The sequence below is a fragment of the Aotus nancymaae genome, unplaced genomic scaffold (genome assembly GCF_030222135.1).
Source record: "Aotus nancymaae isolate 86718 unplaced genomic scaffold, 86718_ANA_hifiasm-v0.15.2.pri h1tg000051l, whole genome shotgun sequence".
Taxonomy (NCBI): domain Eukaryota; kingdom Metazoa; phylum Chordata; class Mammalia; order Primates; family Aotidae; genus Aotus; species Aotus nancymaae.
The window spans coordinates 25,557,855-25,629,472 of NW_026988465.1; the positions used below are offsets into that span (position 1 = coordinate 25,557,855).

General features: G+C 42.8%; 10 non-coding genes and 2 pseudogenes across 10 annotated transcripts; 5 read left to right on the forward strand and 7 right to left on the reverse strand.

Annotated features, from left to right (window-relative positions):
* The first annotated feature begins 2,978 nt into the window (after nucleotides 1-2,978).
* TRNAA-AGC (transfer RNA alanine (anticodon AGC)) lies at nucleotides 2,979-3,050 on the forward strand. The gene has a single exon. It is a non-coding gene; the product is annotated as a tRNA-Ala (tRNA).
* Nucleotides 3,051-11,160: 8,110 nt separating this feature from the next.
* On the forward strand, nucleotides 11,161-11,234 carry TRNAT-AGU (transfer RNA threonine (anticodon AGU)). Its single transcript has one exon. It is a non-coding gene; the product is annotated as a tRNA-Thr (tRNA).
* Nucleotides 11,235-16,265: 5,031 nt separating this feature from the next.
* Nucleotides 16,266-16,337, forward strand: TRNAA-CGC (transfer RNA alanine (anticodon CGC)). The gene has a single exon. It is a non-coding gene; the product is annotated as a tRNA-Ala (tRNA).
* A 2,896-nt stretch (nucleotides 16,338-19,233) lies between these two features.
* Nucleotides 19,234-20,143, forward strand: LOC105708770 (small ribosomal subunit protein uS2-like; annotated as a pseudogene).
* A 1,538-nt stretch (nucleotides 20,144-21,681) lies between these two features.
* TRNAA-AGC (transfer RNA alanine (anticodon AGC)) lies at nucleotides 21,682-21,753 on the reverse strand. Its single transcript has one exon. It is a non-coding gene; the product is annotated as a tRNA-Ala (tRNA).
* Nucleotides 21,754-28,195: 6,442 nt separating this feature from the next.
* Nucleotides 28,196-28,268, forward strand: TRNAK-UUU (transfer RNA lysine (anticodon UUU)). Its single transcript has one exon. It is a non-coding gene; the product is annotated as a tRNA-Lys (tRNA).
* A 9,093-nt stretch (nucleotides 28,269-37,361) lies between these two features.
* TRNAA-UGC (transfer RNA alanine (anticodon UGC)) lies at nucleotides 37,362-37,433 on the reverse strand. The gene has a single exon. It is a non-coding gene; the product is annotated as a tRNA-Ala (tRNA).
* Nucleotides 37,434-37,638: 205 nt separating this feature from the next.
* On the reverse strand, nucleotides 37,639-38,397 carry LOC105708769 (small ribosomal subunit protein uS5-like; annotated as a pseudogene).
* Nucleotides 38,398-46,331: 7,934 nt separating this feature from the next.
* Nucleotides 46,332-46,403, reverse strand: TRNAT-UGU (transfer RNA threonine (anticodon UGU)). The gene has a single exon. It is a non-coding gene; the product is annotated as a tRNA-Thr (tRNA).
* A 498-nt stretch (nucleotides 46,404-46,901) lies between these two features.
* TRNAF-GAA (transfer RNA phenylalanine (anticodon GAA)) lies at nucleotides 46,902-46,974 on the reverse strand. The gene has a single exon. It is a non-coding gene; the product is annotated as a tRNA-Phe (tRNA).
* A 7,444-nt stretch (nucleotides 46,975-54,418) lies between these two features.
* TRNAA-AGC (transfer RNA alanine (anticodon AGC)) lies at nucleotides 54,419-54,490 on the reverse strand. The gene has a single exon. It is a non-coding gene; the product is annotated as a tRNA-Ala (tRNA).
* A 1,434-nt stretch (nucleotides 54,491-55,924) lies between these two features.
* TRNAA-UGC (transfer RNA alanine (anticodon UGC)) lies at nucleotides 55,925-55,996 on the reverse strand. Its single transcript has one exon. It is a non-coding gene; the product is annotated as a tRNA-Ala (tRNA).
* Nucleotides 55,997-71,618: the final 15,622 nt, after the last annotated feature.

Consider the following 71,618-nt stretch of genomic DNA (forward strand, 5'->3'; position numbering starts at 1 on the left):
TCATCTTAGTATCTATGTGAACATAGTGTGATAATCAAAAGCAGGAAAGCATCAAGGAATATATGAGAAGGCAGAAGGACAGGGCGTTTACTCAGTGCCTATTCTCCGGGTCTCCTCCCTTCACCTCAATCTTCACAACACCTACCATCAAAAGATTGGTCTAACAGTGCAGACAGATGGCCGTAGATACCGACTATTTCTAGGTAAGTGGCTGGATGGACATTGGACGACAGAACAACGGCTTTCAATGAACTCCAGCTACATCAAACATTCAGGGTCATATTGACCAGTCAGAACTTGACTTTGGATTCTACAAGTAGGATTCCAACTTGCCCTTGAGAAACAATTTTAGTGCCTTCAAAACTCAAACTTCCCTACACCTGGTAGCAAATGTACCTCAACTATCACTCACCTGGAAAAGACATTATGAGTCAGCTTAAGAGCACTAAATCCTGGACTTGGGAAAACGTTAAAACCAACACAAATGCATAAAACAGGCCGGATGTGGTGGCTCACGCCTGTAATCCCAGTACTTTGGGAGGTTGAGGCAAGCGGATCACGAGGTCAGGAGTTCAAGACCAGCCTGGCTAACATAGTGAAACCCCATATCTACTAAAAACACAAAAATTAGCTGGGCATCATAGTGCACACCTGTAATCTCAGCTAATCGTGAGGCTGAGGCAGAGAATCGCTTGAACCTGGGAGGGAGAGATTGCAGTGAGCTGAGACCTCACCATTGCACTCCAGCCTGGTAGACAGAGCGAGACTCTGTCTCGAAAAAACAAAAAGGGCATAAAACAAACCAAAAAAACGTGGAAACGCCCATTCCCAATTCCTCTAGTATAGAGGGGGAAGCAATATCCAGCCCCTAAAAGGAAGAACACAAGATGTTCAGGTCATGTCAATTAAATGAAAGTTCATCTATACTGAAAACATGAGACACGTTTTTATTTCCTCAGCTTTGGAAGCCTTAGAAGTAGGTGACCAGTGCTTGGTATGCGCTGCAGAAGGAGCTGTCCCCAAGACTGCCTGCCCGTTCAAATAACGAAAGCAGGGAAGAAGGCAAGAAAGGGAAGAGAGAGACAGTACCACACACTTGTTCTATTTCAAGTTTGTGGTTTCTTACGTCTTTTAGCCCACCAATCTTTTAGACAACCTTGAAAGTCACACAAAATGGCCCTAGACTTTTGTGTAAATCAACTCACAATGGACTTATTGGGGTCCCACTCTAGCCAAAGTACATGGGGTTTTAGATCGTTAATCCAAGTTCTGATTGACCAATTTTGGCCACTGGGCTCTCAGTTTAAACTTATGTTTGGAAGCCCCCAAATTCCACAACAGATACCGCAACCATTCTTTCCATGAGAAAAGTTAGGGGTACTCTGATCTTGGCTACCTCTTCACTCAAACTCTTAGGTAATTCAGTTAATTTTTTGGTCGAGGATTAAGTTGTTAAAACTTCTAATAGATCAATAAATTAGGTAGACAAACTGCATATTGGAAAGCTTGCATACAATTTAATTTTTGTTTTTGACAAAGTAGTCACTGATACTGGTGGCTTCAAAGAAAACAGAAGGAAAGCCACTCCTTGACTCCACTGTGGCTGTGGTAGGACCTATTTGAATGAGAAGGGGGATCTGCTGGCAGTTTTGAGCTTGGGTAGCTAAGTTTTGGCTAGGAGTGACTATTAGCACACTGGCTCATAAGGCAAAGGAAAGCATTAAAAATATATAGGTTAGGGTTCATGCCTGTAATCTTAGCACTTTGAGAGGCTGAGGCCAGTGGACCTCCTGAGGTGAGGAGTTTGAGACCAGCCTGGCCATCATGATGAAAACCCATCTCTACTGAAAATACAAAAATTAGTCTGGAGTGGTGGCGGGCACCTGTAATCCTAGCTACTCAGGAGGCTGAGGCAGGAGAATTGCTTGAATCTGGGAATGGGAGGTTGCAGTGAGCCGAGTTCACGCCACTGCACGCCAGCCTGGGCAACAAAGTGAGCCTCTGTCTCAAAAATAAGTAAATAAATAATTTTTAAAGTATATATGTTATATATACACATATTAAATATATGTTATGTATGCATATATTAAACATATATATGTGTGTGTTAGGCAGTAACCAAATATTTTTTAACTGAAGAGATTTTGAAAATCAAAATGTCTTTAACCCTGAATAACTTGTTAGAAAATTAAACTTTCCATTTGATGGTCCAGCATCTGAGTTCCTTTTCAGACCCTGATAGCGTTTAATGTTTCCCTCACTCAGTTCTAACAGAATCCTAGTAAAACCCAGCTTTCTCTTGGAGGAACTTGTCTATGTTTCATTATCTTTGCCCATGATTTTTTGGCTCAACAGAATTAAGAAAAGCCAGTGTAACTCTATGACTCGAGGCTGTCTATTCGGTTCCACTGTCAGAGAGATCACCTATTTGCAGTTCTTTTGTTTCTAGAATGTAGTTACAAGGTCAAAGTACTGTGTAAAACATTTACATGGATTTGTTATCTTTTTAAATTCTGATACTATTCATTTGAAGTAATTTTATTTTTTTCTAGTCGTTTTCAAATTTAAAGTACTTTTTCCTCTATCCTTGTTAGTTTTCTTTTTAAATTTCACCGTGTAAAGCATTAACATGATTCCAAGAAACAAAACTACACAGAGAAGTGTCACTCAAGAGACATTTTCTAGCTGCTGGAGCTTGTGATATGTTGGGACCCCCTCAGGTGGAGGAATGAGAGTGCCCTTCAGGCCTCTTCTAGAGAGCCAAATTTGGGGTGGGCTGACAAGACTAGAACAGTGATATTTTTGTGTAGCATCAAATTACTCTTCTCTTGTATCTGTAAGATGGCATGAAAAACCTGGAGATTTCAGAAATAGAGTCATATATAAGGGATCTTTTTACAAAATTTGAGATTCTCAAAATCTCACGAGCAAAGAGAAAGATGAAATTAAAATGTTTAGGAAAAAAGAGCTGTCACAGAGGGGGTGTAGCTCAGTGCTAGAGCGTGTGCTTAGCATGCACGAGGCCCCGGGTGCAATCCCCGGCACCTCCAGTTGTAGTGTTCTGTCATGTGTCACTGCAAACGAAGACACATACATTTCCTTTCCACTGGTCTTAACTTTCCTGTGGTTTCTCAAAACCCATTTTGATATACAAGAAGGTAATCTGTGCTAATTTACTGTTCTAAAAAATGTGCTATATAACATTTTATTTTTATTTTTTGAGACCAAGTTTCGCTCTTATTGCCTAGGCTGGAGTGCAATGGCGCGATCTCTGCTCACCCAGCAACCTCCGCCTCCTGGTTTCAAGAGATTCTCCTACCTCAGCCTCCCGAGTAACTGGAATTACAGGCACGAGTCACCACATCTGGCCAATTTTGTATTTTTTGTAAAGATGGGGTTTCTCCATGTTGGTCAGGCTGGTCTCAAACTCCCGATCTCAGGTAATCTGCCCGCCTCAGCCTCCCACAGTGCTGGGATTACAGGTGTGAGCCACTGCACCTGGCCTAACATTTTATTTTTTGTTTGTATTTTAAATTTTAAATTGATAAGTAAAATTATGTTTTTTTCATGTACAACACGCTATTTGGAGATACACACATGCATTTTGGAGTAGCTAAGTCAAGCTAATTACCGTATACATCACCTCACATAGTTATCAATTTTGTAGTGACAACTTAAAACCTCATCATTTTTCAATACGTTGTATTGTTTTTTGTTTGTTTTTTCATCTTTTTATTGTTCCCATCCAGGGTTCTGACGTATTGTTTTTAACTATAGTCATCATGTTGTACAATCAACTTATTGATCTTCTTCCTAACTGTAACTTTGTATTCTTTTACCAACATCTTCCCAGTGCTTCCCCCTTGTTCACATTTTTGTCATTCACTTACTCTCTCCAGCCACTCTGAGCAATCACTGCTATGCTGGCTCCAGTCTTGTATTTCACAAAACTTCAGTGGGAAAAATTAGAGGTCTGAGAGCAGGAAAATCGCCTTAACTTGAAAAGGCTCTCCTTAGACACTTAACCACACTTCCATTTCATCTTTCATGCACCTCAGACTAGCATCAGTAATTAGTTCAAGAGGGTTTCTTCTTGGATTTGGGGGAAAGTTTAATATTAGGAGCCAGAGCATTTTTAAAAAGTCAGCCTGCTCGAGTACTTTGGAAAAGCAACGTGCTGTGGGATGCAGAACCCTGTAATGAAAACCAAGACTTTGCTCCACACACATGCAGCCCAAAGTCCTGTGAACTGCACTGGTCACAGATCCAGGAGCCGGCCCTGATGACAGGTGTGGGAGAGATCATCCCAAACCAAGAAACAAGCCATTTTTTTGTTTCTTTTCTTTCTTTCTTTTTTTTTTTTTTTAGACAGAGTCCTGCTCTGTCGCCCAGGCTGGAGTGCAATGGCACGATCGGCTCGCTGTAACCTCTGACTCCAACTCCCGAGTTCAAGCAATTCTCTTGCGTCAGCCTCCCCAGTAACCGAGCTTACTGGCAACCGCCACAATACCCGGCTAACTTTTTTTGTCTTTTTAGTAGAGATGGGGTTTCTCCATATTGGTCAGGCTGGTTTCGAACTCCTGACCTCAAGTTATCCGCCCGCCTCCGCCTCCCAAAGTGCTGGGATTACAGGCGTGAGCCAGCAGGCCCAGCCCATTTTCTTGTTTCTTTACTTTCTAAAAGATAGAAAAGTAGATGTTCAACAATGCCAGTCTCAACTGAGGAGGCGGGAGACGCTTATTCACCACAAAGACTTGCTACCCCGTCCTGCCGGGTTTGTACCTCAAAATGAAAGAAGCAAGCGTGCAGAAAAACTCCTTTGTCTTCTACCCGTCCTGAGTTCAGACTCTGGATATTGTTGAGAGAGCATCACGTTTTGAAAAGACTGCAGGCCGGGCGCGGTGGCTCATGCCTGTAATCCCAGCACGTTGGGAGGCCGAGGCGGGTGGATCACGAGGTCAGGAGTTTGAGACCATCCAGGCCAACGTAGTGAAACCCCATCTCTACTAAAAATAAAAAAAAATTAGCCAGGCGCAGTGGCAGGCACCTGTAGTCCCAGCTACTCGGGAGGCTAAGGCAGGAGAATCGCTTGAACCCGGGAGGCAGAGGTTGCAGTGAGCCGAGATTGCGCCCCTGTACTCCAGCCCAGGTGACAGAGCAAGATTCCATCTTAAAAAAAAAAAAAAAAAAAAAAAAAAGACTGCAAAAGAAGGAAATGGAGTGGGAGTCCTAAGGTTTATGGAGACATCAAAGGAGGGCCCAGACACAGCCTCACAGAGCAGGGGGCACAGACACGCCCTCTGCACTGAGTTAGGACGATCACCTTATGTGTGTGGGATGTTTCCACCTCTTCCCTACCAGTAGTCTAAATTTGTAGTCCTAACAGTAACTGATGAATCAACATAGATTTGATCACACAATCCAGTTTATGACAGAAAATAGTTTTTGTGTTTCACCTAAAGCAGGAGAAAATATTATAGAGGGATACGTGAGTGCAAAGCAAGAGGTTTGAGGGAAAAATAAAGGCTATTCTGTCTGTTGAATAAAATGTCTAGGAAGCCACTGATGTGGACTAGGCTCCTGCACTAAGCCTAATAGACCAAACTAATACAGAGTTGAAATACAGTAGCTGAGCTTTAATTAATTGTTGGAGGCTCTGTAACCAATTAACTCACCTGGACTGTACTTGAGTTTTCCATAAATGCTGTTAGGCCATTTTATTGATTGGCATTCTCTGAACCTGCTCTGGTTTGCAGCGTTGCCTGATTCTTCAATCATGTTTGTTTTGTTTTGTTTTGCTATGTGTTGTTTTGTTTTTCTTTGCTCAAATAAGCCCAGTTACAATTTAAACTTGTCTAAGGATATTTCCATGAAACATAGAAAAAGGACATTGGTCACAGAAAACAGGATTGGTCTGGTTTGTGTTAACTCAGTGCTTGTTGCAAATAATTCGCCACTTTTTCAAAGAAACCAAGGGGTCACATAAAGTGAGAGGCCACTGTAAATGTTTGAATAAAGGAGTTTAGGAAACTTGCATCTCTCCTACCCCACACATTTGGGCAACTCTGCGTCACAAAAAAATCACCGGTTGTTCTGTGAAGCTTGCTAAGTTACACAAGCTCTAGAAGACATGCTCATCCATAGTAAGTGGAAATTGTCTTCTCCATGCAAAAAGTGCCCCACCAAGCCATTCTGTGCGGCCCAGCTTTATGTACAATCAGACTCAGCATTATGTAGCACTGAAGTCACTTTTCCACAGAAAACACTTCCTCCACCTTCCCAGAAAGACCATCCACCGCTAATGCCTGGTCATTCAGCCAAGCACATGTTATAGGATCATGTTCCTGAAATCTACAGCATGAATGAATTGTAGTGAAGATTTCTCCTTCGTCCAGTAGAGACGTCAGTTGCTGCTTACAGGTCCTTTTGGAGTGAATGCTGTTGTCATTACCCTGAGACTCAAGCCTGTCAAATATACCAGCCTTTGGCTCTCTCTCTCTTCTGCACCCATCATCTCCCATTGTCATTTCCTCCTTCTTCCCTGCAGATTTGGTCCCTGGATCTTCTCCACCCCAAGTGCTGTCATTACCATCAATGACTTAGGCAGGGAGTTTGTGCTCTGTTTTGAGTAATATTTGTGTGTGTACATATATTTAAAATTGCTTATGTATATATATAAAATGGCTTATATATTATTATAGATTATAATATATGTATATAAATATATTAATAAATAATTTAAACAATATATTGTATGTTTTATATACATATTTACATAATTACGGGAGTGGCATCCCTTTACCTTTGCCATATTCTACTGCTTAGAGTAAGTCACAGTTGGGTGCAGTAACTCATGCCTGTAATCCCAGCACTTTGGAAGCCTGAGGCGGGCAAATCATGAGGAGTTCAAGACCAGCCTGGCCAACATGGTGAAATCCCATCTGTACTAAAATTACAAAAAATTAGCTGGGTGTAGTGGCGTGCGCCTGTAATCCCAGGTACTTGGAAGGCTGAGGCAGGAAAATTGCTTGAACCTGGGAGGCAGAGGTTGCAGTGAGCAGAGATCGCACCACTACACTCCAGCCTGGCCAAAAAAAAAAAAAGAGAAGCTACAAGTCCCATTCACACTCAGCAGGAGAGTACTACATAAATGCATGAACACTAGGAGACAGAAATTACTGGAGATCAACTTAGGGACTCTTCGTCACAGTAAGCTTGTGCAAAATCACTTCCCAGGTTTTTAAATATACTCCGACTGTAATCTGAATGTTTGTGACTGCTCCCATTACCAAAACTGCGTATGTTGAAACCTAATCACCAATGTCATTAGATTATGATTTAGGGCCTTTGGAAGGTGGGTAGGTGATAAAGGGGGTGTCTTCATGAATGGGATTAGTGCCCTTATAAAATAAACCTGAGAGATCTTTTTCTGAAAATGGCCAAGTAGTAAATATTTTAGGATTTGCAAGTCAAATGGCAAAATCAAGGATATTAGGATATTATGTAGGTATTTATATAACAAGGCAGAAAAAAAATCCACTCATATTTACTGATGAAATTCAAAATACAATACTAATTGAGTATAATTATTAATAATGAGAAGAATTAAGTCATCATTCTAATAATTATTATTACAGATGGGGGCTCAAAGTTAGTGTTCCCTATCATCAAAATCATTTGCTAATGCTCACCTGTTAATGATCTGTAGTGCAATTTTATTTATTTCATCTTTGAAAATACCTTTTCATAAAGATGCGAGATGCCAAATGGCTAATACTAATCTTCACAGATTAATATTGTTTGTGTATATGATTTGAGTCATATTCATTGCATGAAAGACATGAATTCTAGTAGGTTCATCTCTTTATGTTTGCTTTCAGCATGTCATTGCATTGCAAATTAGTCACTTCAAAGTGAGGCTTAGTTTGAAGCTCCTCAATTGCATGTTAAGTGGATTTTGAAATATGAAAATTGCTTTTGCACTTGCATTAAGCTTTTAACACACTGCCAGTACTGTAGTTTGAGTTCAGAAAATATAGCTGCTGAAAATTTCAGTGGGATTGGAGATTTGCTTCTTTTAACTTTGGATAGCACAGGCAGTGCACAAGGCAGCTTGATATCACCATGATTCTAGGAATGTTCACTGTCATTAAAATGACTTCACAGCAGTACAAGTTTTATATAAACACCGTTTTGCCTTGTAATTTTGGCTGAATTTGTTGAAAAGCACTGTCCAATCTGAAACAGAGGCTAACTTCCAAAGCCATTCACTGTTTGAATACAGTAACTGAGGGCAGTTCTTCCACTTCAAAAAAAATTCCATCTCAGCCCCAAGTTTTAAAAAAACACAATTTATGAGGGCTAAGTCATTAAACTGCTGTGTAATCCTTCGTCAGGACCTTCAGCACCTAATTTCTGTCCAAAATTTGTAAAAGTGACAATGGCTGGTCCAGCAGACCAAGTCCACTGTTAACATCACTGTTCAATAACACATGACACCATCAAATATTTCCCACAAATTATGTTGATAAATAATACAATCAATAACAATAAGCTTACATTTATTACAAGTTTTTAAACTTGCTCAACTAAGCCTCTTTCTGCCCTTCTCATAATTTTACCATCACTAGTTATACCACATCTTAGCAGATTTCACTTCAGGTTGTAAAGAACTATTGTTTCTTTCAACTTCTTAGAAAATACTGTACTTCTAAGAAATACTTCCTAGAAAAAAGGTCTTACCTGTAGTTGTCACACGTAGGCTGTTGATGCAGGTTACTTCCTTACTCACATTAAACTGACGTTGACTTCGTAAAGGAACAACTGAGTAATATTGGTAACATCTGTGGACTCATCAAGAGTAAATCATTTGCCTTGTATTGTTAATTAACTATTAATGCTGTTCCCAGTGTCCTGAAGTCTCCCATCACCTGTTCTCTTGAAGCAGTAATAAATAAGTTCATTTTCTCCGGACACATCTCTTTGGTTACTAAAATGAAACACTATTTAATTACCTCACCATGGTAAATGGTTTACTCGCCAGGCTAAGAGAGTCAATCAGAAACTTACTTGGTTCCAGACTCATCTTTAGTTTTAAAAAATTTTTGTGAAGAAATTCTGCTGTAGATGAGAAATGCCATTTTTAATTTTCTGATTTTTCTATCAGTTGCATTCATGTAAGTTGGGAATTTTGTGATTGCTTTGTCGTAATATTCACACCCTGTATTCTTTTAGGAAAGTTATAGCGTCATTAGGTTCCATTTCTCAGCATCTTAGGAGACTATGAAAGATGAAAGTGAAAAAAAAAATTTTAAACTCAACGAATTTTTCTTTTTTAATTTTCTGAGCTGTTTCTGGCTTAGCAGACAATGCGGAGGAGCAGAAATGCTTTCCGTTAACTCTCCACCGTTTCTCTTCTGTCTTTCGCTGCGTCTATTCATCCCATACTGCCAGGAATCGGCATTTGAATAACCAACGTATGTGGAAGACGATAGACTCCAAGTCCTTCTGGATCGGTAAATACATAGGACAATTAGCAACATTTTAAAAATCTGAAACTGAGAATGTTGAAAACAATTGAAATATTCAAAGAGAAATGGAAGAACGCAGTGACCTTTGGCAGGTGGCATGGCTGAGTGGGAGAGAGTTGAATCAGTAAACCAGCAGGTCTGCGGTTCGATTCCCAGCTTTAGAGCAGAAATCCTTTAGCCAAGGGCCAGTTGCTCTCAGCTGTGATGAGTAGTGGGGTGAAGGGTGTGGTTGTTTTATACGTATCATGTGAACACTGTCGCTTCCTTGTGAAATGAACTTAACAATTCGTAGGGTCATAATTCAACAATTAGAGTGGACAGTTGAAGTCCACTTTTGTTGTTCTGAGATGATATGAATGCACTGATAATAAAGAAATACAATGTTTTGGTCGGAGACGTGCGTGACACAGACACACTGAGCAGTCACTGCGCCCCCGCGGCGTGCAGCGCGCGCAGCAGCAGAGCCAGGGAACGGCAGCCGGAGACGACGCGTACGCGAGGCGGTCGTGTTAAATAACCCTTCATATACGGACACTGAAATCTGCATTTCTTATAAATGTCACATGCAAGAAATGCTATTCTTGGTTTCTTCAGTCTTCTAAAATGTAAAAGTCCGCGCTCGCTTCGGCAGCGTCCGTACTAACATTGGGTGATACAGAAATTCGGAACGACATAGACATGTCCCTGGTCGCTCCGCAACTATGACACACAAATTCGTGAAGCATTCCATACGTCTCTATACATTAGTATTTTCGATGCAAACATTCATTCTTAGCTCTCAGGCAATAGTTTACCAATTCTAGGGTAGAGGGTCCCACTGCAAATATCCAAAAGAACCTGAAGGGCCGGCAGGATTTCGGTTTCCCTCTACGAGTTAGAACCGTGACGGAGACTCGAATCCTCACTCCTTACGTCAGAAGTTTAATGCTTCTCTACTGAGCTGCGTGGATCACCTCACAGGTGGGCACACACATACACCCCGCCAGCAGAGCTGCTGTCCCAGCCTGCGAATCTCCTTTGCGTTCTCCTCCTCGCAGAGAAAGTTCCAGAAAGACAACAGCTAAAGCTGCTTTCCTCCCTCCTGTGTTCCTTGTCTTCCATCTCTTTGCGGGTCTGGATCAAGAGCTGTCATGTCCCCTGGAAACAGTCTCTGAGGGGTTAGCTCCTTCTTCACTCGTTTTCCTTTCTTTTCAGACTTGTGCGAATCGTAGGAACCGCTTGGTTGACTTTTAAAATGAAAGAACTGGTGGCGCTTCCCTTCTGTCACAGAAGCGCAAGCTAAACATTAAGTCAAATGCCTTAGAAAGCCTAAAATGAGCCTGAAATAAACATATCTACTCACAGTCCCTTCTTTGATCTTGCTTGAACTTTTCCCTCGGCTTGAGCTCCCACGAGGCATCGAGGCTCCAGGCCAAACGCAGAGGTTATGGGGAGCAAGAGACAAACGCGGGCACATCAGTGCTTCCATCAAAGCTGTTACTCGCCGTCCGAGTGGCTGTGAGTGGAACCAAAGGCCACATAAAAATCCAAGAAATGAACAACTTTTTTTTTTTACTAGAAGGAAAATCTGAACTCTACCAGAAATACCAAAGTATGCTCTGGTGGAAGGAAACCGACAGCAACTTTCAGGGGCTCCGTGGCTTAGTTGGTTAAAGCGCCTGTCTAGTAAACAGGAGATCCTGGGTTCAAATCCCAGCGGGGCCTTGCTTAGTAAGCTGGGTGGGCATTTCTGCCCACTCTCTTGAAACGTAAGTTTTCTGCAATTCCTTTCTACATCAGGGATCCTCCATCCCTGATTTTGAACATAATAGGATGGCATCCAAAGGCTTTGGAAACGAACTGAAACTGTATATCCACCCAACACAAACTACATAAAAACAGCAAAGAGCAGGACGGTAAGTATAGTAGACTGCCCATTTTTTTGTTTGTTTTGTTTTGTTTTAAAATACAACCACATCTTCTATTGGGATTTTCACTGCAGTGTTGTTTCAAGTATTCCAATTTTATATATAGTTAAGAACAGCAAATTGAAGTTTAGAGAGGGAACATATACTGTAGGCGTGGATTTTAATGCAGTACTGGCCTGTGCTCTTGGGATTATAATTCAACTATAGGTGTGTGAAGAGTTTGAATATCTTCAATTCACCAAATTTGTAAAATGTCAATTATGAATTAATAATCTGTAATTATGAATGCCGATTATAGATACTATATACATACTATGAATGTCACTTTAATATTGATGACAGTGTCCCTTATTCAAAAAGCAGGGGCAAGTGCCATCAAAGGTGCTCAAAGTTTTTTCCTTTCAGTCACTCTCTTTGGCCTGTCATGGTATTTTTCATTTTATATCTAATGTCACTTTAATTAAAATAAAATAAAATTGTATGTATTAGAATGATTTTATAGTCCATCTGTATTCACACATTAAAATTCACGTGGCGCAGCGATTGCTTTATAACATATGGAGAAGCAGAGGAAGTCAGACACGAAGTTCCTTTGCTCGTGTGCCATGCTCTGTTGCTAACCCAGATATCAACTACTAAACATAAATTAAGAGATGCAGTTCACATGAAATTTTAATACTGTAAAGGTAGATCCCTGGTAGAGTCTCTGGAAAGGAAACGTTGCCAAAACCCATAACTGAACCAGGGACCTCTAAGTCTTGAGTTCAATGCTCTCTCAACTGAGCCATCTCAGCTTACTGCAAACCAAAACTTTATTGAATTTCTCTTTCAATACTTCGATTGTTTCCAACTGATTAGCTCTCAGGTTTCTTAATTATTGTTATTATACAATGTGTTTACTCACTAAGAAAGACTTCGAACTTACTGTCTCCTACAAGATAGCTGAATCCAGTTCCTGGTAGTGTGGGATGGATAGGAGGCAGAGGGAGACAGAAGAGAAGAGACAGGAATTAAAAAAAAAAAAAAAAAATTCTGCTCATCCACATCCTGTTGGTCAAGCCAGACACAGCTAAGAAAATTTTAAAAAATAAATATATGAAAGAGCCGGCGCGGTGGCTCACTCCTGTAATCCCAGCACTTTAGGAGGCCGAGGCGGGTGGATCACGAGGTCAAGAGATCGAGACCATCCTAGTCAACATGGTGAAACCCCGTCTCTACTAAAAATACAAAAAATTAGCTGGGCATGGTGGCGCGTGCCTGTAATCCCAGCTACTCAGGAGGCTGAGGCAGGAGAATTGCCTGAACCCAGGAGGCAGAGGTTGCGGTGAGCCGAGACCGCGCCATTGCACTCCAGCCTGGGTAACAAGAGCAAAACTCCGTCTCAATAAATAAATAAAAATAAAATAAAATTTGGTGGCATTCTTTGTTTTTCTCTTCTTTTTGTCTTTGATAATCTTTAAGGATGTGGATAATTGAAACCTAAAGTTAATTTCCGTGAATGTGGGGTCAGGTTTCTGTCTCCTGGTGATGATTTTGAGTGAGCTATAAATCCTTTATTTTATCCTCTTCCATCCAGTCTTTGCCATAGTCTTGTGCCCTGGGTGGTGCCGAAGTTCATGGTGTACAAATGGAGTAGCACTAAGGAGTCCTTTGGATCACGTACGTGAGAAAGTGTGTGAGAAAGGAAGGGGTAGGTAGCTACAGAACAGCGAAGTTTTCAGGAAATGAAGCTGAGACAGCACATGTTTTAACTATGCATTCTACCACCAAGCAACAGTCTCACTATGGCCAAGCCCTCTTGGAGATACATCTTGATATATCAGTGTCAGTATTTCTAATTTTCAACACATAATGGTTGGCGGGAGAAAATCCACTGAGATAAATCCCACTATTTGTGAAATCACTAAACCGAATCTCATTTAATCGCTATACAAGAGAAAGATTACTGACTTGCAGACAGAATGACAGCACATCTGTTCCTAGTACATTCCCAGTACAACCTGAAAAGGGTAGACAATTGCTGAAAAACTTTTTACTTTAAACATCAGGACATCAGATGTCTAAAGAAAAATATATATATATATTTTGCTATAAAAATTACTAGTTGAATAGGAATGGTGAGAAGGGAAAAAATTATTTGGAGTGTAATAATAGTATACTAACTAAAGTCTTAGAAGTTTAGTCCCCTTTCATGTTCAGAAAATTCTTTTCTTATTTTTATGTAAAATTTTAATAGTCCCTACAGTCAAATTGGTCAAGGAATTCCACTGGATATAAAAGCCTATATAGCCTAATGTATTTTTTTTTTTCTACAAATAGAAAAAGTTCAGGGAATATGCCTCTTTGAAAAACGTTTCCCGTTCATACAATTGAAGATTTCTTTTTAATTTTCTGGAGTAAATTAGAAAACTCAGGAGTTCTTTTAGATTCATATTTCTCTCCCCCACACCCATATTACATTTCTCTACGATACTGATATCTCTACCATGTGTCTCAATGACATCCCCCCAAACAAATGAATCTATCCAAAGAAATGTGCATCTACACAAAGAAATGAAGAGCACTGGGAATGGTAATGATGTAGTAAATATAAGAATTTTTTTGCTATTACTTAAATCTGTTTATAAATAATTGTTTAGAATACAAATAATAACAATATATTGTGGAGTTATAACGTATGGAGAGGTTAAATATTGTCAGCATTAGCACAAACTCCCAGAGAGGAGAAATGAAAATACAGTGTTGTAAAGTCCTTACCTACCTTATATATACATGAGGTAATAGAATATCACTTGAAGTTACAGTGTGATCTTTAAATGCATACTATAAAGCCTAAAGCATCTACTAAAATTGGATCATAGGTCTAAGTGTAAAACATAAAAGTATACAACTTTCAGAAGAAAACATTTTCGTGTCCCTAGATTAGGCAAAGATTTTGTGTATATGACAACAAAAGCATAAAATGCAATAATTTGAAGCTCATCAAAAATTTAAAAATCCTGATTCATCGTTTGGGCATGTAGCTCAGTGGTAGAGAACATGCTTTGCATGTATGAGGTCCTGGGTTCACCCAGCCCTTCCGTGGTTTTGTTTATTCGATTTCCCCAAGTACTTTTATACCACACTTACCTTCAGCAACACAATGCAGAATCCTTTCTCCTACTTTATTCCTTCAGTTCCTTTTTTTTTCAACCTTCTCATACGGAAATTAAGTATGATTTCTGTGATAGCAGAAAGAAGAAATGAAAGAAAAAAATGCTTATTCAACATCACAAATGCAATAACACTAACCAGCTTTTCATCTGTTCTTTCTACAATATTTCATACGAGAAGGAAGAGAAACGAAGAAAAAGAAGAAAAAAAAGAAAATCATAGACAATTTCTTTTTTGCCGTAATAGCTAATCCTGAAGACACTAGCAGTGGGAATTATTTGGGTGTTATTCTAAAGACATTAGCAGTGAGGAAAATTACGCTGCTTTTCCAGCCATCCCAGGAAAAACACTTTGGATAACAAATCGAATGCCTTGGACACAGACTATTCACAAGCCTTTATCACCCACCTAGAATAGAACACACGAATTTGAATAGAGTCTCTTGTATCTCTTGAAAAAAGAAAAAAGGAAAGTCCCACCACCAACCTGCTTTAATTTATTTTATTTTATTTTTTTATTGCATTTTACTGCTTTAATTTTGAAGACAAAATAATGTTCATTCCTTGTAATGGAGAACAGTTGACTTTCAGATAAATTCAAGTGATGGAGAAGATTTTATTTTCTCTCCTCCCTCTTCCTTGATGCGGTCTCCCAATCCAGAGCTTCTGTATTCACTAACAGGTGTCCAAGGTTCCTAGAACTGTGTCTAACTATGATACACACCACTTTTTTTTCCCCGGACTCATCATGTAAGTGATGAAAGCATCCCAGGGACAGAACAGCTATTAATTGTGCCATTCCCCTGCCGGCCAATCCAATCCTATCAGCTCCGTGCTATCCAGGACTTCCTCGCATTTTGTTCGTTCATCGATGGCGCTGTGAACATTCCCAGGGCTCTCCCGCTTTCCTCTTCCTAACATCTCCGTATACAGCAGACTTTCCCGTTGGGATGGCTTTGCTCAGTCGCCCATCCTGGCTTCGCTGTTCTGCGTTTGCTGTTGCCCTGTCTGTTCCTCTGGTCTGGAAAAACGTCAACTGATTAAAGTTAATAAAGTTTTGAAGCTTTTTGTAAATCCTTTGTGAATGTAGTACTCAAGGAAGGGTTACAGATGGAGGTGCGGAACCAAAGTTGAGGACAATCTATCTCAGAGCTCGTGATGGGTTAACGAGGAATGAGAGTCAGCTGGAAATGGACGTTGTCAGAGCGTCCCACAAATCAGTGTGAATTCAACTCTGCGAAGGCTGCCTCTGGACTGAGGAGCGCTTCATCTGAGTCAGTATTGCAAGAGAAAATACGTGTGGCAAACACAGTTCAGCTGGAAGAGCTCTGCACTAAAGGTCTACACTAAAATCAGGGATCCTTTTCCACGACTGAACAGTCCTCAGTGTCGGAAGTTTGTGCTTTTTCCTGATGGAGGAATGTATCTTTCCCGCAGTTTGCTTGTGAATGGAGCTCGGAGCAGGCTAACAGGAATGGGAAGGGCCGAGGATGAGAAACGATGTCATTTGGAGTATAATCTTAGTGTCTCAGTCAAGCCGCCAAACAATATCCAGTTCAGTGATTGCACAAAAGTAGTGGAATTTAATCCAGCCATCTTTCTCCAACCAACAGAAAGAAAAACCAACAAAGTGATATTTTATACATGAGCCTCGAGGATCATGTCTGTCGCGGGCTGGGGGTGTAGCTCAGTGGTAGAGCGCGTGCTTCGCATGTACGAGGCCCCGGGTTCGACCCCCGGCTCCTCCAGTTGTTAGTTTTCTCATTCTTTTGGATACATTTTGTCACGTTTCCCCTACTCCTATAAAAAGAGGAGAGTGTCCAATTTGTTGTTTCTAATATTATACTATTTATTCCTGCAGTCACCTGTGGCTTTTTATAAAACTTAGTGTGAGAAGAATATATTGCTAACGTCAATGAAACAAGCAGACAGTGAAACGGAGGCATAGATCACTCCAGAAGGAGTTTTTCTGTATATTTTTTCCAGATGCCAGTATCTTTTAAATTGTATTGATTAATGTTAAACTTTCTAGACTTACATCAAAGCTGTGTATGGGTCATGGTATGATCATTTCTAACCGTATGTAGATAGATACCGACTTGTAGCCAGCGTAAAAAAAAAATCATAAATAGATAAATTTTCCATCAGGAGCTCCTCGGCAGGAAGCACGAACCCTACAGTCACATTACGGACCGTTTGGCGATATCGCTAAAGAGCGAGACTGAAAAAGAATGGAAATAAGAAAAAGCAGGCAGCTCAGAAAAAATTTTCTTGCGTCTCTGTTTTATGAGCGTTCGGTCGTTTAATGCTGAGGAGCAGAAAGTCTTCCCGCCGGTTGCCTTATCATCTCTCCTCCCGGCTCCTCCAGTCTCCGCCTCTGCCGCGAGAACTGAATTGTGAGCAACCGAGGGGCTGGGCGTTAGGTCTCAAGTTTTTCTAGGTGAATGAATGAGTGAAGTTGTCTAAATGTAAGGCGGCACTCAGCGCTTTGCCTCGCGAACGCTTAAAATATAATTTGGTGTAATCCCAGCACTTTGGGAGGCCGAGGCGGGTGGATCACGAGGTCGAGAGATCGAGACCATCCTGGTCAACATTGTGAAACCCCGTCTCTACTAATACAAAAAAATTAGCTGGGCACGGTGGCGCGTGCCTGTAATCCCAGCTACTCAGGAGGCTGAGGCAGGAGAATTGCCTGAACCCAGGAGACGGAGGTTGCGGTGAGCCGAGATCGCGCCATTGCACTCCAGCCTGGGTAACAAGAGCGAGACTCCGTCTCAAAAAAAAAAAAAAAAAACAAAAAAAAACAAAAAAAAAAAAAAAACAAAAAAAAAATATAATTTGGACGACTGAAGACCGCTAGGTCTCGATCGCTGGAATAGCTTACAGCTTACAGCTTACAGCAAGCCATCTACCAACAGGTTTTAAAAATCAGCTTTGGGCCAGGTGCGGTGGCTTAGGCCTGTAATCCCAGCACTTTGGGAGGCCGAGGTGGGTGGATCACCTGAGGTCAGGAGTTCAAGACCAGCCTGGCCAACATGGTGAACCCTCGTCTCTACTAAAAATACAAAAATTAGCTGGCCGTGGTAGCAGGCGCCTGTAGTCCCAGCTGCTCGGGCGCCTTAGGCAGGGGAATCGCTTGCAACTCCGTGGCAGAGGTTTCGGTGAGCAGATATGGACCACTGCACTCCAGCCTGGGTGACAGAGTGAGACTCCGTCTCAAAAAAAAAAAAAAAAAAAAAAAAATTAGGTCTTGGGTTTTGGCAGCAGTTATTTTCATTGCATATTAAATCGACTTTCATAGGAAACATACACAAAATATATGACAGAAGACACCAAATAACTCTCCACTATTCCCCAAGTCAAAACATCCAGCTGAAGTAAAAATCTCAGAAGCATCGCCAAATAGCAGATTTAAATTCCGTACCTTCTACATTTCCTCGATGAACTTCGGCTATTTTTTTGTTCTTGAATCTTTAAATGAATTAATAATACTTCACATATCACTACAGCAAAGTTCCCAAAGGCAGGTGTGGCCAAAGGTGTGTGGATGAAGAACAGGACTAGATCAAGCTGCTTGAATTTCTAAAAAGAAACACTTGTTAAAGAAGTCAGTAAAAAACTGTGGTATATCATTGTTCCACACTTGTGAATGTTGGTGAATGTATCAAAATTGATACCGGTTTTCTTTGTCAAACCCTTTGCATGCTACCGTTCGTATTAGATAAGGATGTTTTAAATGTGAAGTTGAAATTCCAAATACAGCATGAAATTTCCTTTGTCTGAAAAAACTAAGAGCATGCTCCTCCCAGTTCCTTAAGGAGCAGAAGAGGGAGCAGGGATGAATCACAAGCTGTTTTCTCTGAGACCCAAACCCAGGACAGAGGTTTTAACCAGCTAAGTCACAGAGCCCCCTGCCATGGCTATCCCCATCAGGTATGTTGTGGTCATGATGCTGACTGAATTATTTCTAGGCAGAGACAAAATGATAGACCTTCTTCCTCATTGACCCTTATTTCCTTGATTCCTGATTCGCCCACAGAGTTGCCAGATCAGTGAGAAACAGCTTGGACCACCTCCCATTTTGCCAAGCATGGATTCTCCGGGCATCTTTTACCTCTTGCTGCTTATAACCTCAAGTATTTGGCATGGAGCCCTCAACACATCTCTCAGGCAGCTTTCAAAAACCATGAAGCACAAAACATCCCCATGAAGCAGTAGAACTCTGGCCACTGTAATCCATGAGGGAATCCACACTTTGGACACCCCTTTCCAGGAAAAGGGAATAGCTAAGCCGTAGGACCTCAAAGCTTCGCCCACCGACAAGCCTGGCCAACGTTAACTCACTTGGCTTCAGGTTGGAATTCCACTGTTTTTCTTTCTCTCTGGGCACAGACTTCCCAGAAAATTCAGGCACCAGGGCCCCTGACTTTTCACAATTTCTGGCTGTCCGCCCACTTAGAAATGCTAGGAGGAGGGTACAAAAGGGCAGAACTCAGAAAGTTGTCTGGGAAAACGTAGACCCAGATGGAAGAAGAAAACAAGTCCCAGATGAAAAACCTGCGTGTGCTTTTCCACGCTACCCACAAAGGGGTCCATGCCGCGTGATTCTGGATTCCCGTCGTAACTTAAAGAGAAACTTTCACCATGTCAGGAGCCCTTGACGTCCTGCAAATGAAGAAGAGTGTCCTTAAGTTCCTTGCAGCAAGAACCCACTTATGTGGCACCAATCTTTACTTCCAAACGGAGCAGTACATCTACAAAAGGAAAAGTGATAGCATGCACATGCTAAATCTGGAGAGGACCCTGGAGAAGCTTCTGCTGGCAGCTCCCGCCATTGTTGGCATTGAAAACCGCGCTGATGTCAGTGTTACATCCCCCAGAAACACTGCCCAGAGGTCGGTGCCGAAGTTTTCGGCTGCCACGGGAGCCACTCCAATTGCTGCCACTTCACTCCCAGAACCTTCACTAACCAGATCCAGGAAGCCTTCCAGGCCACGGCTGCTTGTGCTTGCTGACCACCAGCCTCTCAAGGAGAAATCTTATGTTAACCTACCTCCCATCGCACTGGAACACTGATTCTCCTCTGCGCCATGTGGACATTGCCATCCCATGCAACAACAAGGCAGCTCACTCGGTGGGTTTCATGTGGCGGATGCTGGCTCGGGAAGTTTTTCAGTGGGTTTCACGTGGCGGATGCCGGCTCGGGAAGTTCTGCGTATGCGTGGCAGCATTTCCCGTGAACACCCGTGGGAGGTCATGCCTGATCTCAGCTTCTACAGAGATCCTGAAGAGACTGAAAAGGAAGAGTAGGCTGTTGCTGAAATGACTGTGACCAAGGAGGAATTTCAGGGTGAACGGACTGCTCCAGCTCCTGAGTTCACTGCCACTCAGCCTGAGGTTGCAGACTGGTCTGAAGGCGTGCAGGTGCCCTCTGTGCCTATCCAGCAGTTCCCTACTGAAGACTGGAGCGCTCAGCCTGCCACGGAAGACCGGTCTGTAGCTCCCACTGCTCAGGCCACTCACTGAATGGGTAGGAGCAACCACTGAATGGTAGTAAGCTGTTCTCACACAGGCTCTTAGGCAACGTGGAAATAAGGTTGATGGAAAATAAACATCAGTTTCTGGAAAAAAGAAAAGAAAAACGTAAAACCTAAGTATATGCTGTCACAGACAGTCACTGCTTCAGCAAACTTTCCAGTGGATCGTTATGATCAGGAAACTCAGCAGTCTATCATCGTCCAGGGTTGAGGACGCCAGCCTAGAAAGCGGAGCTGCAGGAACTGTAGGGAGCTGAGCTGCTGGGGAAATTTCGTTAGGAGGAAGCAGTGGAACCGGATGAACGGGAATGCGAGAAGTCGGAGGTGAAGGTGACTAGAGGTGATGAAGGAATGGGTGGGGAGATAGGAGGATGCAGGTGGCTGCAGAAAAGGAAGGGAGGAAGGAGAGCTTGAAGTCAGGTTTTAGGGAGACGTAAGATTTGGATGGCCCTGAAAGTGCCCTCATCGCCAGTGTCTCCTCGGTTCCTCTTTGTTTTGTTTTGAGACGGAGTGTCGCTCTGTTGCCAGGCTGGAGTGCAGTGGCGCGATCTCGGCTCACCGCAACCTCCGTCTCCCGGTTCAAGCGATTCTCCTGCCTCAGCCTCCCGAGTAGCCACCGCGCACGGCTAATTGGCCTATTTAGACAGGGTTTCGCCTTGGTCTCGAACGCCTGACCTCAGGTGATCCGCCCGCCTCGGCCTCCCATGGTTCTGGGATTACAGGCGCGAGCCACCGCGCCCGGCCCCTCCGCTCCTCTTTGCTCGTAGGAAACCAGGCCTTTTCCTCCCGAGGAAAGAGAACTACAAGCGTCCGTTCCATAGGAAAACACGACCCTTTTTTGTCCAAGACGGACACCGCGTTGAGAGCGACTAGCGGCTTTTTCCATATCTGAAAATAATTTTCTCTACTGTGGATTTTGAAAGCCTCGAAGTTTCGCCAGAAGCGTTTTTCTTTCAGACAAAATTCTAAACATTCCTTCTCTAGAGAAAGCTGGATCACAGCGCTCCCATGACGTGATTAGACCGCCCTTTCACCACCCAACCAAGATTCTGTGTCGTGGAAACGGAGGGGAGAATGGGGAAAAGAAATGAGAAAGAAACTTTTCTCCGGAGTCTTCAGTCTGCCCATGGACACAGACACGGGCGGGGCGGGGACGGCGGGGAGGAGAGAAATCTAAAGAATTTTTTCCAAGGGCGACTTTTTTTCCTTCTCTTTTTGTCTCTTCCCCCCGCCACTCCCCGCCACCCCGCGACTTCTTAATAGTAATGAGAAACGGCAGCAAAGGAGATCGAGTCTTCTGTGGCTGGCAAGCCTGTTGCTTCACTGTCAGGGGATTCTGAATAAGCAGCTTCTCTATTTCGGTAAATGACTAACGCTGTGCTGAAGCAGTCAGGTTGGGAGGCTGAAGGAATGTTAGGACCCATAGTACAAATGAATTAGTACCAAATGGTTTACCTTCGCTGTGAGGAGGAAAAACACAAGCTAGGGTATGCACAAAGAAAAACGAGAAGATACTGAAACGAAATATTCAAAAACTTGTAAGAACAAACTCTAATGGAGGTGCTGGGGATCGAACCCAGGGCCTCATGCATGCTAAGCATGCGCTCTACCACTGAGCTACACCCCCCTACTTGGTGTGCGCGCTTTCTACCACTGAGCCACAATCCCTTACCTGCCCCACGTGAAATTGCCTTATATTCCTGATTTGTTACCCACCACTGTCTAAAAGTGAGGGCTTAAGGCATGATAGGTTAAAGTCCACTATGTTTAACTCCTGTTTCTGAAACTTCTGAAGGGAATCTCGTCTTGAAGTTGTGTCTAGAGGAGAAAGGTATTCTAGACCGAAAGACCCTTGGGTCCTCCCACAGCCGTCGTCTATTTCAAGAACTGTCTGTGTCAGTTTCCGCCCACCTGCAGCAGCCCCAGGGTTGAATCTTCTGGCATGTCTTCAGATTCTCTCCTGTTTTAAAAAACCTTCTCTGCCTATGAAGCTGCCAAAACACACACACACAAGCACACACACACACACACACACACACACATGATAGAGCCAGAGAATGTAAACACTAGTTCTGTGAATGTTGCAGAGGAAACCTAGATCCAGGTGAGGAGATAAGACTTTAATGCACAAAAATCAACTAAAAACGAATTTAAAACTTAAACTTAAGCCCCAAAACTAAAATTCCTTGAAGAAAACGGGGACAGATTCTTGGCATTGGTCTAAGCAATGATTTCTTGAGTATGACACCAAAAGTACAGGCAACAAAAGCAAAAATGAGACTACAGCAAACTAAAAAGCTTCTTCACAACAAAGAAAACAATCAACAAAGAGAAAAGGCAACCTATGGAATGGGAGAAAATATCTGTGAATTATTTATCTGATAAGGGGTTAATATATTAGTACAAGAATCCTGTTAGAAATGCATTTGCTTTCTAGGGCAAAATCTTTGCTCTAAGTTTTTTTAAACATCTGTGTATCTTTTTAAAAAATTATTTTTATATTGTAGAGTATAATTGAGGCAGGGGGCTGTGGCTCACGCTTGTAATCCCAGCACTTTGGGAGGCCGAGGTGGGTGGATCTCAAGGTCAGGAGTTCGAGATCAGCCTGACCAACATGGTGAAACCCTGTCTCTACTAAAAATAAAAAAAAAATAAAAATAAATAGCCGGGCATGGTGGCGCATACCTGTAATTCTAGCTATTTAGGAGGCTGAGGCAGGAGACTTTCTGGAACCTGGCAGGTGGAGGTTGCTATGAGCCAAAACTGCCCCACTGCACTTCAGCCTGGGGGACAGAGGAAGACTCTGTATCAGAAAATAAATAAATAAATAGAGTATAATTGTCGAACACTCTTAGATTTACAGAAAAATTTAGAAGATTTTACGGAGTTCCCTTACGCTCTGCACTCAATATTCCTACTCTTATGATAGTCCTTACTATTAAGATGGGACTTTTCTGCTGGGTGAGGTGGCTCACGCCTGTAATCCCAACACTTTGGGAGGCTGAGGCCAGCAGATCACTTGAGATCAGGAGTTCGAGACTACCCTGGCCAACATGGTGAAATCCTGTCTACTAAAAGTACAAAAATTAGCCAGGCGTGGTGGCCTGCACCTGTAATCCCAGCTACCCGGGAGGCTGAGACAGGAGAATCGCTTGCACCCGGGAAGCGGAGGTTGCAGTGAGCCAAGATTGTGTCACTGCACTCCAGCCTGGACAACAGAGTGAGATTTCATCTTAAGAAAGAAAAAAAAAGTTACTTTTGTGTTTGTTAAATTCATGAAACAAGTAGGACAAGACCATAAACTGGAAAAACTAAACCCATTCCAAATTACTTATCCTCTGGTAGTACTATGCCAGGGACAATTGCACCTTAATAGTCAGTGCACAGGTGGGTTACTGAGTCCTTGCTCTTTCTTAATATTCTTCGTTCATTTCAAGTTTCCAAAGGCTTTTTATTTTTCCTTTACTGGTTTGCAGAAAGCTCCCGAAAACATGCAGAAAGTAAAGCCGTTTTCTAACAGTAAAGACACGACCACGAAGGGACTTGAACCCTCAATCATTCTAGATCTGGAATCAGATGCCTTATCCATTAGACCATGGGGCCACACACAAGTTCCTTTTTTCAACCTGAAGACTAACGTGTAGTGGGGAAACGTTGAGTTTCTGTTTTCAAACCTTTAACTTTGTAATTGGAGATTTAACAACTTACAGATTTAATAATTGAATAATTTCAAACCTTTAACTTCATAATTGGAGATTTAACAACTTACAGATTTAACAATTTACAGATTTAACAATTTAACAACTTGAAAGTGGGGGTGGGAGAAAAGGCGGGCAAGGAGGCCTCAAGGAGGAACAAAACTCCATCTAAAATTCCTAATAGCAATTCCTCAGAATTATAAACTGCGAGATGATCAGAAGTGATATAATCCTCTGAAGGCTCTCTTCTCCAAGTTAGTAATAATGATGAAATTTCAGGTACAGAAATATGAGCCAGAAACTAAAGTCTGCAGTGAAGGAGTGGACGCAACAGCGTCAGGAGAGGGAGCATCATTGTTTCCTATGTTCTGACCTTTTCCGTTTCAAAGACACAGTGGTCCTTCCTCCTGGGAGGAAAGCCTGTAAGCTGAACGAGAGCTCCCCCTGGAACAAAAGACACTGGAGACCGTAACAGGCAGGAGGTAGGGAGGGCTCCAGGATTGAAAAACTGCCTGTTGGGTATCATGCTGACAACATGGGTGACGGGTTCAGTGCTGTCCCAGACATCAGCAGCATGCAACACACCCTTGTTCCAAACCTGCACATGTAAAAGGTCCCCCTTGTCAGAAAAGCCCCAAGTATTTTGCCTAAAGGTTGCTTGCTCTAAGCTCACCTTTGGATTGATCCGCAAAACACTTCAGGGTGATTTTTTTGTGACCCCTTCCTTAACTATGCCCCGCATATTGATAGGGCAGGAAAGGTAAGCAACTCACAAGTTTGTAAAGTAAACCAGTTGCAGATTCACTCAGTTTTCACATCGTCTTGGCTTCGTAGAAATGACGAGTTATTGGGAAGAAACAATTTCACTTTTACCAGAGAAAAGCATCTCTCATCCCTAAACTTCTCCATTTGTACCTGGATCCCTTGTTCACCATTTTCTCCAGGTTTATGTCAAAACTCAAGAACTGTTTTAGGTCATATTTTGAATGGTATATCCTATGTACACTAATTTATCAAGTAATGACCTGTGTTTGAGGCCTCAGAACACTAGTTCATCTAGATGAGTCTGGGTAGACCAAGGAAATGTCTTCTGCTGTCCCCTATTAAACTGATTTAGTTAAGTTCCTTTCTTTATCAAAATGTGTCCTGTGAGAAGCATTAGATCGACTCATGGCTTCCGGTGTGATGCAGTTTGCTGAGGCTGCATGCTCCAGCCAGTGATGAAGAATCCAGCTCCACTTTGGGCAGGATACCCTATCAGGACTCATGTTCTAACAGACTCAAACTTATTCACATGTTTGTTCTCAGTTTTGATTCCTCACCTTCTCACTAGTGGATTTTGTGCCCAAAGAATAGCAATCCAGCCGGGCGTGGTGGCTCACGCCTGTGATCCCAGCACTTTGGGAGGCCGAGGTGGGTGGATCACGAGGTCAAGAGATCGAGACCATCCTAGTCAACATGGTGAAACCCTGTCTCTACTAAAAATACAAAAAATTAGCTGGGCATGGTGGCGCGTGCCTGTAATCCCAGCTACTCAGGAGGCTGAGGCAGGAGAATTGCCTGAACCCAGGAGGTGGAGGTTGCGGTGAGCCGAGATCGCGCCATTGCACTCCAGCCTGGGTAACAAAAGTGAAACTCCGTCTCAAAAAAAAAAAAAAAAAAAGAATAGCAATCCAAAATCTCAAAATCTAACAAGTTTAAATAGACGGGTATTTTTTTTGTTCAGTCGGGAGCAAGAAAATTAACTGGCAGACATTGGCAGCAGTCAAGCTGGCATAGTGAGTAAGGTTGGCAGACTGAGCAAGACCACCGAAATCTATTTACTTATTACTATTTTTATTTATTTATTTTTTACTGCTCTTTGTGGAGCAAAACTACCCTGTAGAAGTGTGCCCAAAATAGCCTGAAATGTCTTTCTTCAGCAGAATGCTAAAAAGGATTGGCACTGATATTTTAAAGAATAATACTAACAAGCTATTAAATCATGTAAAAGTTTGTTTATACTAGTAATACAATTTGCTCTCCAAAGCCTTTCAGTGTTTTCTCTGGTGCCTTTTGATTTTTATCTGATGTGTTCCAGGCAAGATTCTTTTACAATGTTTGAATATTTCTAACAAAAGTATTTTGTGAGGAATCCAAGACAGATTTGAAAGCATGACATTCTGAATCTCTCTACATCGATAATATGTCTAGATAATTTTACTGCGGAAATGGATGGAGGAGGGTGTCTGCACACAAAGGCTTCTATAATTGAGCTTTGAAAAAAAAAGCAGTATTTACTTATTTAGATGAAACCAGACAATCTGCCAAGCCCTGAATCAAATTGGTGGATGTATTAGACCTTTAGAGAAAGAATCTCCCACTGTAGCTACTTTAGCCGTTTTACAAAACATGACTTTCATCCAAAAGACAGACAAGGATCTGGAGAAAGGGGAACCCCAGTACACTCTTGGTGGGAATGTAAATTAGTACAACTGCTGTGCAGAACAGAAGGGAGGTTGCTCAGAAAACGAAAAATAGTACCATATTATCCAGCAACGCGCTGCTAGGCATACACTCAAAAGAAAGGAAATCGGTACATCAAAGAGGTAACTGCACTCTCGTGTTTCCTGCAACACTATTCACAATAGCCAAGATTGGGAAGAATCCTAAGTGCCCATCGACAGACAAATGAATAAAGTAAATGTGGTACATATACACAATGGAGTACTATTCAGTCATGAGAAGAATGAGACCCTGTCATTTGCTAAGTCGATGGAACTATGTTCTGTGCGGGAAATGCTAGATGTATAGAAATATATATATATATATTTCACTCACCAGACTATGGAGGATTCATCACCAGACCGGGCAGCAGCAGCCTGGGCTCCAGAGTCCGCCAACCACCTGTGCACAGACGAGGAGAGGTCTCGTGACGCTTCGGCGCAGTCTGGGACCCTCGCTCTTTTTGCAACAAGTTGTTTGGCATGAGGCCCAGTCACCGGCGCCTTTCACGACTGGGCTCAAGGAACACAAAAAAGTCAATTTGTTTTTGCAATTGTCTGTTTTTTTTCCAATAACTAACATATGGGAATAGATTGAAATAGAGGTTTCTCCAAAACAGCGCTGGATGAACATCTCAAGGGGCTCACACGACCTGTTTCGGGACTTGGTGGCCATGGTTTGTGACCACGTTCATTTAAGCTCAAATATAATATTTAACTTTTCCTCCACAAACTAGAGGACATTATGTTAAGCCAGGCACAGAAAGTAACACTTCACATGTTCGCTCTCATTTCCGGAAGCCAAAAATAAAACAATCGAACTCATGGAGACAGAGGTAGAATGATGGTTACCGGAGGCCGGGAAGGCTATTGGGGTGGGCAGTGAGATGGTCAATGGATAGAAGGAATAAGATCTGCCATTTGATAGCACAACAGGGTGACTATAGTCAACAAAAATTTACTGTACATTTAAAATTAACTAAAAGAGTATAACTGGAATGTTTGTAACATAAAGAAATGTTAAGGTGTTAAAGTGCTGGATGCCTTGTTTGCCGTAATGTGATTATTACACGTTGTATACCCGCATCAAAATATCCCATGTATCATATACATACATATATATACTATGTTCCCATAAAAATTAAAAATAAAAAAATTCATAGATGAAGAAAAAAAATCTCTAAAACTATAAAAAGGAAAAAAGAAAGAAAAGATCCATTATTACTTCCCTCCTTTGTCTATCTGTGTTTGGAGAACGAATATCTGGCAGAAAAAGTCTTGCTGTGTTTAACGCCACCGTTTCTAAAACCACTGGACGGTGACCAGCAGAAGCGGCACTGAAAGCGAAACCCAACGACGCTGGTCTCGTGGGTTTCCCTCCCTGGCCAGCCAGACCGCCCGCCTGAGGCCCACGTGCCAAGGTGCTGCCTGGGTGGCAGGTGGCGGCCCCGCCCACCTACAGAAACGGGTCCTTACGGAATGTTCTCTTGCGTCTTCCAATTCTTCCTCCCCCGTCTCCCTTCCCCTCTTCCCACAAACACTGCAGGAACGCCCTCCTGAGCGACACGAGCAAAAGCAGCTGCGCCGCTGCCCGGAGAGGTTGAGGTCGCCGGCAACCGGCGAGAAGGAAACGCTCTGTACCCAGCAGCTCCGCAGCGCTTTTCGTAGAAGATGCCGCGTCTCAGGTTACGAAAACCTGCACAAAGGAGATGTTAAAAAGAGAAAAAGAAAATGTTCCTAGCGATGACAGTGTCTCCCTTAAACAGGGTCTTCGAAATGAGGAGAATTCAAGTCCTGTGATTTACAAACTGTGACACGAAACATAAAATGAACTGAAAAAAAAAACAACAGAGAAATCTAGATATTCCTTGAAAGACCAGATTTGAGGGCCTGGATAGCTCAGTCGGTAGAGCATCAGACTTTTAATCTGAGGGTCCAGGGTTCAAGTCCCTGTTCAGGCGGACTAATCAGACGTTTTACCCTAGACCGGGAGTCCCCAACCTCCAGTACACTAACTGGGTACCAAGCATCGCAGCCAGAGCCGGGAAGCTTTATCTGTACTTAACAGCAGCTCTCGTCGCTCCTATGACGGCCTGAGCGTCTCCTTCTTCCCAGATGAGCTGAGGCTCAGATTTTCACAGGAGCGCATGAAAAGGATCTAGGTTGTGGGCCCCTCGTGAGAATCTAATTCGATGATCCCTAACTTGTTCTCTAGGTTGTGGGTTCCTTATGAGAATCTAATGGCTTGATGATCCCTCACTCTTTTCCATAACTGCCACATGGGACCATCTAGTTGCAGGAAAACCATCTCAAGGCTTCCAGTGATTCTACATTACAGTGAGTTGGATACTTATTTCATTATACGTTACAATGTAATAACAATAAAAATAAAATGCACAATAAATCTGATGTGTTTGAATCATCCCCCCAGCCCCTGCTCCCTCATCCATGGAAAAACTGTCCTTCATGAAACGGTCTCTGGTGCCAAAAAGGTGGGGAACTGCTGCCCTGGAGAGTTTATACCAATTAAGCACAGCAAGAGGCTCAGATACTTGTTCCTACAGTGACTAAAGCTTTGCTACTTTATGCTTTACAGATGTCAAAATATTTACATGATGAAATTACCAGCCCTAAGGGATTGCCTTAGTGAAGTTGTTTTCCAAACACCAGAATACAGAAATCTAAACTATGTAGAGACTGTTGACCTGGAGATTTGCTTTTTTATGTAATTTCTAGAGAAGAGTCTCCAACAGTTGACTGAAAACAAAATCAATCAAAATTTTTAAACTCTAAAAACAGATAAAGAGATAATGAAAGCAACAAAAGAGACAAAACACCTTACCTACAGAGAAAATGAATTCGAGTAACAGTGGATATCTTATCAGAAATCACAGAGGTCAGAAAGAGTGGCACAACAGTTTTCAAGGACGGAAAGAACAGAATTGTTGATTCTGAATTCTGTATCCAGAGAAAATACCCTTTAGAACTGAAGAAGAACTCAAGATATTTTCAGAGCAAAGAAAATTGAGATAATTACCTGCTAGCAGAATTATCCTAAACAAAATAGCTAAATTTCTCTAGACAGAAAAGAAATGATAAAATAAAAAATCACTGACATCAGCAAGTGGAGGTTGGGAGTTCAAGACTAGCCTGACCAACATGGAGAAACCCCGTCTCTACTAAAAACACAAAATTACCTGGGAGCAGTGGTGCAAGCCTGTAATCCAAGTTACTCGGGAGGCTGAGGCAGGAGAATGTCTTGAACTGGGGAGGTGGAGGTTGTGATGAGCCAGGATCACACCATTGCACTCCAGCCTGGGCAACAAGACCGAAACTCCATCTCAAAAAAAAAAAAAAAAAAAAAAAAAAAAAAACAGAAAACAAACAAACAAACAAAAACTGCTAGATTTAAGCCCTAACATATCAATAATTACATTAAATGTAAATGGTCTAAGTGCACGAATTAAAAGAGACATAAATAGAAAATAGAAAATATAATAGAAAATATAATTCAACTACATGCTGTCTATTGGAAACTTATTTCAAATATAATTATACAGACAGGTTGAAATTAAGAGGATAAACATGTGTAACATGCAAATATTAATTTAAAGAGAGCAAAAGTGAGTATATTAATATAATATAAACTTTATTTATTTTTTGACATGGAATTTCACTCTTGTCACCCAGGCTACAGTGCAGTGGCACATCTCTGCTCACCTCAACTTCCGCCTCCTGGGTTCAAGTGATTCTCCTGCCTCAGACTCCCAAGTAGCTGGAATTACAGATATGCACCACCACGCCTGGCTAATAATTGTATTTTTAGTACAGACGGAGTTTCACCATGTTGACCAGGCTGATCTCAAACCCATGATGTCAGGTGATCCACCTGCCTTTGCCTCCCAAAGTGCTGAGATTACAGACATGAGCCACCACATCTGGCCTAATATAAACTTCAGAACAAAAAAAAATTTTTTTATTCCAAAATACAGATTTATTTATTAATGATTATTTAGTTTCTGCATAAAAATCACTAATTGTTCCTCATTGTTTTTTTTTTTTTTTTTTAACATACGTCAATTATTTGGGGGTTGCTTAGAACAAAGAAAAAATTTAAAAATCTGCCAAGAAGGCTTAACAATCCTAATATGTATAAACCAAACAGAGTTGCAAAATATGTAAAGAAAAAAAAGATAGGCCGGGCGCGTGGCTCACGCCTATAATCCCAGCACTTTGGGAGGCTGAGGCGGGTGGATCGTGAGGTCAAGGGATCGAGACCATCCTGGGCAACATGGTGAAACCCTGTCTCTACTAAAAATACAAAAATTAGCTGGGCATGGTGGCGCACGCCTGTAGTCCCACCTACTCTGGAGGCTGAGGCAGGGGAATTGCTTGAATCTAGGAGGCGGAGGTTGTGGTGAGCCAAGATCGTGCCATTGCACTCCAGCCTGGGTAACAAGAGTGAAACTCTGTCTCAAAAAAAAAAAAAAAGATAAAATGTTTAAAAATAGACAAGTCCACAACTACATTGGAGTCTTCAACACTTCTCTCATAATAATCTATAGAACAACTGAACAGAAAATCAGCAAGCATATTGAAGAACTCAAAATCATCTTCAGCCAACAGAATCAGTCAACATTTATAGAAGAGTTCACACAAGAAAAGCAGAACACACACTCATTTCAAACCCACACAGAACATAGATCAAGATAGAACATATCCTGGGCCATAAAGCAAACCTCAAATTTAAAAGAACTGACTGGTACGGTATGATCCCTGACCACAATGAAATCAAACTAAAAGTCACAAAAGACAACAGAAAAATATCGAAACACTTGAAAAATGAACACCACACTACTAAACAGTGTGTAGGACAAAGAGAAAGCCTTCATAGATATAAAAAAATAACCTGAATAAAAATGAAAACAGAATATATCAAAATTTTCAAGACAACCTCAAAAAACACTGAGCGAGAAATGCATAGCACTAACAGCATACATTAGGGGGAAAAAAAAAGCCTCCAGTCAGTCATCTAAGCTCTTACTTGAAGAGCCCAGGTGGTGACAAAAGCAAAATAAACCCAAAGGCAATAGAAAAAAAGATAGCAATAAAAATAAGAGCAAAAATCAATGAAACTACTCATAAAAAAAAAAAAAAAAACAGAAAACCAACAATTAGAAAAACTAGTTCCTTTAGAAGATCAATTAAAGAAGACTGCTAGTGAGACTGAGAAATTTGAGGAAGAGAGACGACACAAATTGCCAATATCAGGAATAAAAAGCGGGTATCACTGTAGACTTTGTTGATATCAAAAGGATACGTTTTTGGATAATTTCCTGAAAAACATTTATCCTGGCATGGTGGCTCACGCCTGTAATCCCAGCACTTGGCAGCCTGAGGCGAGTGGATCGCCTGAGGTCGGGAGTTCAAGACCAGCCTGGCCATCATAGTGAAATCACATCTCTACTAAAATTACAAAAAATTAGCCAGGCGTGGTGGCAGGCGCCCTCAATCCCAGCTACTCGGGAGGCTGAGGCAGGAGAATCGCTTAAACCTGGAAGGCGGAGGTTGCACTGAGCGGAGATCATGCCATTTCATTCCAGCCTGGGCAACAAGAAGCAAGAGTGAAATTCCGTCTCAAAAAAAAAAAGATTCTCTTAAATACCTTTTACTCCTCTGTGTGAGGTCGGAGCCTTCCCAGCAGGAAACAACATTTCTGACTGGGTTTATCCCGCCTTGCCTTGAGTCTCTCCCCAACTGGACTCAGCCTCAGCCTACGCTGCAGAAATGTTTAAAGTCAAGCATGCAAAGAAGGGGAAAAAGAAAAAACAGAACGTGAAGTGGAAATTAAAATAGCAGCTACATGTGAATCTTAACACAGTGCTTAAAATGTGCATAAACGAGACTGGGACTGCCCTGCGCTTTTGTGAAAAGTTCATTCAGAAGTAAACAGGAGAGACGGTGGAGAGGAGCCAAACACCAGCTGGCAGGGAAAGGGAAGAGGCAGGCTAGGGTGAAGAAATGGAGGCAGAAAAGCACCCTCAAGGATATTAGGAATATATACATATAATATATATATATTATATCCTAATAATATATATAAGGATATATATTGTATCCTAATAATATATACCAATATAGCATATCCTAATAATATAATTAATAATATATGATAAAAATTGTTAAATAATATAAATATATTTTATAATCATATCATTTATTATATAACATTAATGTAATATATTAATATAATATTTTTTATATATGTAGTATGATACATTATATTATGAACAACTCTTTACACACAAATTTGACAACTTAGATGAGATAGACTAATTCCTTGAAAAACACAAATTAACACAACTAAACTCAATATGGAATACATATATGGGTGTGTGTGTATGTGTGTGTGTGTGTGTATATATATATATATTTGAGCCAGAGTCTTGCTCTGTCTCCCAAGCTGGAGGGCAGTGGCATGATCTCGGCTCATTGCATCCTCTGCCTCCCAGGTTCAAGCAACTCTCCTGCCTCAGCCTCTCAAGTAGCTGGGATGACAGGCGTGCACCACCACACCTGGCTAATTTTTGTATTTTTGTTTGTTTTTGTTTTCTTCCTTTTTTTAAATTGTACTTGAAGTTCTGGGTACATGTGCAGATATTGCAGGATTGTTGCATAGGTGCACATATGCCATGGTGGTTTGCTGCCTCCATCCCCCCCAACCCACATTAGGTATTTCTCCTAATGTTATCCCTCTCCAGCCTTCCCACCCCCTGCTATAATTTTTGTATTTTTAGTAGAGACAGGGTTTCACCATGTTGGCAGGGCTGGTCTGAACTCCTAACCTCGTGATCTACCCACTTCAGCCTTCCAAAGTGCTGGAATTATAGGAGTGAGCCACTGCGCCATGCTGAAATATATTTTTTATAACCCTGTAACTATTAAGGGAATTAAATTTGTAACATAATTTTAAAAAAAGGAATCTTTAACTGCAAGAAAATTTCACTGAAGAATTCCAAGAAGTACTTAAAGAATTAAAACACGGTCTACACAATCTATTCTAATAAACAGAAGAGAACAGAAAACTTTCCATTCTTTTATGAAGGTAATATTATCCTGATGCCAAAACCAGGTAAATACAGTACAAAATAAAAAGCATTGGTGCATAAATACTTACCAAAATATTATCAAATAGAATTCAGCAAATACATAAGAAGCATTATACACCATGACCAAGTGGGGTTTATTCCAGAGGTGTAAGACTAGGTAGACTTACTTAAGAACAATCACTGCAATTCACCACATTAACAGGATAAAAACACACACACACGATCATATCAAAGTAGAAAAAGCATTTGTCAAACTTTAATAGCTACTTATGATTTAAAAAAAAGTCTCAGAAAAATAGGAATAGAAAACAGCTAACACTGTGCTTCATGGTAAAAGACAGAATGTGTATTAGTCCGTTTTCACACTGCTATGAAGACACTACCCAAGACTGGGTATTTTTTTTTTTTAGATGGCACCTCCCTCTGCTACCCAGGCTGGAATGCAGTGGCATGATCTTGGCTCACTGCAACCTCCACCTCCCAGGTTCAAGCGATTTTTCTGCCTCAGCCTCTAGAGTAGCTGGGACTACAAGCACATGCCACCACACCTGGCTAATTTTTGTATTTTTAGTAGAAACAGGGTTTCACCATATTGGCCAGGCTGGTCTCGGACTCCTGACCTCATGATCTGCCCGCCTCAGCCTCCCAAAGTGCTGGGATTACAGGCATAAGCCACCGTCCCCGGCAAGACTGGGTAACTTATAAAGGAAATAGGTTTAATTGACTCACAGCTCCACAAGGCTGAGGAGGCCTCAGGAAACTTAAATCATGGCAGAAGGCAAAGGAGAAGCAAGGACCTTCTTTACACGACAGCAGGAGAAAGAAGTATGAGCAGAAGAGGAACCCTGTCAAACACGTATAAAACCATCAGATCTCGTGAAAACTCATTCGATATCACCAGAACAGCATGAGGGAAGCCAATCAGCAATCACGATCCAATCACCTCCCACTAGGTTTCTCCCACTGAGTCAAAGGAATTAGAATAATTATTTAAAATATAGAGGGAATAGTCTATCTGATTTCAAGACTATTGTATTACTGTGTTGTATTCTTGCGCTATTCTATTGTTACTACAGTAATTAAGATGGTAATTACTACAGTAATTAAAGCACGTGCATTAATAGAGCAGAATGAAAAAATAAACCCATACAAATATTCTCAACTGGTTTTTGACAGAGTTGCATAAGCAGTAATTCCATGAAGGAAAAATAAGTCTCATGCCCTCACAAAATTGAATGGATCGCAGGTGGCGGGTGAGGTGGCTCACGGCTGTAATTCCAGCACTTTGGGAGGCTGAGGCGAATGGATCACCTGAGGTGAGGAGTTTGAGACCAGCCTGACCAACATGGCAAAACCCCATCTCTACTATAAAAAAAATAGAAAAAATTAGCTGGGTGTGGTGGTGCATGCCTGTAATCCCAGCTACTTGGGAGGCTGAGGCAGGAGACTTGTTTGAACCGGAGATTGCACCATTGCACTCCAGCCTCAGCAACAAGAGTGAAACTCTGCCTGTAACAAAAAAAAAAAAAAAAAAAAGGATGGCAGCTATGAATGTAAAATGTAAAACTATAAAACTTTGAGGAAAAAACATGGAAGATAATCTTTTGGATCTAGCGCTAGGCAAGTACTTTTACAGTTGCCACTGAAACGTGGTCCAGAGATCCCGTAGAAGCTGGTTCCTTTTTCTTCCTTCCCTCTCCTGCTGTGCCAGTTGCTTTGGCTCATACAGAGGTGGACCAAATAGAAATGAAATAAGAGAGCACTAAAGGCAGTGAATTGGGTCATGTTTTTACTTTTTATGTGACAAAGAAATAAGACAAAAGGAAAAGGAGACAGAGAAAAAGAGAGAGGAAAGAAAGAGAAAAAGAAAGAAAGAAAGAGAGAGAAAGAGAAGGGCGAGTGTAGTGATAAGGAAAGAAAATTGTCTCAAAAGCGTCTCCTGGCTCAAAAAAACTGGGAGTCCTTCTACAGGAAAATCAGAGTCTCTTGTGTGTGACCACCAAAATCACCTAAATTATTGACAGTCTCAAAGAGATAACAAATCCACCCCAACCCTGATGTAAGGCAAATACAAACCTCACTGGGATTCCTAGGTGGTTTTGAGGTTTTTTATTGAGAATAAGCAGGGAACCCCAGGAGCAGCTCTTCCTCCTCAGCAGGTGCCTGCCCTGTTACATCCTTCTGAAACCTCTGGATCACTGCTCTCAAACTTCAGCATCAGAGCCACTTGAGGGCTTATTCAAACACAGGTGGCTGGGCCCCACCCTCAGCAATTCTGATTCAATAGATCTGAGGTGGGGCCTGGAATTTGGCTCCGCTGGTAACGCCCTCATCCCTCACCCCTTGCTGTCCTGTGCAGTGTCCACTGTGTGACTAACGTGCCACTATTTGCTTAAAATGTCTGGAGAGGACCAGTGGATAGAAGGAAACACACGGCATGCCGGCATTACCTTCCAGCAGAAACAGCATATTTTATAACAAACATATGATCGGCCTGGGGGGCGCACGGGAAATCCTCAGCTAAGCTGGTTTCACCCGACAATATCCCTCTTGGATGCTGGTTATAGATATCTTCACTGGACAAAAGAATCAAGAGGTGAGGACATCCCAGCCTGATAGAGTGTTAGACGGGTGGATGGTGGCAGACATCACACTGTTGCCTCTCAAAGATGCTTTGATTCAACAGCAAGCATGCACACAGAGGGCAGCAGTCTTGAAACATACAGCACTGGAAACCCCTAAAAGGTGCCATCAGTGGACAGGATTTTCTGGAGTTCCCTAGTCATACAAAGCAAATGTGATGGGATTGACAGAGAAAAAATAAATAATTTTTTTTTAATCGGAAGAAATGCCAATACATCTGCAATTTACTCACCTTTTACTTTGCATCTGTTTTCCATCGTGACAGAAAAGCTTTCTCTACTTTTTCATATGGGGCCTCTGTTTGCTGTTAACAGAGGTTTCCAGGCAATGTTTTATTTTTTATTTTATTTTGAGACAGAGTTTGCTCTTGTTGCCCAGACTGGAGTGCAATGGCACGATCTCGGCTCACCGCAATCTCTACCTCCCAGGTTCAAGCGATTCTCCTGCCTCAGCCTCCCGAGTAGCTGGGACTACAGGTGCGCGCCACCACAGTCGGCTAATTTTGTGTTTTTAGTAGAAACCGAGTTTCTTCATTTTAGTCAGGCTGGTCTTGAACTCCCGACCTCAGGTGATCCGCTACCCTCAGCCTCCCAAAGTGCTGGGATTACAGGCGTGAGCCATGGCTCCCGGCCCTCAGTGTTTTCTTTTAAAGAGGAAAATGGAGCGACTGAGGAAATACAGAAAAATGGATGGATCGTATGGAATATCAGCAGGGAGTGTGTTGCTCTGATTTCCTCACCTCCCGTGTAGAAGGCCTCTAATTCCCCGGCGGTCTTCCCCGGCTGTCCAGCGTGGTCCTGCCGCTCCATCTCCAGCGGCCGGACAGCCACGCAGTCCCGGTCTCAGTGCTGCATCGCACCTGTGGCTGCGCAGGTGGACGGGGAGATACATCCGGGCACAGATGCTTTGACTCTGGATTTGGTTCACACAACAAAAATAACGACAGCGACAAAATGCCCGGGGGGGGGGACGCTTTCCGCCCCTTCTGATTTGTCTTTCCTTCTCTTTAAGCACAGCACAAAACCGAAGCCAAAGTGAGCCGCCTGCGGACGTGCACGCTTCTGTGTGGGTTCAGAGACCCTGCTGCGCTTCTTTCCCGTCATTTCTTTTCCTCTTCCTTCTGCCCTTGCAATCGCCTTAGGTGATGTGGAGGCTCACAGCAAAGAGATGGGAGATAAGTGAAGGCAACGCATTGTTTTTAGTCTCTATATGTGCAGAAGTAGGATAGAAAAAGTTGAGGAAACAGAAGTCTATGTCGCTTGACAATTAGGTTTGAGCACTGCCAGAGCAAAAACACCTATTTGGAGGTGCCGGGGATCGAACCCGGGGCCTCATACATGCAAAGCATGCGCTCTACCACTGAGCTACACCCCCCTTTCTGAAACACCCTTTGTAGTAATTTTCGGGAGGTAACTTTGGTTTTCTGAGACTTTGGCTCCGTGAGCTCGCTGGTAGCAGTGAATAATGTGGAAAGTTTGCAGCTGCTCTGAGTAGAAGATACTCGGTACTCATGAGGGGATACAGATTCTTTTTTTTTTTTTTCACGGTTAATTCACTTCATTTTTCTTGTATAAAAACCCTATGTTGTAGACGCAGCTGGAGCCGGGGTCCTCTGCCCGGAGACTCTGGTGTGGGTCTTGACGAGGTGGTCAGTGAATTCCTGATGGGGAGACTTGGTGAATACAGTCTTTTCCAGAGGTAGCTGTTAGAGATGGCATCAAAGGCGGCCCTGGCGAAGTTACCCAGGGTGGCAGTGCAGCCCCTGGCTGAGGTGTAGCAGTCACCGACACCAGCCATCATGACAGTTTCTTGGGCGAGACGCTGCCAGTGCCCCCGGGCGCGGGGATGAGGCGCACCAGCACAGAGCCCCCGCCGCCTGTCACCTTGCAAGGGACGGTGTGGGGCTTGCTGACCTTGTTCCCCCAGTAGGCTCTGCGCACGGGGACAATGGAGAGCTTGGCTAGGGTGATGGCCCCGCGGTGGCAGTGGCCGCCTCCTTGCAGCACTTAACACCCAGAGCGACATGGCCACTGTAGTCCCGATGGCAGCAAGCGCCTTGAACCTGGTGCGCTGGCCGGCGCGTGTCTGCTCTGCATCGGCAGAATCTTCAAAGCCGCGGCCTTGAAGGACGCCCCCAGGAAAAAGTCAATGATCTCAGATTCCTTGATGGGCAGGGAGAGGTCGCTCTCCTCCGGGGACTTGATCTGCATGTCCTGACCAGGCGGCCCAGCTTGGCGACGGGCGTCCACTCCTTATCCTCGGCCTTGCCTCCGCGAGCTCTGCGGCCGCGACCCCGGCCGCACCCACGGCCCCGAATGCTACCGTCCAAACCTCCGCGGAAGCCACGGTGGTTCCCCATCCCAGGGCCCCCGGAGTCTCCGGGCCCCCTCGAACGTCATCTGACATTTGGTGTTTTCTCGGAGAAGAACCGGGATGCAATCTTTAGAATACTGCATAGTACTGGAAATGGAAGGCTAAATATTAGAAAAGTGTCAGATAACTGCCACAAGAAGTTTCCATTGTGGCTTTCAAACGTTGAGCTGTCAGGATCTCCTTCTATTACGCTTGGCAAGAAATCAAATTCTGGTTTTTCGTTCTTTTGATTTTTTCCAGAGATGACACAAAGCTATTGAAATTCAGCTTTTTCCTACTTAAAATGCTTCATATTTGTTGTTTACTCATAATACTAAAGGTTAGATCTGATTGAGGAAAGTCACAGTCAGAAGAAAACCTTAGGCCTGGGTGCCGCGGCTCACGCCTGTAATCCCAGCACTTTGGGAGGCTGAGGCAGGCGAATCACGAGGTCAGGAGATCGAGACCATCCTGGCCAACATGGTGAAACTCCGTCTCTACTAAAATACAAAAAAATTAGCTGGGCGTGGTGACGCGCGCCTGCAGTCCCAGCTACTCAGGAGGTTGAGGCAGGAGAATCGCTTGAACCCAGGAGGTGGAAGTTTCAGTAAGCCGAGATCCCGCCACTGTACTCCAGCCTGGCGGCAGAGCGAGACCCCGTCTCAAAAAAAAAGAAAAAAAAGTCTCACTTTGCTGTTCTCCGGGTCTCAGAGTCCATTCGGGTTTGGGTGGGTGAGTTATCTCTCACATTACAGCTGCAGAGATGGCACAAGTGAATGAATCCCTCTCAAGTCAAGTGGGTTAGCCTCAAATTGACTTAGGGAAGGCTTGTGACCCCCTGGTAAGTGGTGGAAGGTTACAGCATTTGGAAAGTGAGTAAAAGACAGGATGCATGCAGAAACTGGGTTGCTTGGCTTCTGCAGACGGATGAAAAGGCTGCTTTTCTGCCTTCTGGGTGTTTAGTAACTTAATTTTTAATCCTTTGTTTGAATGAAATAGAGCTGAAAATAAAAGGAGATTTTCTTTTAGCAAAATAGGATTAAGATGCTTACCAAATATCCCCCTGTGAATTTCTGCTTAGGACTGTGATATCCGAATTAGAAATTGTGCAGAGTTCTAATCTGGAGATATGGGTTGTTCAGTAGCTAAGAAGGAAGTTATTCCTAGAGAGTAAGTTCAGTGAGGTAGAAAATGATCCTCTGGGATTGGAAGAATAAAAGTTCATTATTTTTATTTATATAAACAAATAAAGAAATAAATAAGCTTTTCTCGAGATGGATCTGGACTCTGGAGTTCAGAGAGCTTACAATTTCAGACCAGAAACTTCCTTAAAAGACCCAGAGAAGTAATTGTCTCCCTACCAAATTTCAGCTGAGGTGATTGAGATCTTTTCCTCATTTGTCATTGTGTTTGTTATTTGTTGTTATGTTTGTAGTTAAATAGTTTGGAATGAATTTCAGAGTCTGTGGGTCTCTAGGGGGAAATGTGACAGCCAGCGCATCGCCAGCAATCACCAGCCACTGGCAGTGGAATCCTTTAGTGAAAGCTTGTAGGGCTTTTGCAACCTGGGCGAGGAAGCAGTTAGAAGAAAGTAAGAAACAAAAGACGAGCCTTAACCTTCTGATCTAAAATCAGACTTAGGTGACAGAATTCCATGGTTTCTGATGACTTCATGTAAACTGGAAATCGGTTCGATAGCAAGGAATACTACTTGCTTCTACAGAGCATGATCCACGTTGGTGATTGCTGGAACGACTTAGAGAGGAGAGGTGGATAATCCTAAGCAACAAATAACTTTAAGTGAATGAACATGAATTACCTCCCTCTATGAGAGAGTAATGCAGATGCCAACACATTTACTTTGAATAGGTGGGGAATATGATGGAGAACTTCCTACAGTGGATCATAGGGGAAAAAAGAGAGTGGAGGCTTTGGGGATTGAACCCAGGGCCTCCCACACGTTAAGGATGCTTGTAATCCCAGCACTTTGGGAGGCTGAGGCTGGCGGATCACCTGAGGCCAGGAGTTGGAAACCAGCCTGGCCAACATGGTGCCTGTAATCCCAGCACTTTGAGAGGCTGAAGCAGGTGGATCACAAAGTCAGAAGTTCAAGACCAGCCTGGCCAAGATGGTGAAACCTCGTCTCTACTAAAAATACAAACATTACCCAGGCGTGGTGGCACAGCCTGTGGTCCCAGCTACTAGGGAGGCTGAGGCCCAAGAATCGCTTGAACCAGGAGGTGGAGGTTGCAGTGAGCCAAGATCATGCCACTGCACTCCATCCTGGGTGACAGAGTGAGACTCTGTCTCATAAATAAATAAATAAATAGAATAAATAGATATTTTTTAAAAAGAAAAAAAGATGGAACTAAAAAAATTGACAAATTCAAAATTACATTGGAGACCACTTCTCCCGTAATAATAGAACAACTAAACAAAAAATCAGCAAGGACATTGAAGAAACCAAAATCATCTTCAGCCAACAGAATTCAGTCACCATGTATAGAACAGTCCACACAAGAAAAGCAGAACACACATTTATTTCAAATTCACACAGAACATAGATTAAGATAGAACTTATCCTGAGCTTCAACAAATTTAAAAGAATTGACTGGTACGGTACGATCCCTGATCACAATGAAATCAAACTAAAAATCAGTCACAGAAAGACAACAGAAAAAAATCCAAACGCTTGGAAAATGAACACCACACTACTAAATAGTCCACAGGACAAAGAGAAAGCCTTTGTAGATATCAAAAAATAAATTGACCTGAATAAAAGTGAAAACACAATATATCAAAATTTCCAAGACGACTAAAAGGAAATTCACAGCACTAAGTGGATACTTAATTTGAAAAAATTGAGAAAAGATTCTCAAATTGGCTATCTATGCTCTTATTTGAAGAACTCAGGTGGAGAAAAGAGCAAAATAACCCAAAGCAAATAGAAGAAAGGAAATAAAAAAGCAAAAATCAATAAAACAACAGAAAAATAAACAAAAGCCAGTTCCTCTAAAAGATCAATAAAAGAAGACCTCTAGCAGGACTGAGAAATTTTAAGAGCAGTGATGACACAAATTACCAATATCAGGAATAAAAAGAGGATATCACTTAGACTCTGCTGACATCAAAAGGGTAAAGGAATACTATGAACAACACTTCACACACAAATTTGAAAACTAGATAAGATGGACTAATTCCTTGAAAATCACAAACTAACACAACTCACTCAATATGAAATATATTTTTTCTATAACCCTATAACTACTAAGGGATTTAAATTTGTAACATAAAAACAAAACAAACAAAGAGAACAAAACGAAACCCAGACTCTTAAGGTTCAAGAAAGTTTCACTGGAGAATTATCTTCTCCCCACTCCCCACTGGACACAAAGTCTTCCTCTCTCTACCAGGCTGGAGTGCAGTGGCGCGATCACGACTCACTGCAACCTCTACCTCCCAGGTTCAAGAGATTCTCCTGCCTCAGCCCCGCAAGTAGCTAGGATTACAGGCACACAACACCACGCCCCGCTAATGTCTGCATTTTGTAGAGATTAAAAATACAAACATTTCGCTGTGTTTGTTTCACTGCATTGGCAAGGCTGGTCTTGAACTATTTTATTTTATTTTGTTTTATTTCATTTTACTGAGACGGAGTCTCACTCTATCACCCAGGCTGGAATGCAATGGCACGATCTCAGCTCACTGCAACCTCTGCCCCCCGGGTTCAAGCCATTCTCCTGCCTCAGCCTCCCGAGTAGCTGGGATTACAGGCGCCTGCCACCACGCCTGACTAATTTTTGTATTTTTAGTAGAGATGGGGTTTCACCATCTTGGCCAGGCTGATCTTGAACTTCTGACCTCGTGATTCACTTGCCTCAGCCTCTCAAAGTGCTGGAATTACAGGCAAGAGCTACTGCAACAAGCCTTGAACTCTTGACCTCGTGATCCAACCACCTCGGTCTCCCAAAGTGCTGGGATTACAGGCATGAGCCACCACACTCGGATCTCACTGGAGAATTCTAAGAAATGCTTAAAGAATTAATACCAACTCTACAGAATCTACTTCAAAAAACAAAAGAGGATGAAAAACTTTCCATTCATTTATGAAGGTAATGTTATCCTGATGCCAAAACCAGGTAAATACAGTACAAAAAATGAGTAGAGATGAATATACTTAACAAAATATTACCAAATAGAATTCAGCAATATATAAACGAAGTATACACCATGATCAAGTGGGGTTTATTCCAGAGATATAGGACTGGGTAAACTTGGACAATCACTGTAATCTACCATATTTATAGTTTAAAAAAATAAAATCATGTGATCATATTAAAGTAGAAAAGATATTTATGAAACTTCAATATCTATTTATGATAAAAAGTCTCAGAAAAATAGAAATAGAGAACAGCTAACACAGTACTTCATGGGAAGACGATGTTTTTCCCCCAAGACAGTGAAGAATACCAAGGTGTCCACTCATACTACTCTTATTTAACTTAGTGCTGGAAGGTCTAGCCAGTGCAATGAGGCAAGAAAAGGAAATAAAAGACATAAAGATAAAAGCCAAAAAAAGCAATCTGTTCCTCTTGTAGCTAAAAATCTAGTTCAGCAAGGTCATAGAATAAAAGAAAAGTCTACAAAATAAATTATATTTCCAAATAATGGCAATGAACATTTAATTACCACAAACTATTTTAAAATGTAATACCTTTCAATGTAATACCATATATTTCCAAATAGCTAGAAGAGAGGACTTTGAATATTCCCAATACAAAGAAATGCCAAATATCTGAGGCAACGGGTTTGCTAACTGCCCAGATTAAGCATTACACATTGTACATATGTGTAAAAATATATCTCTGTATCCCATAAATATGTGCAATTATTATGTCAAGTAAAAATAATTTTAAAACTACAATATCTTATATAATCCCTGACAAAATAGAAATACTTAGATGTAAATCTGACAAAACGTGAGTAAGATTTGTATGCTGAAAATTACACAATGTACACAACGCTGGTGAAAAGTCAAAGAGAACTCACACCAATGGAGAGGTGTACAACACTGTTCACACTTGACAAAACTCAGCATGGCAAAGACGTCAGTTCTCCTCAAATTGATATGTAGGTTTAATGAAATTCTTATCAAAACCCAAGCAAGATATTTATTGATATAAACAAAATTATTTTAAAATTTATATGCAAAGTCAAAGGAATTAGAATAGTTAAAACATTTATTTTAAATCTAGGGGGAACAGACAGTCTACCTGATTTCAACGCTACTGTATTACATTGTTGTATTCTTGTACGATTGTATTATTACTACTGTAATTAAAACCATGTAGTACTGGCAAGAAGATAGACACATGGATTAATAGAGCAGGATGGAGAAATAAACCCACACAAATATTCTCAATGGGTTTTTAACAAAGTTGTATAAGTAGTAATTCCACCAAGGAAAAATTAAACATTTCAGCAAATGATGCTGAAGCAAAAGTAAGTAAATAAATAAATAAGAAGGCCGGGCATGGTGGCTCGCTCCTGTAATCCCCACACTTTGGGAGGGCGAGGTGGAAGGATTGTTTGAACCCAGGAGTCTGAGATGAGCCTGATCAACACAGTGAGAGCCTCATCTCTACAAAAAAGAAAGGTAGCTGGGCATGGTGGCATGCACCTATGTTCCCAGGTACTTGGGAGGCTGAGGTGGGAAAATTGCCGAGGACCTGGACGTCCAGTCTGCAGTGAGCCAAGATGGTGCCATTGCACTCCAGCCTAGGCGACAGAGCAAGACTCTGTCTCAAAAAATAAAAATAAAAATTTTAAAGAATCTCAACTTAAGTTACATGTGTTATACAAAAATGAACTCAAATTGGATCACAGACTTTTCTTGAGTCCCAACCCTGAGGGTGGAGAGAGAATGATTATAGTGTCTTCCTTAGGGCTTAGAAACTTCCAAGCCTGGGTTTCAAATGGAAAGGCCAAAATAGCTTGAGAGGGCTCCAGGTATTTTGGCTCAAAAGAGTCTCCTGGCTCAAAAGAACTCCTGTGAGTTCTTCTACAGGAAAATCAAAGGCACTTGTGTGTGACCTCCAGTCACCTAAAACACTGAAGGTCTCAAAGAGATAATGAAACAACCCTCTCCCCTGATGTAAGGCAAATATAAATCTTCCTGGCTTTCCTAGGTGGTTTGAGCTTTTCACTGAGAATAGTCAGGGAACCCCAGGAGCAGCTCTTCCTCCTCAGCAGGTGCCTGGCCCTGGGACCTCCTTCTGAAACCTCTAGATCAGTGCTCTCAGTTTCAGCATCACAGTCACTTGAGGGTTTATTCAAACACAGGTGGCTGGGCCCCACCCTCAGCAATTCTGACTCCATAGATCTGAGGTGGGGCCTGGAATTTGGCATTCCCATGGTAGCACCCTAATCCATCACCCCTTGCTCTCCTGTGCAGCATCCATGGTGGCTAACATATGACACTGTTTCCTTAAAGTGCCTGAAGAGAATGAGTGGATAGAAGGGGGAAAACGAAGAAATGAAAAGAAAATATATGGCATGTCTGCAGTACCTCCCTCCAAAAAAATGCATCTTAAAACAAACATATGATTGGCCTGGGGGGCCCATGGGAAATCCTCAGCTAAGCTGGTTTCACCCGACAATATCCCTCCTGGATGCTGGTTATGGATATTTTCACTGGACAAAAGAATCAAGAAGTAAGGACATCCCAGCCTGATAGAGTGTTAGACGGGTGGATGGTGGCAGACATCACACTCTGTTGCCTCTCAAAGATGCTTTGATTCAACAGCAAGCATGCACACAGAGGGCAGCAGTTTTGAAACATACAGCACTGGACACCCCTAAAAGGTGCCATCAGTGGATAGGATTTCCTGGAGTTCTCTGGTCGTACAAAGCAGATGTGATGGGATTGACAGAGAAAAAAACAAATAAAATGTTTGCTTTGTTTTGTTTTTACCTGAGGACGTGCTCAGCCCACCTGCCATCCACTCACCTTTTACTTCGCATCTATTTTCCATTGTGACAGACAACCTTTTCCTAGATTTTCATATGAGGTTTCCAGGCAATGTTTTAAAGAGGAAAATTGAATGACTGAGGAAATACAGGAAAATGAATCAACTGTACGGAATATCAGTAGGGAATGTGACTCCGTGTTGGTTTCTGCCCCTCGCATGTCGAAGGCCTCTGATTCCCCGCAGTCTCCGGTCAGTTGTGCGGCGTCCTGCCCTCCATCTCCAGCGGCTGGAGAGCCACGCAGTCCCCGGCTCAGGACGGGATCGCACCTGCTGCGCTCTCTGCGCGGGTGGAGGAATCCGGGGACAGACGCTTTCGCTCTGTTCTTCGGCCCAGAAAACAAAAACAACGTAAAAAAAAAAAAAAAAAAAGATGCCGGGCGCGGTGGCTCACGCCTGTAATCCCAGCTACGGGGAGGCCGAGGCGGGAAAATCGCCTGAATCCCAGAGGCGAGGGTTGCGGTGAGCCGAGAGCGCGCCGCTGCCCTCAGCCTGGGCGACACTGCGAGACTCCGTCTCAGGACAGAACAAAACAAACGAACAAAAAAACTATGCCCGCGGGCGCTTTTCTCCCTCCTTCTTCGCCTTTTCATCTCTTTAATCACGGTACAAAGTGAGAGCGAATGTGAACCGCCTGTTGATGTGCACGCAGGGACCCCGTTGAGATACCGTTCTTCTTCCCCCTCATTTCGTTTTCACCTTCCTTCTGCCGTTGCAATCGCCTTAGTGATGGGGAGGCTTGCAGCACAGAAATCGGATATAAGTGGAGGCGACCCATTGGGTTACGTTTTTACTTTCTATATGTGCAGAAATAGGATACAAAAAGATAGTGACGTGGAAATCTATGTTACTTGACAACTAGACTTCAGTACTGAGAGTTTGCACTATCACTTGGGAGTGCTGGGGATCAAACCCAGGGCCTCACACACACAAGGCACACGCTCTACCACTGAGCTACACTCACTACCCGAAAGGGCCCTTTGTAATAATTTTCAAGAGGTAACTTTATTTTTCTGAGACAGTATTATGGAGCGTCTGCAGCTGCTGTGAGTAGAAGACACTCTGTGCTAATGGGGGAAACAATTCTTCAGAATACTGTCCCAGCTACTGGGGAGGCTGAGGCAGGAGGATCACTTCAACCCGGAAGGCGGAGGTTGCAGTGAGCGCAGATCGCGCCACTGCACTCCAGCGTGGGCGTCAGAGCCAATCTCCGTCTCAAAAACACACAAAAAACAAAACAAACAAACACTTCCTAGGTTGAAGACTTTAAATAATTTATGTAATGTCAGCGCCTCATGGAAGACTTCAGTGGACTATGCAACCAAAGGAAAGAGTGATACACATATATGCACATTACCTTTATCGGATTTTCAAAAAACAGCAAAAAATTGGAGATCTATACACCCTTCTAGGATCGGCATGCAAATGTTGTGTAAGGCAGAACTGATTTTAAAAAAACACCTGCCGAAACCCGGGATCGAACCAGGGACCTTTAGATCTTCAGTCTAACGCTCTCCCAACTGAGCTATTTCGGCTACTCTGAAGTCGTCCTTTTAGTTATTTCTTCAAAATGTAAAAACTGTCATTTGTAGGATCAGTATATCTTCCAACGCCTAATTCTGTTTTCTTCAATATTACCCGTCATTTACTCATCCATTCACCCCAAAAATATAGATTCTGCTCCGATTTATGTCTGAAAATAGGATCCAATTTTAAAGACAATGACTGGGTTAGCAAAAGTCGAGGGAAAAAAAGGCAAAGGCAAAGAATAGGTCAAAGCAGGAAGGCGCTCCCTACAAGGCCACTGCTCGGAAAACTAATGGGATTCAGAAGAATATTTTCCAGGCTTTTCCTTTTCTCTTCCCTGGCCTCTTTTTTTTTTTTTTTTTTTCTTTTCTGTCTTGCTCTTCAACGACACAGCAGAAGGGAACAGAGGATTACGGGCACGGTAATGTGGTGGCGGCTTTATAGCTTCCGAATAAAGAAATCCTGAGTGAGACCATTCTTTTTCGCTATTCCTTTCACTCGTCTGGTGCTGACACATCCACCTTGGATGGTACAGAGACCCAGGGAGTGGAAATGGAGGCTATAATGTTTATTTTAGTGTGACCATGCAAAATTCATTTTTAAAAGGAGAAAAGCACAGCATGGTGAGAATTGTGAAGAACAAACGTTTATGGTTTCGAACACTATGTGAGGCAAGGACACGCTGCCACGGAGCCACACCTGTCTCACTACAGACATAGTGTGAAGATCTTCCTTGAAGCATGAGTCATATTTCTGAGGGGTCTTCAAAGGTATAATAAGTTGGCCAGATAGAAAATCCACTGTCTCATATCTCACTATTTCTTACTCTAAACGATATCCTCTGAAGCTACCAGGAGAAATCTAAGAGAATCATAGACCAAATCACACTGTTTCTGCTTCTAGAACATTTCATCCCATCCGTTTATTCTGAGGTTTCCTCTCCAGCAAACTGCCTGGGGGCACTTTCTCCCACTGCTAACAGGTAAGATGTCCAGATGAAACTTTCTCTGGGGTCTTCAACCTGTTTTTCTGCATTTCTTCCCTTTCATCTGCTTACAAAGTTTTTCAAGCTCCCTCCGCTTTAAGAAGAGATGATGAGCCACAGTCTATGAGAAGATATTTCAATACTTGTATTTTACTAAGGATCCTTATCAGGAATATGTTAAGAACACCTACAAAGCACTAATAAAAAGACTAAAACTTCAGTAAGAAAGAGCAAATTAGCATGTACTTAACAAGAAATGGCTATTGAGTAATATAAAATATGCTTGACATCATTTGCTATAAAGGAAATGCAAATTAAAAACACAACAAGGCTGGGTGCGTATACTCCCAGCACCTTGGGAGGCTGAGGCGGGTGGATCACCTGAGGTCAGAAGTTCAAGACCAGCCTGGCCAACATGGCGAAACCCTGTCTCTACTAAAAATACAAAAATGTAGACGGTTATGTACCCCTCTAGTCCCAGCTACTCAGGAGGCTGAGGCACGAGAATCTCTTGAAATCGAGAGGCAGAGGCTACAGTGAGCCGAGATTGTACCCCTGCACTCTAGCCTGGGCAGCAGATTAAGCCACCATCTAAAAATAAAATAAATCAATAAATAAAATAAAATAAAAACCCCACAAAATAATACTACTCTTCATCGGAACCACTCAACCTAAAAAGTGGATAATATCAAGTGTTGCTGAGTATGTGAAGCAATTGGAACACTCATACATGGCTGATGAGACTGTAAACTGCTACATCTACACTGGGAAACTACCTGAAAATATCAACTAAAACTAAATACACATATATATAAACTTATGACCCCTAAACTCTACAATTACATTTACACCCAAGAGAAGTGCATGAGCATTTCCCTTAAAGGACATGTACCAGTATGTTTACAGCAACATCAAACATTTCAACAAAAAACTAGGGGTGCTGCCAATGTACCTGGATGGTAAAATGAATTAATAAATAATGATGTACAGTATTCATACAATGGAATACTCCAGAGCAATAGAAAATAACTACTGCTACTAGCAACAATATACAGAAAATGTGGCCATGCAGGTGGCTCATGCCTGTTATCCCAGCACTTTGAGAGGCCGAGGCCAGTGAGGTCAGGAGTTCAAGGCCAGCGTGACCAACATTGAGAAACTCTGTCTCTACCAAAAATACAAAATCAGCCAGGCGTGGTGGCCCATGCCTTTAATCTCAGCTACTTGGGAGGGTGAGGCAGGAGAATCGCTTGAACCTGGAAGGTGGAGGTTGCAGTGAGCTCAGGTCATACCACTGTACTTCAATCTGGGAAACAAGAGCAAAACTCCATCTCAAAAAAGAAAAGAAAAAAGAAAAGAAAATGTATCTAATTTTTTTTTTTTTTTTTTTTTTTTTTTACAAAAATTGAGTGAAAGAATCCATACTCAAATGAGTAAATATTTGCTATGGTTTGAAAGTGTCCCCTCCAAAGCTTAGGTGTTGGAATGTGATAATTATCAAGAGATAGGACCTTTAAGAAGTGATTAAGCCATGAGGGTTTCTTCCTCATGAATAATATCAGGTACCTTTATAGTAGGACTTCACAAAGGAAGTTCATCTCTATGTTGCCCTCAGTTTTCTGCCACGTGAGGACACAAAAAGAGGCCACCACCAGACTTGATCTTGGACTTCCCAGCCCCCAGAACTGTGAGAAAATAAGTTTCTGTGGGGGGTCAGTGGCTCATGCCTGTAATCACTTCACTTTGGGAGGCCAAGGCAAGCAGATCACCTGAGGTCAGAAGTTCAAGACCTGGCAAACATGGTGAAACCCCATCTCTACTAAAAATACAGAAAAATTAGCCAAGTGTGGTGGCTAATTAGCTGAGTGTGGTAGCCAGGAAGTATCTAGAAGAGCCTTCTTTTTTTTCTTGTTTTTAAATTTATGTCTTCATTTATGTAAAATAAAATGCATAAAACGTATTCAGCTTATGGTTTATTATATATATAATCAAAACTCAAACCAAGATACTGAAGTTTTCACCACCCAAGAGCTGCCTTTTGCCTCACCCCAATTATTGAAACTCTGTGTCCTCTATCTCTGTAGATTATTTTTCTTATGTTTTAAATAATATAAATGAAATCATATACTATCATCTTAGTCTATTTTGGGTTGCTACAAAATCACTCAAGACTGGTAATTTGTAATAAACAGAAACCTATTTTCTTTTTTTTTTTTTTTTCTTTTTTGAGACAGAGTTCACTCTTGTCACCCAGGCTGGAGTACAAGTGGTGTGATCTTGGCTCATGGCAACCTCCACCTCCTGGGTTTAAGTGATTCTCCTGCCTCAGCCTCCAGAGTAGCTGAGACTACAGGCGTATGCCATCATGCCCAGATAATTTTTTAATTTTTAGTAGAGATGGGGTTTCACCATGTTGGCCAGGATGGTCTCTATCTCTTGATTTCATGATCCACCCACTTTGACCTCCCAAAGTGTTGGCATTACAGGTGTGAGCCACTGCTCCCGGCTTTCTTAGGGTTTTTTTAAACTGTGGTCTGCACACTGGTGTATAATAACTGTTTTCACTCACCTGTGACCATTAGAGTTTTTTTTTTTTTTGACACATGTAGGGCTGAGGGTCCCACAGGGTTGTGGGGTGTCCCTTATGCTGTGCTGAGGCGCTGGATCCAAGAAATAAAAAGGGAGGACACAGAAGTACAAGGAAAATGCAGCTGGGCTTGGCGAGCCACACAACCTATAAGCGGAGTCAGGCGAGGCCCCGAATGTCCAGAAGCGTCTGTATTTATCGGGTATAGGTTAGGGGGTAGGGTAGTGAGTGAAGTCATCTTTAAGGATAGTGATAGGGTCGTGAGCAATAAAACAAGGGGTCCACCCCCATTAGGTCACCTAGGCTAGGAGATGGACAGTGCGCAGCAAGGGGTCCATTCCCATTAGGTCATTGAGGAAAGGAAGTGGGCCATGTGCAGTAAGGGGTCCACCCCCATTAGGTCACTGAGGCATGGAGGTGGGCTGTGAGCAGTGAAGAGGGTGCAGTGTGCAATACCTCTATCTAGGGGCATGCTACTCCTAAGAAGATTTATAGGAGGATGCTTAAGTCCCACAGCTGTGACAGAGCTGTCAGGGTCTACGCCGCCTGCTGGCAGCTCCCAATGAATTCTATAGGAGGATGCTTTTTGAGCTGACACAGTAACAAGAGCTGATAAAGTTCACAGTTACCACGGTGCGATTATCCGGAGGGGTTTTTAGCCCTCAGATGCTCAAGGGATTGCTGGTCTGCAGGCAGCCTTCCACAAGAACTGGAGCAAGGTCCTACAACTCCTTTCTCAGGAGGAGTGGCTCTTGCCCCAAGCCTGCCATACAGTGAGTATCTTTACAATACTGAACGCTGCCGCCTGGGCCATGGGATCTTGTCCTGGTATAACTGTTTTTCCCTTAAATCAGGCTCTGCACTGTGTCTGCTCCAGACATTCCTCCAACTATAAGCTGCTTATTCCTTAATTCATGCTCTGTACTGTGTCTATTCTAGGCATTCCTCCGATCATGAACTAAGAAACTTTTATATATATATATATATATATATATATATAGAGAGAGAGAGAGAGAGAGAGAGAGAGAGAGAGAGAGAGAGAAATAACTTAGTGGTAAGATATTCTTTAGGCACTCATTCTATGAACTAATATATGATTATATATAGAGGATTATATAAAGGAAAATAACTGAGTAGTAACACTATAAACTGAGATATTCGCCAAGCCCTAATTCTATAAACTAATATATGGTTATATAAAGGATTATATAAAAGGAAATAACTGAGAAGTAATACCGTAAACTGAGATATTCCTCAGACCTTCATTGTGCCAGGATTCTGCTTAGCTCTCCTTCCTCAGTGCCTATATGGGGGTTACCCACAGACACAGGGCTCCACTACTCTGTTACCCATGCAGGAGTGCAGTGGTGCAATTTCGGCTCACTGCAACCTCTGCCTACCCAGCTCAATCCATCCTCCCCACCTCAGCCTAGAAATTCTTATGTGAATTCAAAAGTGCCAAGGCATTGGACTTGTTAAATAATGAAGAAACAATTTCAGACGTTTACAGAATTTCAGAAACAACTCTCTCTGGAATGAGGACACTGCTACAGCTGACGATGACTTGCAAACAGAATTTTACTAAAACCGTCCCTATGTTTGCATAGTTTTCAAACTCAGTCTCCTATTCTGAGAGAGTCTAGGGTTAATAAGAAAATGGTTTTTGATAATTTCCTTTTAAAAATTATCTTACAGACGACTTTAATTTTTTTCTCCGGATTGTACCGTCCGATCTTTCCCAGCAGGAAACAGCATCCCTGTACTCTTAGTTTATCGCGCCTCGCGCGTCTCCCCAGCTGCGCGCAGCCTCAGCCTCTGCTGCAGAAAGGCTTGAAGTTGAGCATACAGAGAAGAAAAAGAAAAGGAAAGTGATGCCGAAGTTAAAAGAGTTGCTACATGTGAATCTCCACGCAGTACTCACAATGCGTGTGAACGGTTCTGGGAGCGCTGCGCTCCTGTGAAAAGTTCGTTCAGGAGTAAACGGGCCAGAAGGTGGAGACCAGCCGAGCGCCAGCTGCGGGGAGAGTAAGAGGCGCGTGCGGGGAAGCGGAGGAAGAAAAACTAAAGGGAGAGGGGTCGAGGGCAGGAAGAGTCCTCAAGGTGAGTCGCACTCGGCTGGACGGGATGGCACAGCGAGTGTACGCGCCGCGTGTCTCCGTCGCTTCTCCGGACAGGAGGGAAGAGACGCTCCTTTCTGTCCCGAGGGAGGTGGCTCGGCCGGGAAGGGGCCTGGTTCGTTTCGCGCAGGCTGTGAGCGCTTCGAGACCGCCTCGCACTCTTGCCCCAGCTCCACAAACCCGCTGCGCTCTCTGGGGACGCACGTGATGTTGGGATTTTGTTTTCGGTCCGGGAACCGCTGATACTGGAGCTTCTGAGGGAGCCGCAGGGATTTCCCGATTTCCCGCGTGCCCGTGTGGAGACTCAGCCGCGGATCTGCCGGCGGCTTCGAGACTGAGCGTGACCGTGGAAACGTCTAATCGTATTAGCTTTTGCTCGAGATGCACACGGTGAGAATGAAAGTTCCCGTTTGTTTGCTCCACATATTTCTCCTCGAATGTGTGAGAGATTAAAGCTAGCGTCGCCCTGAAGAAACTCCTCCTGGCGTTTGCAACGAGCCCCTTTACTGCTCACGTGCAGCGCTCGGCTCTGCAGAGGCGGATGGCGGCTGCGGAAAGGCGGAGGCGTGGGGCAATCCGTGCAAACTGCGTGTGCGGCCAGCGGCTCCTCAGTCCTAGGACAGGTGCAGAGGGAAATAGGGGAACCCCTCCCTAGTCGGTGGGTTGACCCCAGACTGAGTTTAGCGACGCCCTGTGACCACCTGGCAGGCGGTGGACGTTACAGCGTTTAGAAAGTGAGCAAAAGAGAGGACGCCTTCGGAAGCCCACCCGCTTGCTTGGCTTCTGCATATGGAGAGAGGTCGCTTTTCTGCCTTCTGGGTGTTTACTAACTTATTTTTTTCCCTTTGTTGGCATGAAATAGAGCTGAAAATAAAAGCAGATTTATTTTTTTTAACAAGATGATACTAAGATGCTTGTATCATCTAAGATGCTTGCAGAGTATTTCCCTGTGGATTTCTGCTTAGCGCTGTGATACCACAAAGAGCTCTAATCTGGAGGTGTGGGTTATCCGTAGCTTTAAAGGAGGTTATTCCTGGAGAGTAAGTACAGTGAGGTAGAAAAGGATCCATTGGGATTGGGAGAATAAAGGTTCATTACTTTTATTTATGAGAAACAACAAAATGAGCTTTCTCCTATACTGATCTTGGTCCCTGGAGTTCAGAGTATGCTTCACAGACCAGAAAGTTCCTCAGAGGACCCAGAGAAATACTTTTTACTTCCAGCAAATTTCAGCTGAGGTAACCGCTATCTTTTCATCATTTGCCATGTGTTTGTAGTTAAATAGCTTAAGGTTCCGAGTTTGTGGGTCTCTAATGGAAAAAGTGACCACCGACACATCAAACCTTCAACCACTGGCAGTGAAATCTTTTAGTGAAAGCTCGCAGGGCTTCTGCAGCCTGGTTAGGAGGAGTTAGAAGAAACAGAAAAGGACTTGAGCCTTTTAGCTTCCCACCTGAAATCAGACTTGGGCCACCCAGTTCTACGGTTTCTGATGATTTCATTTACAACTAGAAATTGGCTGGAGGCCAAGAATACTATTTGCTTCCCTTGTGCTGGTCCACGTTAACGATTGCTGGGACTTCTCAGAAAGTATAGGTGGATAATCCTAAGCAGCAAATAACCTCAAGTGGATGAACACGAATCACCCTCTGGATGAGAGAGAAATGGAGGCCAACATAATTCACCTTGACACAAAGAAAATTTTAAAGTTGGGGAATATCATGGACCTCTTCTTACTGGTGTCCTGTGGAAGAAAACAATGATGGAGGTACTGGGGATCGAACCCAGGACCTCGTGCATGCTAAGCACGCGCTCTACCACTGAGCTATACCCCCTTGGGAAAACCAGACCTTCCGAAAATCCTTTGGTGACCCCCATTGTCTGAGTCTGCGCTTTGTGTCAGGACAACCACTGTGTGTTCCCAGTTCCACTGTTAATTCCCTACATGAAGCCCTTCCTCTTGTAGGCACGGCTACATCAAAAGAAAGGTGGCTTAGTGGTAAAAAGAAAGGCACTGCTCCTGATTTGTGGTCAGCCCAAGATCGACTCACCCCAACCTTGGCTCCCCATCATGTTAGACTTCCTGATACTTCCATTCTATCATTTGAGTGTGTCCCGGCAAACAACATTCTCTTGCCAATTTTCTGATTATCCCTCCTGGATGCTGGTTATAGATGTTTTCACTGGACAAAAGAATCAAGAAGTAAAGATATGCTAGCCTGTTTGAGTGTTAGCCTGGTGGACTCGGAACAAACTTCCTCCCCTCTTGCCTCTCAGAGACACTTTAATTCAACAGCAAATATGTTCAGAGGGAACAGCACTTTGGAAACCACACACCATTGGAAACCTTCAAAGGTACCATGAGTGCGTAGGATTTCTTGGGAGTTCCATCTTCAAAAAAAAAGCAGATGTAATCAGATGAATCGAAAAAAACCATGAAATGTTTGCTTTTTCCACCAGAGGAGGCGCCCAGCCCACCTGCGATCCACTCACCTGTTACTCTGCATGTATGTTCTATTGTGACAGAAAATCTTTTCCTACTTTTTCGTGTGGGGCCTCCGTTTGCTGTTACCAGAAGTACCCAGGCAATGTTTTATTTTATCGAGGAAAATGGAGTGGCTGAGGAAATATGGTAATATGAGTCAGTCTTACGGAATATCAGTAGGGAATGTTGGTCCGTGTTGGTTTCTGCCCCTCGCATGTCGCAGCCTCTGATTCCCCGGCAGTCTTCGTTCGGTTGTGCGGCGTCCTCCCCTCCCATTTCCAGCGGCTGGAGAGCCACGCAGTCCCTGTCTCAGCACTGATCGCACTTGTGTCTGGCTCTCTGCGCAGATGGAGAAATCAGTGGACAGATGCTTTCACTCCGTTCTTCGGCCCAGAAAACAAAAATAACTTAAAAAAAAAAAAAAGATGGCCGCGGGGCAGTTTTCTCCCTTCTTCTTCGTCTTTCCGTCTCTTTTATCATAGTACAGAACAGGAGCGAACGGGAGCCGCCTGTGGATGTGCAGGCTCTTGTCTGGGTCCAAGAGACCCCGTTGGGCTCCCGTTCTTCTTTCCTCCTCATTTCTTTTTTGTCTTCCTTCTGCCGTCACAATTGCCTTAGGTGACGTCGAGGCGCACAACATAGAGATTGGAGACAGTTCGAGGCAACGCATTGGGCCACATTTGTACTCTCTATATGAGCAGAAAATAGGGTAGAAAAATGTTAGGAGGCAGAAGTCCGTTGCTTGAGAATTAGGATTGAATAGTGCCAGAGCAAAATCACCAGCTGGAGGTGCCGGGGATCGAACCCGGGGCCTCATACATGCAAAGCATGCGCTCTACGGCTGAGCTACACCCCCTTCCTGAAAGGCCTTTTTGTAGTAATTTTCAGGAGGCAGCTTTCATTTTCTGAGCCGCTCCATGAACATGCTGGTAGTAGTGGTCAGTATTTTGGAGCATGGAGGCTGCTCTGAGCAGGAGATACTTGGTATTAATGTGAGATACACATTCTTCAGAATACTGCGTAGGACTTGAAAAGCAAAAGACTGGAAAAGTGTCAGATAATAACCACCAGAAGTTTCCATCGTGGCTTCAAGACGTTCAGTTCTTAGGGTCTCCTTCTATTATGCTTGGAAAGAATCAACTTCTGGTTTTCGTTTCTTTTGATTTCTTCCAGATATGACACAAAGCCATTGAAATTCGGCCTTTCTCTGCCTAAAACACTTCATATTTGTTGTTTACTCAATCTGAATATTAAGGGTAAGATTTGATGGAGGAAAGCCACAATCAGAAGAACATCTGAGAGGGATGCACTCAGTATTTTTCCATAAGGGTCCCTGGTTGGCGTGGCCTCTCACACCTGAACTCACAGCTACTCCAGAGGCTGAGGCACGAGGATCGCTTGAGCTCGGGGGTTGGTGATTGTACGGAGCTACGACTGTGCCACTGCCCTCCAGCCTGGGCAACGGAGTGAGAAAAGCAAGCAAAGGAGAAAGTGGGAAGGAGGGAGGGAGGAAGGGAGGGAAGGAAGAAAAGGGAAGAGAGAGAGAGAAAAGGGGATGGGAGGTGAGAGGAGGGGAGGGAATTCATTAGGCATGAATGAAAACCAGCTTTGGGGGTGCAGAGAAGGGATGACTATGAGAGTAAGAGGTAAGATAAATAGAAACAGGATTGAAGAATGGTTCAGAAAAACAAACATGCTATTGCCAAACACAAGGAGGTGCAGAAAACGGAAGGTTTTATCAACTCTTTTAGGAGTGGGAGAAAGACTGGAAGATAGAGAAGATGAGTTAGTTGGGGTCATGTGAAATTTAGAATATCTGTGGGGCACACTTGTGAAGACGCTACACAGAGATCTCAGGCAACTGACTCTGTCTCCAGCCTGGGACTTGTGAGTATTAGTAATAGTGGACACATTGCATGGAGGTGGATAAAGACTAAAAAGTGTCCTTTTAGATTTGGGAATTACAAACTTGTTCATGATATTTGTAGGAAACAAACAAGTTTGCTCCTAAATAGTTCTTGAATCTTGGGACTTATATTAAGACTGTGTTCTCTGAACTATATAAAAAGATGAGAAGAAAATCCACTTCCCAGCACAACACTTCTAGTGGCTATTAACTCTTTCTCATTCTGGTTTGCCCATATATGAGCCTTTGCTAATGTTAATAAAATAACATTGATGCCTTTCAAAACTGGCAGATTGCAAGCTGTATGGCAGACTTGTCCTTCAGCGGGTTGATGAGATTTCTAGAATAAAAATAGGAAACACTGAGTGACAGGCTTCCCTGAAGGAGGGACTAGAGAAGTGTTACACACAAAATTGACGTGTATCCATGTGTGTTTATTTGCCTGTGTCTGTGTGTGTGCATGTAAATGCTGGGGAGGATTATTTGGACTCTTCGATGCTGTAAAACAATATTAGGACAGTTTGCAGAAACAGTCCTTCATCTTCATGTCGTGTCACACTCAGAGAAACCTGGCTGTCTATCAGATTCTTGGGAATTCGTAATAAGAAGGTCTGCTTTTTTGTTTGCCACACAAAAGGGGGAAATTTTAAATAATTGAATATCTGTATCTATCTTGACACTATCTACCAACAACATGATTGAAACACATTTTTTCTGTATAATTTGTAGGATGAGCTCATTTAACACAGCATTCTTCTGAGGAATTAAAGATTTAATTTTGAAGACAGAGCACCCTCATGTCATACATACTCAATTTCAAAAGCCTAAAAATATATAACGTATCTGTTTAAACCTGCACTGTCCAGTATGGTTACCATTAGCACATTGGCTATTGAATGCTTGAAATTTCCCAGTCCAAGTTAAGATGTGTTGTTAAGTGTGAAATATATATGAGATTTCAATGATGTAATATCATTTTTTAATATAAAATAACTCAGTAATAATTTTAAGATGGATTACTTAAAATAATGTTTTGGACATACAAGGTGGTTTACTTATATTGTCAAAACTGGACGTAAAAGATGGAAACTAAACACCAGGGACTCCTAGAGGGAGAGGCAGGAGGAGGGAAAGGCTGAAAAGATGACTGTTGGATGCTACGCTCACTACCTGGGTGATGGAATTAATCCCACTCCAGCCCCAGCATCATGCAGCATACCCATGTGACAAACCTGCACACATACCCCGGAATCTAAAATACAAGTTGAAATTATTTAAAAATGATATAGAATAAATATTCCCTGTTTATTTTTTTTAATGTGGCTATGAGAAAATTTAAAACTACAGAAGTGGCAACACCAAAAGCATTGGCAACAAAAGCCAAAATAGACAAATGGGATCTAATTAAACTCCAGAGCTTCTGCACAGCAAAAGAAACAATCATGAGAGTGAACCAGCAACCAACAGAATGGGAAAAAAATTTTGCAATCTACCCAGCTGACAAAGGGCTAATATCCAGAATCTACAAAGAACTAAAACAGATTTACAAGAAAAAAACAAACAAACCCATTTAAAAGTGGGTGAAGGGCATGAACACTTTCCAAAAGAAGACATACATGAGGCCAAAAAACATGGAAAAATGCTCATCATCACTGGTCATTAGAGAAATGCAAATCAAAACCACATTGAGATACCATCTCACGCCAGTTAGAATGGTGATCATTAAAAAATCTGTAGACAACAGATGCTGGAGAGGATGTGGAGAAATAGGAACACTTTTACACTGTAGGTGGGAGTATAAATTAGTTCAACCATTGTGGAAGACAGTGTAGCAATTCCTCAAGGATCTAGAAATAGAAATTCCATTTGACCCAGCAATCCCATTACTGGGTATATACCTAAAGAACTATAAATTGTTCTACTATAAAGACACACGCACATGTCTGTTCATCGCAGCACTGTTTACAATAGCAAAGACTTGGAACCAACCCAAATGCCCATCAATGATAGACTGGACAAGGAAAATGTGGCACATATACACCATGGAATATTATGCAGCCATAAAAAACGATGAGTTCACGTCCTTTGTAGGGACATGGATGAATCTGGAAACCATCATTCTCAGCAAACTGACACAAAAACAGAAAAACAAACACCGCATGTTCTCATTCATAGGCGGGTGTTGAACAGTGAGAACACATGGACACAGGGAGGGGAGCATCACACTGGGGTCTGTTGCGGGGGAAAAGGGGCGGGACAGCGTGGGAGGGGTGTGTGTATACATACACGACCTTTATAGAATTTTCAAAAAACAGCAAAGAAATTGGAGTTATATATACCCCTCTGGGATTGGTGTGCAGGTGTTGTATAAGGGAGTGACAATTACGCAAAAGCCAAAGGACATCTGCTGAAACCCAGGATTGAACCAGGGACCTCTAAACCTTCAGTCTAACACTCTGCCACCTAAGCTATTTCAGCTGCCCTGAAGATACACTTTTTGTCATTTCTTCAAAATACAGAAACTGTCATTTGTAGGGTCGGTGTATCTTCCAGTGCGTAGTTCTGTTGTCTTCAATACCATCTGTCATTCATGCACTTCCCCTCCACCCCACAAATACAAGTTCTGCTGCAATTTATGTCTAAAAATAGGATCCAATTTTCCATGGCAAAAGATGGGAAAGAAAAGGCGAGGAACAGGTCAAATCAGGAAGATGCTTCCATGCTTGGTCACCCTGCAAACACCGCTCAGAAAACTAAGGAATTCAGAATGAAATTACCTAGGTTTTCCTTTTCTCTTCTTTTGGCTCTTCTTTTTCTGTCTTGCTCTTCAATGACATGGCAAAAAGGAACAGAGGATTACTGGTTGCGTTAATGTGATAATGGGTTTATAGCTTCCGACTGAAGAAATCCTGAGTGAGCCAATTCTTTTTCTCTGTTTTCTTCGTTTTACCCGTCTTGTGCTCACACATGCACCTCGGGTGGTATGGAGACCCAGGAAGTGAAAATGGAAAGTATAATTTGTTTGTTTGTTTGACACAGAATCTTGCTCTGTCGCCCAGGCTGGAGTGCAGTCTGCTGTCTGGACTCACTGCAACCTCCATCTCCCGGGTTCAAGTGATTCTCCTGACTCAGCCTTCCCCAGTTGCTGGGATTAAAGGCGTGCACCACCACGACCAGCTAATTTTTTTGTATTATTAGTAGAGATGGGTTTCACCATGTTGGCCAGGCTGGTCTCGCTCTGGCCTCCCAAAGTGCTAGGATTACAGATGTAAGCCACTGCGCCCAGCCTATTCCTTAGGGTTCAAAGAATTGTGGTCTGCTTATTGGTGCATAAGAATTTTTTTTTTTTTCTGGCTGGGCGTGGTGGCTCTCGCCTGTAATCCCAGCACTTTTGGAAGGCCAAGGCGGCAGATCACCTGAGGTCAGGAGCTCAAGACCAACCTAATCAACATGGTGAAACCCCATTTGTCTCTACTAAAAGTACAAAAATTAGCCTGGGGTCGAGGTGCCCACCTGTAGTCCCAGCTATTCGGAAGGCCGAGGCACCAGAATCGCTTGAACCCGGGAGGCCGATGTTGCAGTGAGCCCAGATTACATCACTGCACTCCAGCCTGGGTGACAGAGACTCCATATCAAAAAAAAAAAAAAAAAAAAAAAAAAAAAAAAAAAATTGCTTTTTACATATCTTTGATCAAGAATTTTTTCTTTTCTTTTCTTTTTTTTTTGACAGGGTCCCAGTCTGGCAGCCTGGAGCACAGCGGCAATCTCCTCTCACGGCAACTTTCACCTCCTAGCTCAACCAGCCCTCCCACCTCAGCCTAGAAATTTTATATCAATTGAAAAGTGTCAAGACATTGGACTCCTCTTGCTAAATAACTTGGAAACAATTAAAGACGTTTACAGAATTTCAGAAACAATCCTCTCCGGAATGAGGAAAAGCTGCGGCCAACGACGACTTGCAAACTGAATTTTAATAAAACCGTCCCTATGTCTGGATAGTTTTCCAACTCGGTCTCCTATTCCGAGAAAGCCCAGGCTTTCTGGTTTTTTTTTTTTTTTTTTTTTTTTTTTTTTTTTTTGGCTTTCTGTTTTTAGCCAAGATTTAGTGAGAGACTCGATTAGAAAACGTTTTGGATAATTTTAAAAAAAAAATTCTTACAAACTTTTTTCTCCCCTTTGAACAGTCTGAGCCTTCCCAGACAGGAAACAGCATCCCTGTACTCTTAGTTTATCGCGCCTCGCGCGTCTCCCCAACTGCGCGCAGCCTCAGCCTCTGCTGCAAAAAGGCATGAAGTTGAGCATACAGAGAAGAAAAAGAAAAGGAAAGTGATGCCGAAGTTAAAAGAGCTGCTACATGTGAATCTCCACGCAGTGCTCACAACGCGTGTGAACGGTTCTGGGAGCGCTGCGCTCCTGTGAAAAGTTCGTTCAGGAGTAAACGGGCCAGAAGGTGGAGACCAGCCGAGCGCCAGCTGCGGGGAGAGTAAGAGGCGCGTGCGGGGAAGCGGAGGAAGAAAAACTAAAGGGAGAGGGGTCGAGGGCAGGAAGAGTCCTCAAGGTGAGTCGCACTCGGCTGGACGGGATGGCACAGCGAGTGTACGCGCCGCGTGTCTCCGTCGCTTCTCCGGAGAGGAGGGAAGAGACGCTCCTTTCTGTCCCGAGGGAGGTGGCTCGGCCGGGAAGGGGCCTGGTTCGTTTCGCGCAGGCTGTGAGCGCTTCGAGACCGCCTCGCACTCTTGCCCCAGCTCCACAAACCCGCTGCGCTCTCTGGGGACGCACGTGATGTTGGGTTTTTGTTTTCGGTCCGGGAGCCGCAGGGATTTCCCGATTTCCCGCGTGCCCGTGTGGAGACTCAGCCGCGGATCTGCCGGCGGCTTCGAGACTGAGCGTGACCGTGGAAACGTCTAATCGTATTAGCTTTTGCTCGAGATGCACACGGTGAGAATGAAAGTTCCCGTTTGTTTGCTCCACATATTTCTCCTCGAATGTGTGAGAGATTAAAAGGCAGCGTCGCCCTGAAGAAACTCCTCCTGGCGTTTGCAACGAGCCCCTTTACTGCTCACGTGCAGCGCTCGGCTCTGCAGAGGTGGATGGCGGCTGCGGAAAGGCGGAGGCGTGGGGCAATCCGTGCAAACTGCGTGTGCGGCCAGCGGCTCCTCAGTCCTAGGACAGGTGCAGAGGGAAATAGGGGAACCCCTCCCTAGTCGGTGGGTTGACCCCAGACTGAGTTTAGCGACGCCCTGTGACCACCTGGCAGGCGGTGGACGTTACAGCGTTTAGAAAGTGAGCAAAAGAGAGGACGCCTTCGGAAGCCCACCCTCTTGCTTGGCTTCTGCAGATGGAGAGAGGTCGCTTTTCTGCCTTCTGGGTGTTTACTAACTTATTTTTTAAAATCTTTTGTTTAAATGAAATAGCTCTGAAAATAGAAGGAGATTTTATTTTAACAAGATAGTATTAAGATGCGTTGCAGGGTATCCCCGGGAGGATTTCTGCTTAGCGCTGTGATACCAGAATGAAAACTGTGCAAAGAGCTCTAATCTGGAGGTGTAGGTTGTTCACTAGCCTAGAAGCAGGTTATTGCTGGAGAACAAGTGCAGCAGGTAGAAAAGGATCCATCGGGATTGGGGGAATAAAAGTTCATTCATTATATTCATTTATGGAAAACAAAGAAATTAGCTTTCCCCTATGCTGATCTTGGTCCCGGGAGGCCAGAGCGCTAGAACCTCAGTACAGAAAGTTCCTTCCAGAACTCAGAGTACTTTCCCCTTTCAGCGGAAGCAACTGTGATCTTTTCCTCATTTATCAATGGTTGTCATTTATTGTATGCTTGTAGTTACATAGTTTACACTAAGTTTTAGAGTTTTTAGTGAAAAGATTTTCACTCAAAATCTATTTGCGAATAGAGCAAACGAATGGCATTTCAAAAGGCCACACAGTTCTATGGTTTCTGATGATTTTATTTACAACTAAAAATTGGCTGGATAGCCAGGAATAATATTTGCTTCCATAGCGCATGGTTCACCTTAGTGGCTCCCGGGACTCCTTAGCAAGAGTAGATGGCTAATCCTAAACAACAATAACCTTAAGTGAATGAACAGGAAGCAGGAAATTTTGGGCAGCTGGGGAAGGCCATGGAGTGCTTCTTACAGTGCCTCGGGGAAGATAATGGACCGCTGGAGGAGGTACTGGGAATTGAACCCAAGACCTCACGCATGCTAAGTACCTGCTCTACCACTGGGCCATATCCCTTCATCACTCCTATGTAGTCGGAAAGCTGGTGACTGCCATTATCTGAGTACGTGCTCTATGTCATAAAGACAATTATCATGCGTTTTCATTTCCACTGTTTATGATTTCCCTATATGTAAGTGCTCCTCTCTTAGGCATAGTTACATCACAAAAAGATACCCTAATGGTAAAAAGAAAAGTGCTGTTCCTGATTTGGGATCAGCAAATCTATTTGCAAATAGAGCAAACTAACCGCATTTCAAAAGAATAACATAACCACATTGAAAATACAGGAAAGAATTGATCTAAGAAAATGGTTTACACATTGTTCTCATTGTAAAAAGAAAAAGAACAGCAAGCAAAGCTTAAACTCTATGTATCAGGATTATTTTCTGTAATGCTAAGGCTGCAGCAACTCTGATATTCTGTGTGAATTTTAGGATTGGGAAAATGAGTGCGTGTGTGCCTATGTGTTGTTGGAACAAGGCTCTCACTGCAGGAAAGGAGGAAGGTAAAGAACAGTCCTGTTGGTGCCAATGCAGATTAGAGGCACCAGTATGAAATTATACATACTTAATTGCAAAATTTCCCACTGATCTCTCCGCTATGAGATCTCAGAAGCAATGAGCAAAGATGACACTATATCTTGATTTTCAAATACCATTCCCAATAAAAGGAACCAGAGATACTAATAGAAACTAGCTACTGTTGACTACAATGACTACAATGACTCCAGGACTGTGCCAGAGAAACTACAGGATGAACCTAAGATATCTTGCTGTGCCAGAATGTAGGTGCTCAGAATTGATGGGTATGATTTAAAAGGACACAGAAGCCACCTTGAAAGGGATCTCAATGGCCAAAGCTGACACATTCTGAGCATCAGTGATGACGGTAAATGATTATCAATCTTGGTAAATTAAACAAATAAATACCGAAGATGGGAAGATTTTCCCGACAGTGGTATGCCAAGTGATAAATGTGGAAGTAAGGATAAAATTAGAAAATCCCCATTTGGACACCATCAGAATAATGCTGGGTGTAGGCAAAATGTGTAAGTAAATGCTAAAAGTATAAGTAAACTATTTATGAGGATCAGGATACTTATGTAGTCTCAGAGTATTTCCCTACAGATTACTTATTAATTACCATGAGGAAAATGCTACCTTTATAGGGAAGAGACAGGAGTTACAAACTTACTCAAGTGACCAAGCTCACTTCACTAACTATGGGAAACACTGACATCAACGCCTCTCGGTGCGATAGAGGGTAACATGATTTCTGTGACATTTCTCCCAATTTCCACAACCAGAATCTAACCATGACTACACAAGTCAAGAAACATTCCACAAAACCACAGGCATATGCTCTTCAAAAACACAGTAATGTCATGCAGGACAAGAAGACAAAGAATCTGTTCCAAAGTGAAGGAGACTGAAAAGTCAAGACAGCTAGATTCATATGTGATTCTGACATGGAACCTAGTTCGGGAGATAAATTCTATAAAGATTTTATTTCTACAATTAAATTTTTTATAGACTGTATATTAGATAATACTATTTCATCAATATTAAGTTTACTGAATTTGATAATTGTGCTGTGTTAAGAAATTGACCTTTCTTAAGAAATAAACATTGAAGTATTTAGGAAAAAAAGATTTAATTTCTTTTTAGAGAAATAATTTTTGTCATATGTATTTATATATCCACACACACGTATATATTTCACTGCTATTGATTGTTTGGGTGGCATTCTGAAATGATGTGGAGATTTGGACAATATGTGCTTCTCAAGTGGTTCTCATTCCACTTTCCGTGTTGCTGGGCCATGACAAAGATACAAATTCCCCAATTTCTATTGGAATTTAGCAGGTGAGTTTTGTTTGCTTTGGTTTGGTTTTGAGACAGAGTTTCACTTGTTGCCCAGGCTGGAGTGTGGTGGTGCAATCTTGGCTCACTGCAACCTCTGCCTCCTGGGTTCAAACGATTCTCCCATCTCAGTCTCCCAAGTAGCTAGGATTACAGGTGTGTACCACCACACCCGGCTAATTCTGTATTTTTAGTAGAGATGGGGGTTTCACCATGTTGGTCAGGCTGGTCTCAAACCTGTGACCTCTGGTGATCTGCCCACCTTGGCCTCCCAAAGTGTTGGGATTACAGGTGTGACCCACCACTCCCAGTCAGTTCCTTTAAAAATTTGAGACCAACGTAGGATATGTGGTCTGTGGTTTACTGAAATGTCATTATGTAGCACATGACTGTAGTCATACCAGACTTTTGGCCTCCAGAAGTGTGAAAGAATAAATTTCTGTTGTTATAAGCCACCTAATTTTGGATGATTTGTTACAGCAGCCATGGGAAACTAATCAACGACACAAGCTTATTCTACTCTGCCAGCTGCCTGGAGCGGTTGTGAGGCTCATGAAGTCTAAATAATGCAACATTAAAATTACCGTCTTGAGTCACGTGTTTACTTCTCACGGGACAGGCAATGAAAAGAGAGTAAGACACCCAAGAGTACGTTGTACTAAAGAGTGGTATTAAGAACTCAGAAACTGACCATTGGAGGTGCTCAGGAGCTGAACCTGAGGCCTCCTGTATGTCAGGCACACGTTCTATCACTGAACTGCATTCCCTTATGCCAAGAGATACTTGTGTGGTCCTCCAAGTACTACTCCAGTATAGGAAAACAATAGAAATATGAACATAGAAAAATAATTTAAAAACTAAAAAGGTGGCCAGGCACAGTAGCTCATGCTTGTAATACCAGCAGTTTGGAAGGCGGAGGTGGGCAGATCACTTAAGGTCAGAAGTTCAAGACCAGCTGGGCAAACATGGTAAAACACTGTCTCTACTGAAAATACAAAAATTAGTCGGGCATGGTGGCATGCACCTGTAATCCCAGCTGCTCAAGAGGCTGAGGCAGGAGAATCTCTTGAACATGGGAGGCAGAGGCTGCAGTGAGCTGAGATGACACCACTGCATTCCAGCCTGGAAGACAGAGTGAGACTGTCTCAAAAAACAAACAAGCTGGGCGTGGTGGCTCACACCTGTAATCCCAGCACTTTGGGAGTTTGAGGTGGGTGGATCACCTGAGGTTGAGAATTTGAGACCAGCCTACCAACATGGAGAAACCGCATCTCTCCTAAAAATACAAAATTAGCTGGGTGTGGTGGTGCATGCCTGTAATCCCAGCTACTCAGGAGGCTGAGGCAGGAGAATCGCTTGAACCCAGGAGGCAGAGGTTGCGGTGAGCTGAGATCATGCCATTGCACTCCAGCCTGGGCAACAAGAGTGAAACTCCATCTCAAAAACAAACAAACAAACAAAACCCTGAAAAGGTATTTCTCCAATCTATTTGTAAAAAATTAAATAAAAGAATAATATCTCACTATATTCTATGCATCCCCATTCCTGTGTTGATTGTTTTAGCACTAAGTGTTGGGTGTAGAAGCGGGCTTTGTGACCATTTAAAGATAGAAGACCACAGGGAGCTGTGGGGAATACTAAAATTTTGGCAAATAAAGCTTGAAATGGAACACAAAATACTGGAAACTTGCATTAGAAAACTGACCAGCTTTTCCCTGAATAAAACGCTTTTGCTACTGCTGTTTGCTCCACAGGAATGGTAAGAGCAAAACTTTGATGAGAGAATCCCAGGTGAAAATAAAAACCACATGTGATTTGTTATTCATCGCCAAGGGTTCTTGATTGTATTACAGCACGAAGGCGACTAAGGAGGTTCATGGAGCGGTCCAGAATAATGTGCAAGACACGAAATAAATAGCACATTCAAGGATGGAGAAAAGTTCTGAAATTTTGAAAGCACGTTAGCTAGACACAGGATTCAGAGACTTAATAGATTTATAGAGCAAGTCAGAAAGTGGGGAATACATAAAAGAGAACCTGATTATTCAACAAACAGGAGGGAAAAAGCAGAATAGAGAGGCTTATTGTTCTTTGAAGGAATGGACAAGATATTATGAGGAGGAGGTGAGTCTGTTTGGGAATGTGTTGAACTTGCCACATTCTTCCGCAGGATCCTACCCGGTGATGAGACAGTGAACTCAGCCCAGGGCTCTCAGCTGAATATGTGGAGGTGGGAGTGAGTAGTACAATGAGAACTCAAATCGTCCTTTGAGATATAGAGATCAGTATGGGGATCACTCCACCAGCGTAGAGACCCCTCCGTGTCTCCGCCATTAAGGAGTTAGAGCCCGGACATATTCTCCCCCTGCTGAGGGTAGTCGAGCTGAGTAAAAAAGAAGGAAGTGATAGAGGCCTGAGTTTGCAGAAGCCTATTCTTGATCCACTGAGCTAATGGCATGTCTGGGTGAGGCCTGCGTGACTATTTACGAGACTATTGTCTCTTGAAGTTCCCGTTCTGGGCTGGTTTTATGACTCTGTTTACCTGCATTCACTAAATCCTGTGATCGCTCACATGTTACTAGAAAAATGCTACCCCTCAAATTATTGCTCCCTTGATGTTATTTACCGTAACTGTAGTCATTGATAAGAGGATAAGAATCTTTATAGGATAAGAATCTTTTGTTTGTTTTGGGTTCAGTGACCTCTGGATAAACCTGTATGCTACCCCCTCCCCTGCTTACTTTGTAATTTTCTGTTCCCTCCTGATAAAACTTTTGTAATGGGACCTACGTCAGTCACTGTATGAAAAAACATATATAAGCTCCTGTGCACAAAGAATAAATCGCTGATCTGAGCACAGCTCGTTTCAGACCTCCAGACCCATTTTTCTCTATCTCTCTTTTCTTCCGCACAGTCTCTCTTCCAGGTATTAGGACCCTCTTGCTGGTCAAGAGACCCCCGGCAGACGTGCCGATCTCACGGACCCCAACAGATCAGGAACTTATTTACTGAGAGTTGTGAAAAGCAAAAAAATGAACTTGTTTTTAGACTGATCTTCAATCCTGGAATTCACACTGGTTATCACCATGGCCTTGAAACTTCCAGAGAAGACCCAGAAAGTCTCATTTCCTGGCCAGTTTCCCAGTGGGTGTTGTCTCCTCCTCATTCATCTTCATTCTCATGCTTTGCCTACATTGGTAAGTAGATCACTGAACCCCTTACGAAGTTGGAACACCTTACGGTTTGGCAGAAATTCTCTCTGTTGGCTCATGCGGCTAGTGGAATAGGTAAGAGGAAACACACGACAAGTTTCACTGAAATTGGGTATTAGAGAAGTGTCACCCACAAAACTCTACAGGCTCTGGCATGTGTGTGTGTGTGTGTGTGCATGTGTGTGTGCGCGTGTGCGTGTGTGTCTGCGTGTGAAGTGCTGGGAGGATGCGAGGAAAAGTATCTAGGCTGTTTGATGGTGTGAAAGTTTCCAGAGTCATCATGCGATTATTCTCTGACTTGTACCTGAAGAAACCAAAATACCAGTTACATTACCAGAACTTTCTCACAAGGAGGCGCTTTTGCTTTTTTTTCTGTTTGCTGCCCCAGAACACTGCGACAATTGTTTAAGTTTCTGTAACCATTCAGAAATATCTATCTATAGGGAGACATCAGATGAGATCCAAATATATGAGATTCTTCTGATTAATCAGCCATTTATCTCAGGAGATTCTGAGATAAATGGCTGGTTCATACCCAATTACTCTGTTCAGGGAGCTTGCAGACATACGAATGGCATTTCTAGTGCATCTAGAACCAGAGAGAAGATTCTAACTGGTTGAGTACTGTTTTCTTAGAGTTGACAGATCAAAACGGTGGAGTAATAGTTTTCATGTAAGGAGATTTTATATGATAATCTAGAATTTGAATTCACACTATTTTCTTTGGTATTTACATCTTGATTTGTTGACAGGGAGAGGGAAGTTTGATTACACTGTTGTAAGTCTCCCACCTTGATTGAATATTAAAAAAGGATTTCTGGGCCGGGTGCAATGGCTCACGCCTGTAATCCCAGCACTTTGGGAGGCTGAGGTAGGTGGATCACGAGGTCTGGAGTTTGAGACCAGCCTGGCCAATATGGTGAAACCCCGTCTATACTAAAAATACAAAAATTAGCTGGGCATGGTGGTGAGCACCTATGGTCCCAGCTACTCAGGAGACTGAGGCAGAAGAATCCCTTGAACCCCAGAGGTGGAGGTTGTTGCAGTGAGCCAAGATCGAGCCACTGCACCCCAGCCTGGCTACAGAGCAAGACTCCATCTCAAAAAATAATGAATAATAATTAATTAATCAAAAAAAGATTCCCGAACTAGACAGCAAAGGGTTAAATAATTTTTTCTTCAATTAAGTATGTCTTTGAAAAGAATAAAGCTCTACCTTCTGAGTCAGATTGACCACACGGCCTAACGGATAGTGTCTGCCTCCACCTCACTGTGCAGCCAGACATCCTGCCCACCTGCCGCCTCCTACACATTCACCCAGGGTCTCACGCATGGCCACATCCTCATTCCTCTCAGAGGTCCTTAATTTTTTTTATTCATTCTTTTCTTTCTTTCATCTTTTTTTTTTTTTTTTTTTTTTTTTTTTTTTTGAGATGGAGTCTCGCTCTGTCACCCAGGCTGCAGTGCAGTGCTGCGATCTTGGCTCACTGCAACCTCCGTCTCCTGGGTTCAAGCCTTTCTCCTGCCTCAGCCTCCCCAGTAGCAGCGATTACAGGTGACTACCACCACGCCCAGCTAGTTTTTGAAAGAGGTTTTAATTTCTAATTTCTCCCTGGACAAAAAAATTTAAAATATGGTCTTGTTGAAGTATACAACCCCAAAATAAAATACAGATGAGTTTCCAAAATTCATCAGTAGTGTACCTTAAAATGATTCACTGTTGTCCTGGGCAAAAGTTAGGCACTGTTAGCTCGCACAGAAGTACTTCGGTCTGTCATATGCCCTTTGTTTCATTGTCCCAAGATTTTTGGAAATCTCCATCCCACATTTCCTACAGCATTCTTCTATTAAACTCTTGGTTTTTTCATTCTATCCATTTCTACCTTAACTACAGACTTCCTTAGAGAAGTCTACTGTGGGGAGCAGAAAAAAAAAATTTCCATTTGGGCCTGAGCCCTGGCATAATACAGAAAAGCAGTGGTAATAATTCATGATATTCTTTCTCATGCTTTTACTATATTCCTTTGCAAATTTATTCCCATGATTGAAGCCTGCAAATAATTTTCTCCTGCCACAGTGGGTATAAGTGGCCAACAGACACTGTGGAACTGTACTTTGAAAACAAGAAAAGAGAGAGAAAAAAATGTCAACACAAAAGAAAAGTATCTGTTTCCCACATGAACAAAGTCTGGCTCCTCAGTACTAGCTCTGAATCTTTCTTTAAAAAAGTAAACTGAAAACGAAGACATCTTAATCTGAGAAAGAATATCTTTTGGAACTTACTTTCTCCTTTGAAAATTCCCTAATCACTTCACAGGGTGAGAGGTGGCCTGACATTATAACAGAAACCAAGGATTTCCCAATTCTTGCTATAACCTTCAGCTCACACTTTCATTAGGGTTACTAAGGGTTTTGGATCTTTAAAATCTATCACAGGTCTTAGAACACAAAGTGGTGTTAACACAAAAGTTCCTGAAGATTTGGTGATGGCTGATGAGGAGAGGGCTGTGTATTCTGGAATAATTACAAGGTCTTATCCTATTTAAACTGTTGCAGAGCAGAGACAAAGATACAAACTTCCCAGTTTACATCAGAAGTTAGCACAGCCTCGATTGCAAAACTTGCAAAATTTTTATTAAAAAGAAAATGAAGGCCGGGCCTGGTGGCTCACACCTGCAATCTCAACACTTTAGGAGGCCAAGGCGGGTGGATCACGAGGTCAGGAGTTCGAGACCAGCCTGGCAAATATGGTGAAACCCCGTCTCTACTAAAAATACAAAAAAATTAGTCGGGCGCGGTGGTGCACCCCTGTTGTCACAGTTACTTGGGAGGTTAAGGCAGGAGAATCGCTTGAACCCGGGAGGCGCAGGTTGCAGTGAGCCGAGATCGGCTGAGTGACAGAGTGAGATTCCATCTAAAAAAAAAGGAGGCCGGGAGCGGTGGCTCACGCCTGTAATCCCAGCACTTTGGGAGGCCGAGGCAGGTGGATCACGAGGTCAAGAGATCGAGACCATCCTGGTCAACAAGGTGAAACCCCGTCTCTACTAAAAATACAAAAAATTAGCTGGGCACGGTGGCGCGTGCTTGTAATCCCAGCTACTGAGGAGGCTGAGGCAGGAGAATTGCCTGAACCCAGGAGGCGGAGGTTGCAGTGAGCCGAGATCGTGCCATTGCACTCCAGCCTGGGTAACAAGAGCGAAACTCCGTCTCCAAAAAAAAAAAAAAGGAAAATGAAAACTTTATATCATATTCAATCATGAATAG